The sequence below is a fragment of the Seriola aureovittata genome, chromosome 10 (assembly GCF_021018895.1).
Source record: "Seriola aureovittata isolate HTS-2021-v1 ecotype China chromosome 10, ASM2101889v1, whole genome shotgun sequence".
NCBI lineage: Eukaryota > Metazoa > Chordata > Actinopteri > Carangiformes > Carangidae > Seriola > Seriola aureovittata.
In genome coordinates this window covers 2,026,294-2,087,241 of record NC_079373.1, presented here as the reverse complement: position 1 = coordinate 2,087,241, position 60,948 = coordinate 2,026,294, and the positions used below count along the sequence as shown (strand labels likewise).

The following is a 60,948-nucleotide window of genomic DNA, read 5'->3' as shown; positions in this document are numbered from 1 at the left end:
CATTCTGACCAGTCTCCTTGTTGCTGCTGCAGAGAAGCCCCTTCGTACCATGATGCCGCCATGACGACGCTCCACTGTAGGGATGATGTTATCCACGTGATGAGCAGCTCATGGTGTTCATCAGACATAGTGTTCGGAGTTCTGCCCAAAGAGTTTTTGTCTCATCAGACCAGAGAATCTTTTTCTTAATGCGTTGAGTCAAACTCGAAGCAGACTGTCATATTCCATCCAGCCGCTCTACAATAAAGCCTTCTTCCAGCAGGTTCCCCATCCCTGCAGAGGACTGCCGAATAGAACACACTAAAAACAGTTGGGTTCAAAAATAACCCAATTTTAACCCAACTGCTGGATTGAATAAGGACAAACCCCTTTTTTGGGTTATTACAACCCAACTGTTTGGGTTATTTTTTTCGACCCAACTATTGGGTTGAATATTCAACCCAATAGTTGGGTTAAAAACGACCCAACATTGTAGTTGGTATAACCCAACTACTGGGTCGAGGAAGCGGCTATTTACACAACCCAAGAGTTGGGTCAGAGTTAACCCAACATTGTAGTTAGTGCGACCCAAATCTTGGGTTGAATATTCAACCCAAGAGTTGGGTCAAAGAAATTAACCCAACCTGTTGGGTTGCAATAACCCAAAAAAGGGTTTTGTCCTTATTCAATCCAGCAGTTGGGTTATATTGAATGGTTGTTTTTTTGAAACAGAAGGACAACTCTAAAATTTCCCCAACTAGGTCTGTGTATTATTCAGTATGCCTTATTTTCGAAAATTTGTTCTAGTTGGTGTTCTGTGGTTCCAATGACATCAGTCAATCATGTCACTGGTAAAGAAGTTTGGAATGATCACTGTGCACCATTTGAACCCCAAATAAAAGAAAAGTCATGTTTTTTTGTGTATAAAACAAGGCATACAGAATACACAGATGAGGTTAAAAATGAAGCAAATATTCTGCATGCATTTGTAAATGAATCACTTTGATTTGTATGGCTGTATGGATTAGTGAGTTTAGAGCGACGGCCAGAAATGGTAATTTTATCCATTTAAAATCAAAAATGAATGGGACTGAATACTTTGAGGCCACCGTTTATTTTATAACTTGACTTTGTCTGTTATTTCCTATTTTGCAAAATGCCTTCTTTATTTTTAGTGTTACCGCTGCCATTTTTTTTCTTCCGTACATTTTTTGATGCGCTACTAGCCTTACACACTTGAAGCGGGAAACATGGGTCCAAAGCAAGAATGTGAAGCACGCTCCGGAGATGCGTGCTATGACTTATGGTGCTGATATTTATAACGGATCATTTTTTAAGAATCTTTTCATATTGGTGCAGTACTGTCGCCTCACAACAAGAAGGTGACGTGTTCGAACCTGATTTCCATCTGGGGCCCATCGGTGCGGAGTTAGTATGTTCTGACCTCTGGGGAGATCCAGAAAGACTCAGAATGTTTTGGCAACATACTCAAGAATTAGTGTGTTCAAAAGAGCACATGCACACATTGGGATTAAAGCATAACCTTGTCAACTTTATTTTATTAACCATGTACAGAAGAGAAGCAGAAAACAGTGTACATATATATATATAAAAAAAGAAAATATTACAAAAAATCCACCTGAACTTAAATCTTAACTTGGTGTTATTGGAAGGGTGAGTGGTTCACAAGCACTTGAAAGAAAAATTCACTTTTTTTTTTTTAGCTTGTAGGACAACAGAATCACTCTTCTCTGGACTTAAAGAAAAATCTGGCATAACGGATTAGTCCTGAGAAGGTGTACTCATTGGCATAGATGTATACAATATATATGTGTGTATAAATGTATGGACATGTATTCGTGGACTCTTAAGAAGAGTGTTTTGATAATAGGTTCTGTTCTGAGTACAAGTTCTGTTGTTACTCCTGGCAGAAGAATAGTCTGAAAAAAAATAAGAAAACTGAAGAACAAAAGGCCACAGAGCAGCCTCCCCTATGTACACAATATACGCAACTCCATCTTGAACAACTCCAAACAGGCAATATTTAATATGCTGAAGGATTCAGGTTTGTCCCTTTAGCACTTTGCTTTAAATGCAGGCAGTCTGAAAAACTATACTAAAATAACAATTAATCTATGAGTTAATTAAGAAAACTACAAGGGAAGGGGTCACTCTTCAACCGTGCATATAGTATTATTAATATCATCATCATCATCATCATCATATGAAAATAAAACATGACAACTCTGAGGAAAGTTCATATTAAAGGATGCCGCTTTCTGACTGAATTGGCTCAGACCTGGACTTTACATTTTCTGTTTGACAGGAAAGCAAAGGGTTAATGTCTCGTTGTGGAATATTCTAAAGTTAAGTTATTCTAAAACTTCTCCAAACATCTTTGCGGGGAATCTGGGGAGGAAAAAAAAAAAAAAAAAGGAATATACCAGCTATTTTGATTAACTCCCTTTGGTCACACACATCTGGACATTGGGGTTCAGGTCTATGACAACACCCATCACTTACATCACGATCACCTGTAAAGTTGTAGACACCAATGAGGCTTTTTGCATAATATCTTCTATACAAATAGGAAACACACACTGCAATGACAATATTCTAGCTGCTGTTAGACAAGATGCTCATCTCCTTTCTGCTGTCTGCGTGCTTCAGACCAGACAGTATATAAGACCTCAGACATTTCATAAAACACACCTGCTCAGACACTGCACTGTAAAAACCTTTCCAAAGGCCCAGTCTCAACAGCATTTAAAAACAGGACATTTTTGATTCAGCTAATTTTATTTGATTTTTTTACCTTTACACATTAATGTGCACCGACAAAGACTTTGAGAGTCCAACATGGAGGAAGCTAACAAAGCTTATTACCTGTTAACGCTTTTTTTTTTTTTTTTTTTAAATGTCCTCTGGGAGAGTATAAACTGCTCCACAAAAAAAAGGAATGGTCGTTAGCTGGTTATGAGACAGGAGCTGATGGTACAAATATGTTTTTAAGAAGTTCTGGCAGCAAACGTTTAAAAGATGCATTTGTTAACAGGACAACTGATTCCTTATGGGACTAAGTTGCTAAGTTCTGTTAGCAAACATAGTGTTTTATAGTAGTAGTAGTATTTGTACCATCGACTAACTAATACTTAGCAAGCTCCTTCTCAAGAGTCTTTGTTCCTCGCCTTTATTAACTCTCTATTGAAAGAAATGGTGTAGAATGAATGAAATGCCAGGGTGAAGCGAAGGGCCCAGCACTGGGAACATATAAACAAGTTCAACAAGCTACTGTGATTTAGTAGCACTAGCATGTTCCTGGCTGGCTAATGTATTGCCTGCTAATTAATTAATTACCAGTTAATTGCCTGGCCCAAGAAAGAGCCACTTTTTTTTTTGTGTGACCGGGCCTTAATTCCACCTGACTTCATCCTCCACAGCTGCCACCTGGTTCAGTTACCTTCACTCACATACACTCCCCCTTCTCCTGACACACTCTCCGAGACGTTGTTTTGACCGAGTGTCTAAAGGTTTACACTTGTGTACATTTTTGAGAACAATAAAAGAAGGAGCATTGAAGAAGGAGACAGTATGTCTATCTGCATATCTACCAATATCTAGAGAACATAGACGACTACATGTGTACAAATGGCTATGCATGGTCCCTGCCATGTGTTTACTCAGTACTGTACGCTCAGAGGAACTCGGGCTTCTCCTCTTTGTCAGGAAATATAGGAAAATAGATTTTCACAAACACATGCATTCCTCAAGAAAATGAAAAAGTCTCAACAAACACAGTAAAACCCTGCAGAGAGAGACAAGCGTGTGGGCTGCTGTGGGCATCTGCATGTGTGAATGTGTGTATAATGGTGTCCATGTCACATGTGGTGCAAGTTAAATGTAACACACGGGAATGTTATGGAATGAGTTGAAAGTTTAATGTATGTGTGTGTGTGTGTGTGTGTGTGTGTGTGTGTGTGTGTGTGTGTGTGTGTGTGTGTGTTGCTCTGAGGGCCACAGTAGATGTGAGCTTCAGGGAGGATGAGGAAAAATGAGTTTGTGTAAAACTGAAGGAACAGGTTGTGTCTCTCTTTAGAAGATCTTTCCTTTCTTCTTGTTCTTTTCCATTGTCCTGTGTGAGAAACAACAAGAATGAAGAAAGAGAACATTACTTCACTGTCATGTACAACAACATGTCCTTGTTTCATTTAGAAGCTGATAAAGAACACCCTCTTTAGACACTGTTGTGACCTTCCCAAGTGACTTAATAACTTCTCTCTTGTCTTAGCATCATTATCCTGTAGTTGCAATGTGCCACCACAATTGTTAGTTCAGGCTCTCAGGTGCTCTGCTGCAGAAACAGTCCATGTTGCATTCAAGGGGCGAGAATCAATCACAACTTAATGAGCAGCACTGTTGTGTCATATTTCATACACCCGGCGGTGTGTGTTAGCTTGGATACATTAACTGTGACGGCACCAATTACTCAAAAGAATATTCACCTAATCGTCATTCATCTATATTCCATGGTAGGTTTTGTGGTGAGTGTAAAGACGCAGAGAGAGGCCAAACTATTAACTATTAACAAATATTAACATTATCCTGTTATCTCCAGATAACCGGCTAATTATTCCCTTATCTTCACATAGCAAATCTCCATTATCTGGAGATCATGGAATAATTCTCCTGGCCTATCTCAAGATGACTGATAACAGAGCTTTGTTTTCCTCCAGATAATGGGATAGTTATTCTGTGAATTCAGCTGTAACAAGATCCGGTTACCATCTGATCTGAGAAAAATGATGCCAAATGTTTTGTCAAAAGATAGTTTACGTATCAAGCAGTAGACGTTCTGCGATCGTCGGCTGTACGTCAGAAAAAGTGTGAGCGTTACTAACTTGGAAGCGTCCAGTTTCTGCTGCTCGAGGATTCTCTGCTGAGCCTCCCAGTTGGCCTTCTCGTCCTCAAACACTCGTCTCTTCTCCTCCAGCTCTTTGTACTGCGCCTCCAGGTTCCGTTTCATCTGTTCATGGCGTCGCTCCAGCTGAGGGGAAACAACATTTGATGCACTCAGTCTCAAACATCTACATGAGCCAAATATGGTTTCAAACGCAGTTCCACAACGGGGAAGTTCCCAACTTTAAAATTCAACACTGAATAAGACACGGGATATTACAGGCTGCTCAGATAATGTTGTTACGTCACAGGAGCTTGGAGCTGACGATGCCACATGGTGCTGCTGTCCATCTGCCTGAACACACACACACACACACACACACACACTGATCCTCAAACCCACCTCAGCCTCTGAATCCTTCAGTTTCTGCTTCTTCTCCTTAACCTTCATTTCAAAGACTTGTTCCATCTCTGCCTCCATCTTCTTCATTTTCATCACGTGCTCCCTGCGCTCCTCCTCCATCTGTGCCAGGGGACTCCTGTTGATCATGGAACAGAAGGCGGCAGGAGTTAGAACCAGCGTAGCGGACAGAGGCTGTGTTTCGAAGAGCCTTAGCTTAGCCCTGCAGCTCGCCCCCTTCTACTCTGCCACCGAGGAGGTTCCGTTGGTAGGAGGCAAGGGATCTTTCCTCATAAAATGTTAAAGGTTTCTTTTTTTTTTAATGATCTCGTATGTGTTATTGAGCCAAAGTTATACATACAGTAAACTGTTGTATCAGTGCTCATTTCATAGTAACACATGATTATAAAATTACATTAATGTACATTTGCAGGTACAAAACAGGTGATATAAAGGTTTAAAGATTGTCCTTGGGATTTGAACATTATCCAAGCAATAAATAATTAAAAACAAAGAAAAAAAAACCCCAAAAACCCAGAACTAATTTAATTTTTAATAATAATTAAATGCAGAGTTTCTAATATCTATTTCATTCATTCAATTCTGTCCTTGGCCTCGAGTAAACTGACCTAAAAATGATCCCAATGAGCGCCACAGTGTTGTGTGCAGATATTACATTGAGGAAAAATATAATGTTGGTAATGGAGGGTGGATTTTTTTGTTGTATTTTATGTTTCAGATGTTTTTTTGTTTTTTTCTATAATCCATAATCATATTATTGTATTTTATGTTTCAGGTATAAGCAATGCTGCCACTAAAGAGCAGTTCATGGTTTTATTTGTCACATGACACGGTTCAATGTACACCTAGCAAAGCAGTGGAATGTGGGTGGGACTCGGCAGCAGAACAGACAAACGCTAGAAAAAAACATTATTGTGATATTTGATATTACTGAAGCTCAAGCCTGAGAGAGAGAGAGAAGTTAGGTAGGCACAATCCTCTTCAGCTGTGAGCTTCCTCTGCTCTACAGAGGTGCTGTATGTTTGGAGAGAAGGGAGTCTGCATGCTTTCCTATTGGCTCCTATTTTATAAAGATCCCTAAAGGAGGCGAGCCAGAGGAAATTCTCTTCTATATATATCATAACAATGACTGAAACTTCCAAAGCCTGAACCCTCAGAGGCGACCTCAACAGTTTATTAGATAACTTTGTAGACCCCCCCCCCCTCCTCAAGAAATCTGCTTCACTTATCAGATTGCTTGTGAGACTCTTGGTCTCGACCTTCTCTGTCCTTCGGGATGGGGCCAGGCTAACGGTAAAACTCTAATTCCTAGAAATGTTTTGTTCACCTCATAACCAAGAAAAGCTGTAGCAGAGAATTTGTGTGTTTAATGAGCGAGGCCGTACTTAGTGAGCTGCCCCTTGGTCTTGGAAGTGTCCACTCCGTTACAGGTGACGGCAGCGAGTTTCTTACTGCGGTAATTCTCGTAGTGGACGTTGTTGGTGACATCCTTCAGATCCTGCATGTGGGTCCTGGGGAAGAAAGAAGAAACAAATCAGGGACCTTAAGCCAGGAGGAGGCTCATCTATAAGCAAACAAGCTAAAGCTACCACTCAATTCAACAAGATTAGCTTCATGCATCTTTGCTTTCTCAAATTAGTTTATAAATATATCAACAGTTTGGCTCCAGAGTCTCTCTCCAGATATATCCAAAGGCAAGAAGTGACAGTAACTAGGAGCACCTGCAAAATATCACACTGAAGATCTAAATTTGGACAATCAGCCTTCTCCATAAAGGGCTGTGAACACATCACCAACTGAAATCAAATTAACCCCAGATATAAATTCCTTTACAACAAAGGTTCCGTGTAAAAAGCAAACCAGAGCTGTATTCACTTCTAGCTAATTGTATCTATAGTTAATTGTTGACTGTTTGTTTGACTGTTCGTAGCTTGTGTGCTGTCGTCTCTTTTCAGATTGAACTGTACTGAGGTCGTTACACTGGCTTCCAGTGAATTTTAGAATTGATTTTAAAATCTTAAAGCTTGTTTTTAAGGTCATACATGGTCCTGGTTATCCCTCATGTCTTCACATAAACTGGTGGCCCTGCTTCAGCTTTTATTCTCCAAGCTGCTGGAACATGTTACCTGATCATATTAGAGGTGCTGCCACACTATCATCTTTAAATCGGAACTTTTCTTTTGGCTGCGCTCTCCAGTCGTCTGGTTTGCTGGTCTTAATTTAACATTTTATTTAATTTTTATTCCTTTTATATTTCTTATTTTTATTTGACCAATTATGATCTTATTTAATCACATTCTATTTCTACTTTTTAATTTAAAAAAAAATAAAAATTTACAGATTTTTTTGTTTTTTTAATTATTTTATTTAATCAATGGTTTTTAATCCATACATATCATTTATCTGTCTGTTTTAATTTGTGTCAAATGTTTTTGTGGTTGCAACTTCCTCGATAACTCAGGTTTGCGCAGCACATTGCGCTTCCACCTGGAGGGAGATGTGCTGTATAAATAAAGTTTTGCTTGCTTACGGATAAAACTGTTGAAGTTGAAGTTTGTAAAATCCGAACGCGTCTCACCTGATCAACATGTTGCGGAGCACGGTGAAGTCGCAGTGTTCCCCGTTCTCCACTGAAACACACAGGGAGAGAGAGAGGAGAACAGAGAGGGAGGAGAGAGAGACACGCAGATACCAAGAATTATTACACATCAACACCTCTAGTAAGAATCATCAGAACAATCATCATCTGGTCTGAAGGGGAACTGAGCTAGAATGAACTGCAAGCATTAATATCTGAGCTTCTACAGATGTTTGTCCACACAGCAGAACTGCACAGGTGCTAAATAACTGAAATGAATTCTGGGTAAATGGCTGTCACTTGCCGTGGTTTATCTCTGGCTATGTGTTCACATACAGAGGCAGTCCCAGCAGAACCATTGTGTTACTGTGTTTGTGGTGAGTAAAATCAGTTCGAAAGTAGTGTGTGTTATTTACATGCTAAAACCTATAACGGTCATACAGACACAAAATATAAGCAAAACACCGAGTTAAAAATTAATGTCACTGATCACTGTTCAAACACACATATATTATGGTATGTTAAGGTCATTCATTCATCAGTCAGAAAAGGAGGGGGACGCTGGGAGCAAGGTGTTTTCAGGTGTAGCCGGTGTTTAAAGCGACAGTATAAAAAGCCAGACTACATTATCAGCTGCAGTAGCACATGAACAGAGGAAAGCAGCAAAGGGGAAAGAGACTTCAGGCCATGATCACATAGGATGGTTTTTTTTTATATGAAACTGAATCTTTAATCCCGGTGGATTGGAGAAAATAAGTCTCCCTAAGAACACCTTCAAGAACAAACTCTGCTGCCAGCCTCTGCTGTGCAGCTCTTTTCTTCCTTTGCTGTTTAAACATGTTTGTACAAGGGAGAACTAGGGCCACGTTGAGGGAAAAAAATCTGAAATTTTGAGAACAAAGTCATAATATGAGAATAAAGTCACAATTCTGAGAATAAAATCCTAATATTACAACAATAAAGTTATAATATAATGAGAATAGTGATCATTTTAGGTTGCGTGTTGTTTTAGAGGGGAAATATCAGGAGCTTTAAAATGAGGAACGTGAAGCATCCTGTGAAGTTCTACTTTAGGTTTCACAAATAAGGAAATACTTTATCTTTTCATCATCATCATCAGGACATTGAAAAGATTGTGAAGAAACTGAGTCTATTCTATAGTTAGACAGACAAACAGCAGCTGCCAGAAGCAGCTCAGGCTGACACTGACTGTCCTTTCACCTGTTTGACTGGTTGTTGTAATATTCCTAAAATTATGTTTTTTCTCTCAAAAGTTTACATTTTTAATTTTCTTAATATTATGACTTTATTCTTGTAATATTTTGACTTTTTTTCTTGAAATATTATGATTCTATTCTCAAAATTATGACTTTATTCTCTAAATATTGTGACATTATTCTTGAACTTTCAGGTTTCTCTTTTTCCTCAATGTGGCCCTAATACTCTGTCGTCATATGTTTGTGACCTGTAGTCAAACGTTCTGTTCTCTGGAACAGACTCCGGATTGGAACAGGCAGCGAGACCACTGAATTCATAAGTAATAAAACAAGCAGTTGCTCACATCAACACACTCTGGGGTTTAACTGCTTCAGGTCTGACCAGTAGCTTGGTGGCTATTACCTGTCAGTTAACTTTAGACAGATGTAGTTGTATATCTGACATTATGGAAATAATTAGCTGACTTTATTAGTCTCCTTTACTTGTCCTTCGGTTACACTGCTACACACACTGTGCATTCAAATGTTCAGCAGAACCAATAGAAAACTAGAATCACCGCCTGGTGGTTGTGTGCCTCCGCCAGTCAGGCAACTTACAGGACATATGGTCACAGTCTTGCCTTCCTGTAATAATGGCCAGAGGTGTTTTTGCAGAACATTATGACGTCAAGTCAGTTGACCTTTGACCTTTTGGATATAAAATGTCATCACTTCATTTTATCCTTGATTTAAACTGTGTCATAATCAGTGAATGAATTTGTGAGCTATGGCCACAAACGTGTTTTGTGATGTCACAGTGACAGACGTGATGAAAGTCCCTCTGGGCGTTCCTGATGTATTGCATTCACGAGAATGTGAGAATACTGTGACCTTTGACCAGCAAAATCTAATGAGTTCATCTTTGAATCCAAGTGAATGTTTGTGCCAAATTTGAAGAGAATTTCTTAAGACCTTACTGAGATATGGCGTTCACAAGGCCAAAACTGTGTTTTGTGAGGTCACCGTGACCTTGACCTTTGACCACCAAAATCTAATCAGTTCATCCTTGAGTCCTTGTGAATATTTGCGCCAAATTTGAAGAAGTTCTTTCGAGGTGTTACTGAGATATCATGTCCATGAGAACGTTATGCTCCTCCGGCTCTGGCTGTCACAGGCGCGGAGGCATAATGATTAAAATGCCACCAAACTGACACTACAATGTGAGTTACACAGCAATTTTCAGCTAACATTTGCTAACTTTAGCCATTAGCCAAGATAAGCCACTGGTCATACCAGACCAAGTAATTGCATTTTAGTTCACTTCTGCTCAGGCTAGAATATTTACCTCTGCTATTTGCCACCTGACTGCAATGAGAGCGATACACAATGGGAATGAATATTCAGTGCACTCCTGATCTGTGTTACCAGCGAGGCTCACAGCTGAGTTTGTGTGTTTGAGCAGAAGCAAAACGCTCCTATCTGATCACAGCCCGTCACTGTCGGACCCACAGACGCCACATAGTTAGAACAAGCAGGAGTTCTTGGTCAGACAACAGGAAACAGAACTAGTCTTCTTTCAACAGTTACATGATTGTGAGTCTTCATCTCAACAACAAAGAAATGGTTACACGGTCACATGGGATTCTGCAAAAGGACTGCAAAACTCCTGTTCAGGATGTGTGTGGCGGATCTCCAGCCTCCTCTTAGCCTTCCCCCAAATGGCAGTCAATCATCATCAGGGGGGCGAATAAGGAGGACACCTTACCATTGATGAAACTTAAGCAGTCCCGCCCCTTGGCATCCCAAGCCAGCCATTGACCTCCTGTCTCTTCTAGAGGAGGGAGCTCTGACGGAGGGGAGGGGTATGGTTTTTCAGTTACTGTCTGTGCCCGGCGTGGGGCTAAATCTGGGTCTGGAGCACCTGGGTATATTATGGCTCAGACTTGGTCTGGTACCAATCAGAACCAATCCCTTGTTTGGCCCAGATTGATCCCAGATTTGGCCCGGATCAACACCATAGCCTGCATGTGTGCAAGCTAACTGGCTAAAGAGGCTTGTAGCGGGAGTGTGGTTATTGGAGGGGGAGTTATATGAGGATCTATGCATGACCAGCTGTGGACAGTCTCAATGAGGGAACAAGTGGAGGACCTAAGTGGGGTCAAGGGTCATAGGGAAAAAAAAAGGGTTGTAGCTAATAGTAAACAACTTATTTGTTGATGAATGGCAGAAAACACCTGATGCATACTTCGGTTCTTTTATTTAATCCACATCACTTCAGTGTGTATCTGTCAATCAGTGAGACATGCACATTAATGGAAAATCGTCTCCATCCATCAGGTGTTTTGAGCCTGAGCGCCTGGTCTACCAGCAGAGTTTATTCAGGCCATGATGATGAACTGCATTGGTTTGATGAATCAAGACCACACAACTGTTTATTTGAAACATGCAGCAAGTGTGTGTATGTATATGCAGGAGTTCTTTTTACAAACGCCATGTTTCTACAATAAAAGTCTTTCATTAAAATTCCAAGGATGCTAATGAGTGAGAATTCATGATACCAAGCCACGTGTTATCTTGATGACTTAAATGAGCTGCTACATGCCTTTTCTGCGAAAAACACTAGCTCACCGTTAACTGCTCATGAACCTATAAGCAATGTGTTAGGGTGGTGGATCCCAGTCCTTGGTCCGGTGATACACTGAGGCTTACACACCGTTCTCACCCTGCACCAACACAACTGATTCAGCTCAGACACCATACAGAGAGCTGAATCATGTGCAGCTGAGATGAAATGGCACCGCTGCACGTCATACCACAGGAGCAAAGGAGGGAACCACCGCATTAGAGTGATGTTTCTATTGCAGCTGGAGCTTCAGCACCAAACAGCCTCTAGTTTTCTCCATGACTATTCACAGCATCAGACCTGGGACAAAACAACCGAGTGTATGAGAGCTTTAACCTCCTGAGAACTCCAGACTGACAGGAAATTCAAAGATGCATGTTAAGCAAATTTCATCAAATGCACCTTACAGGATAATTTCCATTTATTACAACCATGGTCTTATTTTTGCAATTTCAGTCATTGTATTTATCAGTAATAACAACATTATGCTCGCCATGTTAACTGAGATCTGGGAACACAGTGACATCACCAAAATGTCTGATGGAGCAAGAAACACAAGCGGTCAGACGACCATACCGGTTTTAAACACATCCCCAGGTTAGCAAAAACCTGCTTGTGCACACAGTTTTCCTGTTTAGCAAGGGATTAATGTCAACATAAACCAAAACAAGACTTTATTAATGTCCAAGTGAACATTTGTGCCAAATTTGAAGAAATTCCCTTCAGGAGTTCTTGATATATTGTGTTCACAAGGCCAAAATCATGTTTAATGAGGTCGCCTTCACCTTTGACCTTTGACCATGAAAAGCTAATCAATTAATTTTCAGTCCTAGTGAATGTTTGTGCCAGTTTTGAAGAAATTCCTTCAAGGCGTCATTGAGATATCATGTCCACGAGAATGGGATGTACAGACTCTGGCTGTCGTCGGCTCAGAGGCATAAAAAATTCAAATTCATAGTAAATGATCCTGATCTGCCCTGAATGGATTCCTCCCTGACCCATGACCCCTCTCTCCAGCACGTTCAGTGCAAATCCATTCAGAACTTTTTGTATAATCCTGGGTGAAAACATCACCTCCTTGGTAGAGGAGAATCAAGGCAAACTGTTGGTGTCTGGTCAAGCCTCATGTCTCTTACCCTGTCAAACTTCATTGTAGTAATGTCACTCTGTTCCCAGATCTCAGTAAACACTGTGGGGAGATGCTGAAGCTCAGTCTCAACTATGACAAATAAGACCCAAGTTGCAATAGCTCTGGATTACAGTGAACGTTCAGTGAGGTCTTGAAAGGTCGTTTTATGGGTTGACTTTTGAATTAAGTGAAAAGAACAAAGACCACAAAACTAATCATTCATGTGTCCCGCTGCTAGATCACTAGCTCTTTGGTTCAGTGCTAACACCTGACGTACACTATGCTGACTGACAGTAAGGACAGCAGAGAAGATCTTAACAATCACTGATGGAGTTATGGGGATGGCAATGCAAGTTGGGTTTTGTTCTGGTGTAGCCTGTTCATCTTTTCTTTGGTGGGTATAGATTTTTCTTATAAGATGTACTGCACAGTTTTAGTGTTGCCTTGCAACCAGCAGTATCTCAAAAGAAGAACTATTAGTATAGTGTTGTATATATAGTAAGCAAGTATTATTGCATATCTACCAATATTTACTTTTTAACAATGACACCTTTTTTTTTTTTAATAAGGAACCCTTAATGTGTGATTTGTGATCAAGATATTGAGATTACCTCTAAACCTTTCATCATAAAGTTGGCAGTGCTCTCTGGTGGACAAACCATGTAACAGCAACACTGTCTCTAAATTACCCTGACATGCAGAATATTGGGGATTTCTTTACAACAATTTCTTAATACTCATTGGCTTACATATACACCATTGCTAAACATTTCTGTTCTAAACTAAAATCAGCTGATGTCAGCCATGCCTATATATTGGCAAGGCTCTAATTCATACCAAATGATAAGAGGATAATGTAAAGCTCTGTGTTCAGATCTGAATGGATTTGTTTTTAAAATAAACCCAGACCTGTGGGACACTACCATAGAAGTACTATCCCATTCAAGAGTAAATCCAACAGTATATTTGTAAAATATAAGAATCTAAATGGTGTCCTATATTAATAATTGCTACAAGACTGTTTTTCTTACTTTGGACAATGTCACCTTTAGAGGCTCATTCAGCATTAGTTTAAGTGGTTTAAGTGTTAGCAAAGAGCACGTGGGCCTACATTCAGTTGGGAACACATGACTTTTTGGTCTATGTTCTTTAGTATTTCAAAATATAATATGTTCACAGTTTAATATATCCATGTTCTTCTTTGTTTTCAAATGTTCCAAAATATGGTGCAGTCTAGTGTTCGGGAAAGTTTCACTAAGTATTCAGCCCAAGTCTGATCAGAGCATTGGTTTGACCATCAGCCTAATGATGAGACAGCACAGCAACAGAAAAGTGGAGGGAGAGGGAGGATGGAGAGTTTAGGGGAGGAGGAGTGGGGGGGGGGGGGGGAGAAAATTAGGTTGAAATAAAGTGAAAGATGGTTTTGTTTACCAAAAATGCCCTCTGTCAGTCATGGAAAAGAATAGACAAAGAAAAAAGAAAAAAAAAAAAAAGAGAGAAAAGAAAGAATGAAAAGTGAAAGACTGATAAACGGTCAACCACAGAGAAACAAAGGTCAATTACTTTATATAAAGATAGATACAGCATATCATCTTTCAGGGGACTGAAACACAAATGAAAACACCAGGAGGAGCAACAACACTTCACTTTGGCTAATGGTGATGTCAGCTGTCTGTCTGATGTCAGCTGGGTCAGTCAGCGCTTGCTGCAATACTGAGACAACATATCCCATAATGCACTATGGTGATCCTCCTTTTTCAGGATCCCTGCCAGTGTCAAGACCAACACTGTCATCAAGATGGTGTGCATGTGTGTTTGTTCGTGTCGAAGGGGAATAAAGGTGGGTGTTATCAGCTAACAATGTAATAACTGCCAGTTAACTTCATACTTGTCAAACTGTAATGTTACCGGGGCGACGCTGTGGCGCCAAAGATGAACTGTGAGGTCCCTGGTTTGTATCCGGCCGGGGACCATTGTTGCATATCTCTCGCTTGTATCCTGTCATCTCTCTACTATTGGCACCTTACAGAGCCAAGCGATGGACGTCACATAAAATGCCCCAAAATATTATAAAAAAAACAAACAAAAAAACAAAAGCTTTTTCTTCATTTTCTCTGTCTTACGGTCCTCGGCCTGCGGAGGGTGTAGACAGCCAAGCACGTGCACTGCAGGGAGAGTCGAGGGCTGCGGCCCAAAAGTCCAAAATAATCTCCTTCTCTAACCACTTCCCCTCGACCTCGATGGAAAATGTCATGAGGTCAAGGAAAGATGATGGAGGAGAATTCACAAGGACTTAGGAAAGTAATCTGACTGCACTTTGACTAAGCTTTTTTTTAAATAATTTTTTTAAACACATGGAGAATAATTCTCCTTCCTAGCCACAATAAACAAACAAACACAGAAATGTCAAAATAAGAAAACATGAAATATATAGAGAAAGTTGAGCCATTAAAATAATAATTGAATAAAAATAAGGAACTGAGCAAGAGGTCAGAATAAATTATAATCAACACAGAGTTTCACTTTTGACATTTTTATACAATTGTTAACTAGAGAAAATTCATATTCAGTGCTTTACACGATGAGAGGGGATTTAGTGAAATGACATCTACGTATATACTATTGTATTTAGCTATGATGATGATGATGATGATATAAATTTATGACTTTGGGCTTCAGTCTATCAGACGAGGATTTCCATCAGTTCTGGATCGTGTCACAAACATAAAACAGCTGCTCTGATGTTTCTACATTTATGTGGCTCTGCTGTGGTGAAACTACAGTGCTGCATTGTTTTAAATGTTGCTAGAAGGAACAAATTGTGGGACAGCATCTCTCCTTTCATAAAGGAAGCTCCAGTGTTTCCTATGCTAAAGGAGATAAGATAGGAAGCACTGCAGCTCCTTTCCTCATCATGTAGAGAAGTGGAGCAGCTCTGATCATGATGCTGCTCAGATACTTCAGCTCACTTCACTTTTCGACCGCAGCCAACCAATCTCCCAAATCCCAACCCCTCTGTACGCCCTGACCGACCAGCAGGTGTCGCTCATGATCCCTCCTCACCGACTTACCAGCTCTGAACACTGCTATTTGTGTTTGATGGGGAAAAGCTGGAAGCACTGTGGTGTGAACCTGGTCCATGAGGTGGTGGTGACTGCTCTCTGTCAATGTCTCCCAGGCTGGTTAATTTATCACAAACTGCCCCCCATAAATCAAGAAAGATGCTAAATGCAGAAGCATCTCGACTATGGTTGGATGATATAAACTAAAGTAACACTCACTGGCTCAGAAAATGACAACTGAACAGACACAACAGCCTGAAACATAAAAGAGCTGCTGTGGATAAACAAGCAGCACGACCTTGGTGGTGTGGAGATAATGGAGCTGGACCACCACAATAAGTCCACCTGTGGATGTTACTGTAAACTCTACCACAAACAAGTACCACAAACTCATTTTATCACCTGAAGCATCGCCATCTAATAAAACACACTCAACTCCAGCAATTAGACCCAACCGGTAAGATTTAAACTTCCAGTAATATTCTTTCCTGGTTTACATTTTGACAATTCACTGTATTACCCGGTAGTTAATACATTCAGTGGATACAGGGGGTCGTAGTGGAGAGCATGCACTGTGTCCCACACGCTCAGGAATATCATGCTTCATCCATTCCAACAAAGAAAGAACTGTGACAGCTGGACATTCGCAAACATGTCAAACTCCAAACTCCATCATGCCTCAGCCTCTCTCTCACATCCGTCATCGTCTGGCCAAGGTGCAATGACGTACAGCGTGTAATGTCAAAATAAAAAATAAAGAACCTAAACGCTTTGCCTCATAAACCTTCACTTTTCTCTGATATGTTCATCATCTGGGCTTTAGCAGCTCGGCTACTAATTGCAAGTTGTGTTTTTTCCTTTTTTCCTTTCTGGCAGTGAACCTACCTTCTGCCACGCCCCATGGATACTGGCGACCTCTGACCTTCTTGCCGTTCACCTCAATAACGACGTTGCTGCCGACTACTGCCAGGGGCATCTTCTCCTGGAGTGGGAAGACACACAGCTTTCTATTACCTTCGGATGGAGCAGTGCTCTCTCCTGATTGGACGACCGCTCAGTTTCAGTCAGATACAACTGACGTCACAGTTATATTTGACTTCACGGTGTGAGTGCTTGGGTTGGGATACTCATATTGTGCACAAGTATTTTGACATTAAAACTCCTGACTTGAGTGCAGTGGACTGAAGCATTTACATGGTATTTTCTACATTGAGTCAATTGTGTCAGATTTACATACAGTGAGTGGTCACACCAGAAAAGAGTCCCAGCAAAATGTATCCACGTCTCCTCTGAAAACAGGCAGTGCTAGTGACTTTGTAATGTGGAGTGAGTTACTGTGGCTGACAAGCTAACAGCTAACACACTGCAGGAGAAACACTAGCACTAGTGCTGGCCACGAACATGCTAGCACTAATCACGAATTCACCCTATCTATCTATCTATCTATCTATCTATCTATCTATCTATCTATCTATCTATCTATCTATCTATCTATCTATCTATCTATCTATCTATCTATCTATCTATCTATCTATCTATCTATCTATCTATCTATGTTGTCGGTGTTACTGAAGAGTGAAAAGAGTCCTCTAAGCTAGCAAACTTGTTGAATGGCAGTTAGCTTATTTGTTGAGCCGTTGAGAAATAATGGAGGGTGAAATGTAGCTAATGAGCTACAATGGCTTCCTCCATTTTGGACTCACTTAGTTAAATTCCACACAGAAAATGTACTTAGCCGTTGCAATTTAATCCACTGACACAGTAATTCCTTTGAATTGAATGTGTTTGGTGTGACCAGGCTTCATTCATGCACACGCAGTCATTGCTGACCGGAAAAATCTGTCAGCTCCAGGGAGTTGGATACTCAGGTTTCTGTTGATGTTTTAAACGACTCTCTGGTCCATTACCTTTATCTTTCGGATGAGCTTGTTGTCCTCGTCGTCCTCTGTGTCGGGGAATTCGTAAATTTTGATTTTGTGCTCCTGGATCTCTTTCATTATCTGAAGAAGGGAGAAAATCATCAGATTAAAAGGTTACAGGCACAAACGCTGTAGACCTGCAAACATTTGTAAAATACATTTGAAAAAGGATTTCATTTCTCTATTTGGTAAAATATACTTATTAACTTACTTTTTGGATTATCTTGGCATGGCAAGGATGGAAGGAGGTTTAAACAGCCAAAAGCTCACTGATGAACACACTGTGTCTAATTTATTTAATCCGTACACAAACATAAGTGTCTCTACCACAGTTTGTGGATTTAGAGAGTTTATCCATCTTTTTTATTAAATATAAAAACTGCATCCAGTGTGTAGGCTAAATTGCCTCCATGTGAGAGTAGTATGATGTGATGCACACACCAGCAGTCACACACTAAACCAAAGGCGTGCTGGTAACTCTTCTCATTTGTTCTATTGACTTAGTTTAGGAGTCTTTCTTTCGTAGCATGACACTCAAAAGCTACATATGCAAACAGATGAATAACTGTACGCACAGGTTTTGGTTCGATATAACAAACACAGCTTTATTCGCAATATTTGACAGAACAGTTATCTATTTGAGCAGCACAGATTTAGTGAACTTTCTCCGTCAGGTTTGCTGTATTAGTTTCATAAACTTAAGTTATTTCATTGTTAGCACCTCCTGTGGAGGTTGCTGCTGGAGTTTCCTGGCTGGCCATCAAAAGGAGTCCCAGCTCCATCAGACCTGCTCAAACGGTGTTGATGAGTAACTGGACTGCATCGTGTTCCTCCAGCATCTTCTAGTTTGATTTTTCTTATGTTTGTTTCAGTGCTTTTCCTCAGTTAATACGGGGCAGCATTAAACTGTAGTTTGTCTTTTGGTCTATCCTCTGTGTGTCTGAATGGCCTGATCAGCCGCTGTATATGTTTCCCTATGCTTCAGTCACTTTGTGCTGTTAAGTTCACGTCTGTTAGTGCTTGAGGTTTGTTCTTTCATGGGCCCAGAGTTATGGTTAGAAGTATTTTGTTATTTCTTTTTTGCTTTTTGTGAATGAAAATGGACTTCAATTATTTTTCAAAAAACTCCCTGTATCTCCCTGTCCATCAGCTCGGTCCCTGACATTTGATCTTCATCTAACAAAGCTAGCAAACATATTTCCAAACATGCCTATTATTGTTTTGCATAAACATGCTGTTTCTAGTAAGTTAAATAAGATATCACATTACTATTATCTGTGCAGCTTAGTTTGGAGTGCAACAGCAGCCCTGCCTGTCCCTCTCATGTGATACATACAAACACAAATACAAATACCTGTTTTTTAAAAAGCTGGCATTCTTCAGGGGTCAAAGTGTCGGCTTTTGCAATAAGAGGGATGACATTGACTTTGTCATGGAGTCTCTTCATGAACTCAATGTCCAGCGGCTTCAGACTGAAGGGGAGACAGAGAGAAGCGTAAGAACTACATCATCAACAACTCAATCATTTGCTTCACAAGTTCATCGTTTAAGAAACAAGGCTCAATCTTTGTTCATAAATGTACTGGCGACCTGTTCCCTGTCTCTCACCCAGTGCATGCTGGGACAAACTTTGGCCCCTTCATCTCTGAACATGTGACAAGATGTTATAGAGGGAGATGGACCTGTGGTTGTTTACAATAAAGTTATTTTATGTGGGTCAGCAGGCTGGCATGGTGACTCATCCTGTACATGAAGAATTCATTTACAAGAATCATTAATGCCACACTGTACTCCCCCCCCCCCCCCCCCGTGCATGGCTTTAAAGAAATGTAGTTCAGTGGGTCACCAGCAGAGGGCCGACCACAACTGTGCATGACTTGAAGCCTACAGCAAAGACACAGTGAAGCCAACCGAGCGTGACGGACTCTTCGTCTTATTTGTTGCGGTGACAACTCATGGTTATGTCACATTGAGTTAATGAGGGATTATCTTTGTAAATACCTCCATAGGGTCTCCATCCCCGTGTGAATGACATATTCAGCTGTGAGGCTCTGGCTGCTGCTGTGGGCAGTGTGTAGGAGTGTGAGTATGTGCAGCACTATGGGAGAAAAGTATGTAAACATGAACTGCACATGGCTGGATTCTGGTCCAGTGTGACTATGGATGCAGTTATTTTTATCCGTCTTGTATGCAAACGGCACGGTACGTGTGGACTCGGTTCTGTGTGGGTGTCTGTGTGTAATGGGTGCTGATAAAGGGGATGAGAATTACACATCTCAGGAATGCAGAAGCATGAAGAAGGCAGAAAGCAGCTGTTGAGCGGTTCACTAGTTCACAGAGTGACACAGAGAGTGTGTGAAAGAACCACTTGGTAAGAACAGGGTCAGGTTAGTGTATGATGCTGGACTGAATGTGACCCCAGATAAAAACAGGAGTCAGAGCGTCTGGTCTGAGGAAGGGGGAGATTTGAGGACTGGTGAAGATACTGACTGTCCAGGAACTTGCGTGATCTTAAAATGTTATTCCTTTCAGGGTTAAACTTTAAATCCTCTCTGCACACTGACAGGGACTTATCTGAGCAGCAGTGAGAGAAGGCTGGACTCACTGTTGGAACTGTTCCTGTCTTCTCCCAAGCCAAGCTTGGACACTTGAGGATGAAGTTTACTTCTCAGGCAGGAGTTCAAATTTTACAGTCACATGTCAGAGACTTTTGGAGGCAGCGACATGCAAACTGTTATTCTACAGCTGTTGCAGAGGTGGTTAACAGTTTGCTTAGAAACTATATTCTGGCAAATTCCCGTAGAGTGAAGTAAACTTACTGCACTGTCCAAAGCTCAAGGGAACTGCACAATTTTATTAAATGGACATCATGGTCAGCTCGTTTTGCAGCATAATTCAGTTTTAAACCCTTTAAAACCCCTAATAATAATGATAATAATAATATAATAATAGGGTTCCATGATATGCAAAAAGAACGATATTCATATGACTTTTGCATTTCATTTTCACTGAAAACTAGAATCATCTCCTCGTGGTCGTCTGCCTCCTCCGCTCAGACTAGTTTCAGGTCACATCCCTGTTTATCCACAGTCAGAGAAAATATGAAGCATTGGTTTGAAATTTTGTCATAACCGCTGTGTGAAGTCTTGAGTCGTGACAAAAAAATGTTTTCTGAGGTCACCGTAACCTTGACCTTTCACCTTTGACCCCCAAAATCCAATCAGTTCATCCTTGAGTCCTAGTGAATGTTTGTGGCAAATTTTGAAGAAGTTCCATCCCGATGTTACTGAGAATGGGACGGACGGACGCACAGACAACCCGAAAACAATATGCCTGCTCTGACTGTCGCCAGCGCGGAGGCATAAAAAGTTAAAAATAATGATGATGTGATTTTTGTTGGTCTTGTACCAAACCAACATGTTCCTTTACGTCTGGAGAATATGATTTGTAGAGGCGTCTCTGGAACACCATAACACTTTCTACCTCTATCAAAAAAATTGCAGCGCCGATTGAAAATGCAATTTGGATGTTGCACTTGGCAAAATTGTTATTAAGATTTTGATTAATTGTGCAGCCCTAAATAATAATAATAATAATAATGATAATAATAATCTTTATTTATAAAGCACTATGCAAAAACTATACAGTCATGCACCTCAAGCTTTACACTGACTTTTATGTCAAAGTCATGACAGCAATCGGCGCTGTATTGTCTCCTTCCAGTGTAGAACAGGTCTGTCTGCATATGCACTGAGCTAAATGCTAAATCAGCAGGCTAACATGATCACTATGACAGTGCCAACATTAAACTGTTTAGCAGATATACCGTTACCATGTTCACCTTAATGTAGCATGCTTAGGTCTTACAAAGCAGACTCCCACAATATAACAGGATCTGGCAACCCCCTTATTTTATGCCTTACACGTAGAGGTTTCTAAGTTGCAGCCCATGTTTACACTGTTTCTTTTTACTTAAAGAGTAAATGAGTGAGAGAAAGGTCGGGGACGAGAAAACAGGAGCGGTTCAGGAAATGAGGAAATCTAAGAGGGAAGATAAAGGGCTGGGCTCCTTATCTGAGTTATGTTTCCACTCTTATTCTTATTCATCTTTTCTCTCTTTTTTATTATTTAGCACTTACACATGTATTGTTTAATTGCTGCTACAACAGTTTACTGTATGTATAACTTTCTCTGGCTCGGTAAAACATATTTGATAATTTAGCATGCTGAGATTTCCTAATGAGCACTCTTCACAAAGTGCAGCTCAGGCTGTTTTGACCTGATAACAGCAGCACATCCTCCAAGTTATTACATTCATCCAGAGGAAGAGATGGGCAAGTTCTATGACAAGCCACATCATTTTTTCGGGTTGTAAGAAAGCTCCACATTTGAACTCAGACTGGTTCTGCAGCTATACTGAGAGACAGGGAAGAAGATCTAGTGATGCCAAGTGAACACACACACACACACACACACACACACACACACACACACACACACACACACACACACACACACACACACACACACACACACACACTCTCTGGGACAGTGCAGGATGTCAGGAGACAGAGTGTGTTTGTCTGAGATGAGAGGCCTGCCTCTGTTGGCCTACACTCTGACTGGGTGATTCAGTGATGGAGAGCAGAACTCTACTGAGCATGAGCAGAACTGGGTTATATAACCTTTGTGGGTCACAAACACTGGCTGGCAGCCTCCTTGTCTATGGCACAGACACACACTCACTATACCCTCATAGCCTGCAAAAGAGAGAAGGAGCTGGGTGGAACCACAGACTTTTCCTCAGAGTAAACCAAGCCAAAGAAAGGTCTGGATTCTTCAGGTTTTCATCGCACTTTAACACTTCACCAGCTGATTTCACTGGTTGCACTGTGACTGAAACCTGTGCAGAATGTTTGTTAGTTAACAGGAGCCATGATTACAAATAGACTCATAAAGGGAGTGTCTTGACAAGAGCACAACCATCCTCCCACTTGACAACTGCTGCTAGAAAATTGCTGGTTTTTGTGTGAAGTGAAGGTTTATATTTAGAACTTAAAGCTGCACTAATTCATATTTTTACACGAACAATAGATCAAAAAAACTGATTCCAATGTGAAACCGGTTGCTTGATATTGATCTTTTACTGGCAGCGTTTTGACTTTTAACCATCTCGCCTGTGTTGGAGGCAGCTATGCGTGCTCCAGGTATTTTACTGAACTTCTCCACACCTGATTCAACTTACTGCATCAAGCTATTATAATGAGTCACAGTTACATCATCTTACATCTACATCATCTCATTACACCGTCACCCCAAGCAGCACCTACCCGTGTCCAGAGGGTGCGATGAAGTACAGGCAGCAGTGGACTCTGTTGTCCGGCATGGATCTGCGGTTCACCCTCGACTCTGCGTTCAGGAAGTCCTCACACTTACTGTCAATGTAGTTTATGACTGGCTGCCAGCTGGGAAGATGGTGGAAAGATTATCAGGCGGAGGAAGATGAGAAAAACAGATCAGAGTAAAATCTGATCACACATTCTTCTGGGGAAAAAAAAAAAAAACACACACACACACTCCTCACCAGTTGCTGTTGTCCACTGCATCTCCAAAACCTGGTGTATCCACAATGGTGAGTGTCAGCTGAACCCCTCCTTCCTTAATCAGCACTTTCGACTGCTCCACCTGAAACACACCAACGTTCACACATTTCAGTGTAGTAGTGATAAAACCTGGCCCTGCTGATGACACGACTTCTGAATGGAAACACATGCCGCACACGGATGCTGCGACGTTCTGATGATCTTTCTGGATCTGTGAGGATTCAACACTTTGAAGAATACACTTCACATTGTACATTCTGGCAGCAACAATGGGCCCACACACATTGGCCTGCACTATCCTCCCCCGCTCAGGGCACCGATGACACATCAACACACCGTAAGTGCACCCACACAGCCTGCTGAGAGATTCACAGATACTGATATCTGCTGCTCGGATGTGTGAGCGTTCAGACTCAGACTCTTTCCTTCCTCTAGGAGATAAATATTTACAGCAGTGATGTGTAAATAGGTGCGTGATGGATGATTACTTCACTTCTCACTAACAAACTATGATCATATTCTGTACATTTCACCTCGCTGACTTGACTGAGTTAGACTGCAAGTAACATCGTTTCGTCTCATATCATGTTACTTTATTGATTGTTCTGACGAGAACAAGCTGGTACCTGGACAGGTAAACCCTGAGTTAACTGAGCCAGGTACAACATCATTGCTGACAGCAGAGGGTACATAATACTTTTAACCAGATGAAGGTTCAGGCAGATTTAAATAGAGAGTTGGCTTTGCTGTAATAAAATAGGTGACAATTTCCATTCAAGTCTTGGTCTTGGAATCATTTTATCAGCTTCATTTACGGCACAGCTGGCTGTGCATTTCAGCTAGTCTTCACATTGTTGTAATAGTTTTAATAATGTTGTGGGGTCATGAGGAAGGCTTACAAAGCCAGCGTTAAAACACTGAATGAATCAAACCAGATACAGTATGTGTGTCATGAATTTGCATTTTGTAACTGAACCTTGTTCCTGTTTTGTGTCTGAAACCAAAATGAATTTTCTCTCGGTTGCACTCGGTGAGAGGACGGCTCCTCAGGTCTAATGCTTCAGGTTAATGTTGAAAAGCTGCTTTTTCTCATGTGCTGGAACAAATCAGTTCTATCAGAACTATACACTGAAATGCACTGAAGATGGATTAGTTTACATGTAGAATGTAAGAATTTTGTTAAAAGATGTAAACTGATTGTCAGTTTTTTTTTTTTTTTTTTTAAAAGCTCCAAAATGACATGTCATTCCACCTGCACCTCATAAGGTGCTAACTCTGGAAGCGCCTCGGCGGCTCACCTGGTCGAGCGCGTACCTCATGTGTTTAGTCCTAACTGCAGCGGCCATGGGTTCTAGCCCGACCCACAGCAGCATGTCACGTCCCTCTCTCTCTCCCTGACTTCCCTGTCTCTCTCTCTCACGGTGCCTATCAAAGTAAAGGCAAAAATGCCCAAAAAAATAACTTAAAAAAAAAAAACAGACCAATTCTCTACCTTTCCAGGTATATTTTTGTACCTGGACATAAAGGTACAGTTTTGTCACTCGGGGTACAGAAATGTTCTTTTAGAGGTTCAGACAAGACAGTACAAACATGTACCAATGTTGAAAGGTAGAGTGCTGAACCCTGCGAGGGTGCAGCTGGAGCCACAAAGCCTTTGTACCTTTTTAGGTTCATTCCTGTACTTTCATTTCTTAGTGTGTGCAAGCATCCCCTCACTAAGCAGGTGCACAGGTCCTACACCCGCGTTCCCAAAGTCAGACATCTAAGCTTAGATATTTGTTTAGTGATTCTTTGTGGTGTATTAATTAAAGATGGATACTGTTCAGTTGATTAATGCGTCGTGTTAGATTCATTTTTGGTTTGTTCCTTTTGTTCGGGGTTCGTAAAGGTCGTCTGAGCATATCATATGCTTTTTTTGAAAGAACTGTGTCAAGGTAAATTTTACATAATGTGAGCCGTAAGCCTTGTTATAGACACCACCCTTTTTTGTATTGGAAGTGGGTAATGTTGGAGCCTTTATAAACTGTGCATGTCAGTTGGCGCTGGTCCTGCGGAGATGGGAAATCCATGCTGTTCTCCAGTGTTGTAAATACGGCTGTGTGTCATTTACAAATTCATTCAAAAAAACCAGAGCTCTGCCAAAGTTTGGATGCTGTTTCTTCCTGTTGGTTGTATGTCTCAGTGGCCGCTGCCACTGCCATCATCAGAGAGCCACTGCACCACAAAACTATTTGACATGAATCATCATATAGACGACCAGAAGCCAGCGGAGAAACGACGCCACAGGAGGAAACGCCTGGAACTTCTCTGAGCAGCTCAGAGACAGACATCAGATCTGTTCACTGAGTTCAGGCTGAGAGAGTTTCAGTTGTTCACTTCACATCAACATGTCGTCAACATGTTCATGTCCTGAAACGTTACCGTTGTTGTTTGTGAACTGTGACAGCTGACATCGGTTGTAACGACACTCCACCCACAACATTCCAAAGGCTAACGTTAGCTTGTTTAGGCTAACGTAGCGACAGTTTATAACACCAGCTTGGTGCTCAGAACATTAGCAGCTACAGCCATCTCTGTTCAGTCTGTTTAAATGAAACACTGACTTTTAAATGAATGTTCTCACACCATGGGTCTGTCACCATGTTGGTCAGTTTAAACTGCTGCATGCACACTGACTACATCAAGGTGTGTGTGTGTGCGTGTGTGTGTGTGCGTGCATGTGTGCGTGTGTGTGTGCTGTTGTCTTTTGTTTTTGGCTGTGGTATTGAGGATCATGGTATTGGCACAGACCCCTAGTATCCCCAGTACTGCCACAGTATGTTTGATATGACACACAGTGCTAAAGTGAATCAGGACCCAACAGACTGTCGAAATAACGGAGTTTGAAACTGTAAAAGCAGGAAAACAGTCACATATATTCGCCGTCCGTCCCACAGATCCATCATTTCCTGCAGCTCGTCTGCTGCTCCCTCACTTTGCTGCATACTTTCACAAGGCCATCTAGTTATTTTAGGATCACCCCTTTAACTCAAACTACAGCCCTCTCGCTAACACAAACATTCTTCAGTTTCCACAAACCTTCAGATAATCTGTCTGACTCTACAGCTGAGTGTATATATCACGCACTGCAGTCATTTGACATATCTGAGCTTAATTGTGCCTCCAGAATGTGTGCGAAAGTGTGTGTTTGTACTGTAAGTGTCTGCGCATGACATGTCTGCCATCTCAAAACCAAATCTGCTATTTCCACCGTTTCTGCAAAGAAAAACAAATTTGGGAGAAAAACCTCAAAAATGCCGTCAGTCTCAACACCATCATTTAAAAGAAATCTGATCTGGGGGAATGTGAGTGAGCGACAAAACATGAGATTGTTCTGGAATAAAAATACTCTGACCCCGTCTCTCTTCCTCGGCCTCAGACCACAGCAGCCGTGGCAAATACACTAACACACGCTAGCTGTTACTAGCAGGAGGGCGTTTGTGCCCCTGCTGTGCTCATGGGGTTCACATGAGGTCTGATGTGAGCGACGGAGCGGAGGAATCTTAATGTTTTCAGTCTCGCCAAAACAGAGTAAATTTAGCTCTGTGCTGGTGCAGAGACTGGAACACAACAGAACTGCTGTCATGAGCAGATGCAAAAGATACAAGTGACATCGCCTGATTTGCTTTCACAACCCGTCATTTGGGACGCACTGCGTGAGGATACGGTGTCAGACATCGCAGACTCTTCGGTATTCTGGATTGTTTCAGTATGGATACAAAAATGGTTTTATGATTTGTCACTTGATTTGTGAGTTTGTTTCTGCAAATTTAACAATAGAAGAAGAAATGGTTATATGCTGACTTTCCTCCAGTCAAACTAAAAATCAGGGACTATCTAAAGGTCAAGGTTCACTCCTGACCTAGAGAACAGTAGTTCGGAAAACAGTCTGAACTCCAGGTCCACTTAAAGTTATGATCTGTAACTTTTCCACATTCAAATGTCTAAAAACAACTAGACCTGTGTTCTATATGTTGTTGAGTTGTGTTCTTACATTTTCCCAAATGTTTCCATCAATTCTCAAACCAGAGAAATCTGTGATTTTAATCATGGTAATGGTCTGTTTGGTCACATCACACAGCCCTGATTTCAAATAGATCAAATGTCCATTTTTGCCCATCGGTCTACACTAAGTTCATCCATAGAAAGTTTTAACAAATGTATTAAAACTGAAAAACTGAAGTTCCTCACTAACAAATGTTTTCAGACCCTTAATTCAGATTCTGTAGAAGCGTGTTTGGCAGCAGGTACAGCTTCAGGTCTCTCCACAGACGTTCTATGGGGGTTTAGGTCTGGTTTTTGGTTCGGCCACTCCAGGGAAGTCAGACTTGTACGACGACGTACGAGGGTCATTGTAGGACAAAAAATAAAAAATCTGCCTTGGAGGGGTAAAATTCAGAGAAAAAAACTTGGATATTCTTTGAGATTATAAAGTCATAAATATGTGAGAAAAAAAAAATCAGCAATTCTCTGAGTTTAAAGTCACAAATATACGAGAAACTAACTTTTGTTGAGGAACCGCATCACGTCACTGTGCAGAGATGGATCAACCTCATCACACAACAGATGCTGACGCTTGTTGTGTATTAGATGAGCAGTGGAAGACCTAATCAAATTATGCTTTACAATCAGATTTAGCAAGAAGGAAACGCTCGTGACTTCGGCCCAGAATCACCGTGACATCATAAACATCCAGACTTTGAAGAGATAATGAACCGGGCCTATTCAGAAGAAAACAACTATTTACTAGTTAGGTTTGCACGTCAGAATATAACCCCCCCTCCCTTGCCTCCATAATTTTTTTATTTTTTTATTTTGTTATCCTACAATAGCCCCAATACTCCGTCGTAGACTCGTCTGTCTGTGAACTGTCGCCTCAGTCTCAGGTCTCCTGGACTTTGGAGCAGGTTTTCTTCAAGGACCTCTCTGTATTTGACTACATCACAACATGATGCTGCCATGACGACGCTCCACTGTAGGGGGGATGTTATCCACGTGATGAGCAGTGCCTGGTCTTTGTCAGACATAGAGTTTGGAGTTCTGCCCAAAGAGTTTTTGTCTCATCAGATCAGAGAATCTTCTTCCTCATGCGCTCACAATCAAACTGTCATATTCCATCTCATCCTTCCATGATAAAGGCCTGATTGATGGAGATCTGCTGAGATGGTTGTTCTTCCAGCAGGGTCTCCATCTCTGCAGGAGGACATCGCTCTTAGTGACCGCTGGGCTCTTGGTCTCCTCCCTGACCAAGGCCCCTTCTCATCCCGATGACTCAGTTTGGCCTGAGTCAAGTCTGAGTCAGGGTTGAGTTCAATACTCAATAGCCCTGGAAATCTGCTTTTATGGAGGATGTTCACACCTGAAGCTGAGCTCTGTGGTCATGTTTAAATATCTGACAAGGTGGAGATATAAGATGACTGATGACTCCATTCTAATCGACTGTTTACAGCATAAGGTATTACTGAGGCTGACTGCAGCTGGGAGCTGTGACATCAGTTATGTTCCCAGTCAGTGTCCCTCACTAAAAAGGTATTGTGTGCGTCCTTGAGCTCTAATAAACAGGTCAAGTGCATTTCCCTCCTCACGCAACATCTGCAAAATGTTTACCAGCTCCATGTTTCCGAACTCGTAGTGTTCTTCCCAAGCAGCAACCTCTGGGGCTGAAAAATGAAGCTAACACTGAAGAACCCAAAACTCCAAATGACAATGTCAATCCCCACAGACTCCCATGTTAAAATGTCCCACTTCACAGCAGAAACAGACATGTTTACATCCTGGTACAAAAACTGTTTTGGTCTGTAAGGCTAATTTTCTCCCTCATCACAACTGTTTATATAACTCACCCATTTTATTATGGCTTAAATTGAGGGCGTGGCCTCTTTGAGTGACAGGTGGGTGAGCGTATGCTTGTCTCAAATTGTTATGCACCAAAGTCTCGGCTCCACACACGCCCCTCCTCTCTGACCATTTTTGGATTAGCTGGGAGTTAGGGGCGGAGTCAGACACTGAGATGATGGCGACGGCGGAGCAGCTCACTCTGAGCTGCAACACCATTCTTCAGAAACGTGTGGCTGACGTCACAGAGGCCACGTCCATCTTTATCGACAGTCTACGGGTCTTACTGCTGTTGTTGGTGCACTGCTGCAAATCTTGACAAGTTACTGTTACTTGGTAGGACTGTGCCGTTTTATACATATACCTACACCCACCAACCACCCCCACCCTCCCCCCAACCTTACACAGTTATCTAAATATATATATATATATATATATATATTACTGTGTGTGTGTGTGTGTGTGTGTGTGTGTGTGTGTGTGTATATATACATATATATATATACTGCATATATATGGGGGTGGGGGTGGCTGGTGGGTGTTACGTTTCATGGGAACATTCTTGCCCTGATACTGACCCTCTCAGACCCTGGGGGAACTACGGGGGCTCTCGCCCGATTCCCTGTTTTTCTTTGTCTCTCCCCTGTCGCCTCTCATGACGCCATCTCTCACTCATATTCAGTTATGCCCAGCCCCCCCCCCATCTGCTACCTTTTCTCCCACCTCATGATAGTTACACCCTCCATCTCCTACACTGCTGTTTCTTCTCCTTCACCCTTTTCCCAGAGTGCCTCTCCACCCTCCCTCTGTCCTCTGCTGCTCCAGAAGCATCTGGACGATCTTTCCTCCTCCTCAGTTTGTCATGACCATAAAAGGACAAAACCAGGCCCTGTGGCCTTGCTGTTTCCCTCTTTGTTCCTACATCCCTCTTCCTCTCTCTTCTTTTCCATGACACTCCATCCCTCTCTCTTCCTCCTCTCCCAAATGCTCCATCTCTTGTTCCCTCACACCCTCTCTCCTGTCTTCTGTCTATTCCACTCAGACCCTCAGCGACAGTGTGACAACTGGGGCTGGTTCAACCTCGAAGCTTTGAAGGTGTATCATGTTTCTGTGTTCGAGACATTAACAGAAATTCAATGATCTGAAATAACATCACAGAAAATTTCGTTACACACAAAAAACTTTTGTCTTGCATCAAGAAAAGCAAACAACTGACAAGTAGAGAAAATCTCAGGCAGTGTTTTCCCTTCTCTTGTGCACAACTGTTTTTAACTCGTCTCAATTCAAATCTAATGTTGCACTGATGAGCAGCTCAAATGTGCAAATCAGTGTGTGTTGAATCAGAATCCATGCTACACAGCAAGAAGCAAACACTGTAACATCAATCATAAGCTCAACTTATCAATGAAAACCAGTAAGGATGATAATGCCTAATTTATTTAGCAAGCGCAGGACTTTAAGCTAGTTAATCATTAAAGGGGGGCCTATCATGTTCATTTCCAGCTCTATATATTTAATCTGCTTTGCATGAGTCAAACTCACAAAAAAAAGTCTGTGCTTATCTCACACTGCCTGTCATGCAGCCCCTCGGTTGAGCCTCTGACTGAAACGGGCAACATTAACTCAGGCCTCCTTAAGAAGCCTCCTTAAAAGTCCACTTTCTTTAAAACATAATTGGGAATGGTAACTTCTCAAAACTGTCATGTTGCAGCCTGAGTCGAGCCGGAATATGAGAGTGGGCAGCTCGAACATTGGCAGCGACAAAGATCACAGCATCCCTCTGCACCTCTCTGGTTAAATATTACGCCTCTAACCTGCTGATTGTGCGACGTAACGCTGGACAGAATAACACTAACCAATGTCTCCCAGGCCTCCACTCTGGCTAGATTACATGTTGGGGAGCTCTGACTGTCCAAAAACCACATCCTGTCTCATCAGGGCCTTATGAAGCTATAAAGCCCCCCCCCTTTTTTTATGGTCAAAAAACCCCTCTATGACCTGCCAACATCAGGCTTTTGTCGACAATAGAAAAAGGAATCATTGGCATTCACACTCGGGTCACATGACTCTGCAGTAGACGCAGGTATTTATCGGCTCCGGCTCCGATCAGCAGTGATGTAGACACAACACCCGAGGTGAACTTGCCAATTTTCACCCACTTTTCTTGCTGTAACGTCTTACAGAGCACAGACACTGTGAACGCACCTGTCACCCGCTCAGCACGGCGCTGTTAAACCAGAAACACTGTGGTTACACCTTCCTCTGAGAGTGACATGACGCATCAGTTTTACCAGTGAGCACGGCGGCTAGAGGCTCGCTCTCTCTCCACTGTGTCTGTGCTCTCTAAGTGCATGTGATGACATCACTCCTCGCAGTCGTGTGTGTCCTCAGTCCGAAACAGAAAGACAAAACTCCAGAAGTGGAAAAGGCATCAATCAGCTTTTATTAGCAGGATTGACCCGTGTTTAAAAAACTTGCTTATACCTGATCATTTTTGCGGAAGAGGTATAATTCAGCTAAAGAGAGAAGAAGCAGTCACCTGCACAGTCTTCTTGATGCGCTGGGACGGCCCAGGGTAGTCCTTAGAGTACAGGTCAGTCAGGAACAGAGAGTTGATGAGTGTCGATTTCCCAAGACCAGATTCACCTGAGGACACAGACACAAGTTCAACAGTATTAAATGTGTGTATGTACAGTGTGGTGTATTTCATATTTATAAAAAAAAAAATAAAAAAAGAAGCAATTTAAGTTCAGCGTTGAGTCTTTATTTTGACATAAGAAGAGCAAGCAGAACGGCAGCCTGCTGGCCACATGTTACGCATCCATGCTTTCAGCGACAAGCACATAGAAGCATTAAAACCATACACAAAAGCTTGTGCATGCATTGCACGCACGCATGCATGCACACACACACACACACACACACACACACACACACACACACACACACACACACACACACACACACACACACACACACACACACACACACACACACACACACACACACACAGGGCCTGGAGGGACGGGGCTGAAGCAGAGAAAATAAAAGTAGATTCATTGTCTGAGAGGGAAAAGGTCAGGAGCTCGTCTGCCAGCGAGGAAAGCTTTCAGATAGAGGGAATAAAACATTTCCTCTGCACCTCCTGCTCACTCTCTCCCTCACCAGCCTCATTCATCCACTCCTCTTCCGTCCCTCTCGCTAAACGCTTCCCTTCCATATAAATATTCCCTTTTCTCTCTTTACCGTGCCGACTTTCCGTTCTGTGCGCCCATGCTGATGTTAAGGGCACATCAGCCACACAAACACACAGTTAACATTTACTCCACAAAGAACACAGCGACTCCAAACATACACATTGCCTACGCTCTCTCACACACACACAATGCTGTGATTAATGGCCGAGCATCTGGCTCGTGTCTCATGAAGCGGCGTTGGAGGAGTGTTTGGTTGGAGGGAAGGGAGCCTGCTTGTCCCAGCAAGACCTCTACACCACTCTGAGCCGCTACCCTAACAATCTGTGACAAAACACCAAGCTGGGGTGGATACACAGAAGCCTGGGGGGGGTGTCAGTCTATTTTTTAAGTTACCAAACATTTTAATATTAATTAAAGCGGAAATGACTTTCAGATCAATCACATAAGAGGAAATCAGAGCTGAAGGTGCCTCTCATGTTATATTGAACTCTACTTCTGGTTACAGTTACACTGACATGGGCGAAAACGAGTGGAAATGTTCCAGGAATTATCCACTGCCCCAGCAGTCTCTGTAACGACAGGTGGATAGACCTGCAGGGCTACAGAAAGCTGTGTAACTGTGTAAAACCTGGAAACAGATGATTCATGACTGATTCAGTTTATCAGAAACTGATGAGTTCACATCATCATATATCAATGTTTCAGTGGCTTCATTTGAACTAGAACTATGAGCTCATGAGCTCCCACTTAAAGTTATGATTTGTAACGTTTCCACATTCAAATGTCTCAACCAACTAGACCCATGTTCTTTATGTTGTTGAGTTGTGTTCTTACATTTTCCCAAATGTTTCCATCAATTCTCAAACCAGAGAAATCTGTGATCTTAATCATGGTAACGCTCCGTTTCATTGGTCGCCTGTCAGTGACATCATATCCTCTATGATCATGTGTCAGTGTGTTTGTCTGACTGAAGCTCAACATTGACTTTTATCTAGTTTTAAGCCACATACACTTTTTCCACCTTGGTGGTTTTCAGCTCTATATTTGAAGCAGATGAAGGATTTTAGTCGTCGGACGTCTGGATCTGAAGTTATCAGAGAAACAAGCTGAGGAAATGTTAGACAGCTCAGCTCCCAGCTGCTGGAGACGTCCTGTCCTGTGTCCCTGAAGAGAGGAGGACACCTCTGTGGATCATTCAGCTGCTGGTAAAAACCTGCTGAACGTCTGCTTCATAGTTATCAGAGAAACAATCAGAACAAAGGTTAGCATCAATCTCAGCTCCAACTCTTCCCTGAGTCTCTGTCCTCCGTACAGCGTCGCTCAAACTCTGACTTTAAATGTCAAACTGCTTCATTCAGTGTTTTTAACGGTTAGAATCACCAGGTCTGTTTGATTTCCTGAACCACTGACACTGAAGGAATCCAAACCGGGAGGAGCTTACAGTAATGATGGTGAAGACAACAACTCCCACGATCCTATGAAGAACTTTGTCAGCGAGTTGTTGACTCCGTTTTCTCTTTCTTACAGTCAAGCTTTTTATTACTGGTGGTTGCTGTGATATATGTCTTTTATGTAGCATTAACAGAAAACTAACTTGACCTTGAAGTGACAGTAAGTATGTGAAAGAATATCAAGTATATTTTTCTTGACTGAATATCTGTGTTGCAAACGAATAAATCAAGCTTCTCTGGACAGCAATAAAAATGTGTACAGTGTTGCCAAGCTCTGTTGCCATACAGCGTGTGTGCGCAGCCTGGAAGCTTAAAGCTGGAGGTTTTCCATTTGAAATGATCATCAGATGTTCCCTCCGCTTTAAAAGCATACAGAATAATTCAGCAGATGTCAGAAGTACAAAAAAAAAAGTCAGAGTCAGTTTTGCTGTAATATGCTTTCCCTTGAAGCTGTTGCATTCACTGTTGTATGGATAGAGATATCGATTCGCTCTCTATCCCCCTCAGCTCAGCCACCTGCGGGGGGGGGGGGGGGGGGGTGAACATCTGCAGGATGAAAGGTTTCATTCATTCCTTAAACACAGGACATATGGACTATGTATTCCATCAGTTTCGTGTTGACGTGGTGTGACAGCCCGGTGGATTCCAGCCTTCACTCCCTCTTAACCCCTCAGTCTGACCCCAGTGTGTGTTTGCACATGTTGTGGATGATACTCTGTCCCTGTGTGATTTATGAGCAACACTTTGCCTCTGTGTCTCCTACAGCCCCGAGAAAACGGCCGGCTCACCCGATGGATGGACTGTTTGGAGTTTGCACACGCACACGCACACACACACACACACACACACACTTGCGGTATGTGTATCTCTGCTGAACTATGTCGTCTCCTTCTGTTAGCTTTGCTCCGTTAGCAGGTAAGTGTTACTAGTGATGCTAGCTTGACAAAACAAACAGCAGGAAATGAAGTGAGGCTAACCCAACAACGAGCCCGCTCACACGTTTACCTTTCTCTTCCACCTTCGCTCAAACCAATATTCATTTCCAGCATCAAATTCCTCCATTTTTTTTTTTTTTTTTTTTTTTACAATTCCATGACATATTACAATATTCCTTGACATCACTTAATACACTGCATTCATAGCAACATGTTTTAGAGAAGAGGGCAGCTAGGACGTGCTGCCTTATATCCTGACATTCCTATGAGTGTTCTGTGTGAACCTCATCAGGTGAGTCAACCTGTGGGAAAGTTTGGTCTCAGTGTCATTTCAGGACAGAAAGTCACGGCTCAAAGATTTTTCACTTTCTGTTCCTGTGGTCCTGCTGCTGAACCGGGCACGCCCAGGCTTGTCTGTGGTGCAGATGTGATACTGAGGCACATCGCCCCCCCCCCCCCCCCCCCCCCAAAAAAAAAGTCCAGACTGAGGTCCGAAACAACCTAAACACCCACAGCCACCAGGTGCTTGGTGCTTGGTACCGATCAAACACAGGACAGATCTCACTTAAACGTCCCGCAGACCAAACATCTCAGTGGACCCTCAGCAAACAGCACGCTGCCGTTTCTCACTAAACTAAACAGGTTTAACAAACACACTAATCTTTGGCACAAACACGGCAGTGATCTCTGTGTATCATCCCCCCCCCCCACCATGTGACCTCTACAGGGTTCTAATGGTATTGGCTTTTAAGGCTAATGCCAATATGTTTCCATCACACTTGCCAATAGCTGATACCAATGGTACTTAAAATTTGTATGGAGTAAATGTCACACCAGCCTCCAATCTGAAATATGACAATTTATCATTCATCATTAGTTGTTGTGCAGCTGAGGTGAGGGACTTTAAGATAAAAGTGACAGGTTAGTTTGTGAGATAGAGGCCCACAGTATGACAGATGTTGTTTCTAAACCCCCCCTGAGGGCAGGTCCGTCCCAATTAGATTCCCCTGTTCAGCTTTAATTAAATATTGGTTCCGCATGACGAGTGGAAGCGCAGTGCCAGCTCTCTGTAAATAGACTAATGACCTCAACTTCAGTGATGGATGGCCGACCCTTCCAGCTCATCCCCCACTGTTCCTCTTCCTCTCTCGCTCGGTGAGCCATCGCTCACTCTCTCCGTAGCCCCGCCTCTGTGTCACTCAGACTCCAACCACACTCCATGTTGTCCTATTTCTCTTCTCTCTTCCTGCTTTCAGTTTTGCAGATCAACTTTTTCATTGTTTAAAGGACCAGTGTGTAGGAGTTACAGGGATCTAGTGGCAGAAATGGAATCTGAAATCTTGAAATCTTCACAATTCTGTTCTCATCAGTGTATGATCACCTGAAACTAAGAGTGAACAAAGGCACAGGAGGATGAGAAATACACTTTATGGCTGTGTTACAGCACACACACACACACAAAACAAGCAGGGGGAGGTGCGTAGAAACAGCTGTGTGTGTCCTGCAGTTTTGAAGACAGATTATGAATAAAGAAATTCAATGGTACACTTTTAGCTAATAATGAGTATGTACAGGTGTATGGTGTGTGGCAGCTCTGAGGCGACTTTGACAATCCTGACCTGGGGACAGCCCCACCTGAAAAATATCATTACAATAAAAATAGTGTAAAATCTACTGTTTCAGCTCTGTACAGGTTATTACGCTCTTGGGATGGACTAGGGCTGGGCGATTAGTCTCAGTTCATTTTCGATCCCGGTTTTGTCTTCAAACAACTACGAATACAAGATAATCACCCCCCCCCCCCCCCCAATCCACTTCCTGGTTACATCTTGGCTTTTTTTTTTAGCAACTTAAATTGCAGTGCGTCATCTTGAGTTGGGCCAGCCTTTAGTTTTATCCTTGGACTGAGTTACAGAGCGGAATATGTTGAATATAATTGACCAAAATGTTGAATATGTGATGTGGAGTTTTCAGTATGTTTGTGCGCTACAACATATCTGCTCTCATTTATTTTGGTTATTATTATACACTATTATAAACAATATATGTTTAGTAGTTTTTGGTGGGTTGTGGAAGTAAACTGATGTTACTACATAGTTGATCTGATTTTCGCTCTAATATTAATTGTATATATTTAGATATTATTTATTATTTAATTTATTAATCTTATTGTTTTTATTTGTTTTTTATTTGTGGAAATGTGTTTAAAGTTCAAAAAAGTCTACTGTTAAAAAGATTTTGTTTTTCAAAGTTCAATAAATGCGTGGTGTTTCCAAAGTCAATGAGTAATCATGTTAAATAATAGTGATCTAAATATTGATCACAATGATCATGATTATCGAGCAGCCCTATGTGCAACTGCTATACTGATCGGCCTATTGATGCTTACAGTGCAGTAGCATATGATATTAATGATTAATGTACATATGGAAAGCCGTGCATATTAAACATGATTATGTTGAAAGAGTTACAGTAAGCTGGACTGTGACAGACAGAAAGCAAACATGAAAATGTTCAAAGTGGGTTTCCCATAGGATTCCTCACATTCCTCCCTCTCTCTCTCATTCTGTCCCCTTCTCTCTCAGCCTGAGGCAGCAGCTGGCCCCTTCACATCCTGACAGGCCTGCTTACTAGCACCCAATACAAACACACACACACACACACGGCTAACAGACGTGCGAGGCCTGAACCAGAAAGTGTGAAATGAGACATCTGGGCAACATACAGGCATAAACGAGAGAACAGCAGAGACTCACACACACACATGGTGATGTGAGGGAAGTTGTGTTTACTGAACACCAGACTGCTGGAAAAGATAATTCTCCATTGTTGAGGCTAAATGGAACTGGCTTAAACAGGGGGCAAAGGTCAGTGTTTGGGGAAAGATAAGGATCTGCAAGTCCAGCAGAGTCTATGGGAGAGTTGGAATCCAAACCAAACTGTGTCAGCACCCAGTCTGACCAGGGTGGTCCGCATGGGCTGGCGACAGGAGCCTTGGAGGGATACAACCCACTTTCCTCGGGTTTTTTCTAAATTAGAGAGCGAGTGTTCTGCTGCAATCCAGCGCGCCTGAGACTAAATCTGACAGAATCGGCACGTGCTGGGTCACAGCACACATGTGTGTCTCAAAATAGAGACGCAGAGAACGGGAGCAGAGCGCAGAGAGGGGCTGAGAAAGGAGAGCGAGAGACTTTCCCTGCAGTGGCTCGGCCGAGCACGCACGAACACGCACATGTGCGTGAGCCCATCCGAGCACGCACATACACTCTGACAGAGTAGCCTGTTGTGCCCAGAGGTGATGAGACGTCTTTGTAATAATGACAAAGGGTGTCCAAAGGTAAAAACAGGACGGCTTCATGCGTACTCAACTCACAAACAGATCTAGGATGGTTATCAGACTGGAAAATACTGAACTCGAATCTGTGACATCATTCTGGAAAGTTCTAGATGGCCTGCTCAGAGACCAGGAAGCGGGGCTTCTGAGTAGCAGGTTGTGTTTCTGGAGCCACATGACTTTTCTCAGCACATGTTTTGGTGTTCTCTATGATGACCATCGAATAGCAGAAATACGAGAGGATCACTTGGGGAATTAAGCGGCTCTGAATCTGAAATTATGTAATGAATGAATGTGAATTTTGGTCGTCTTCATGGTGACCTGGGAACATCGTCCTGCAAAAAAAGCACGCAAGTACCAACTCGTCATTGTTGGAGAGAAAAACTGCGTGCAGCCTGTAGGAATAACCAGCCAGTGAAGTTTTTATGGCCATGAAGCACAGCTGTGTGTGGCCCATTATCCATTATACAGGGTGCGGACACAATAAATGCAACACCTGTGCAATGTAACATAGTATAATAGCTCATCCATCCATCCATCCACTTTGCAGGGCAGTTAGCCCATATGTCCATTTGTCCTCAGTTCACCTCCACTTTGGACTTCCCAGAATACCTCAGGAGTTAGACATGAGACACCGTGAGCGGCTCTCTTGAAGCGAAGGAGCAGTGGTTCTGCTCTGAGCTCCTTTGGGATGTCTGCCATCCCCCTGATGAGTAACTCCCCGTCAGACAGTGCTGGTGTGTTACACCTCAGTCCCAACTATCTAACTAGCCGTAATCTTAATTGGTTGATTTGTAGCTCTATTCTGAGTGGAAGGTTGATTTGTATCTGTACTCTGATTGGTTAGTTGATTTGTTGCATCTGATCGGACTCAGTATCAGCAGATGCCGCATTTGGATTGTAACTGTGTGTAACAACTTGATAGGGGCGTTGCTTGTTGCGGTTGAACTCCACAGTTTTTAGTTAAGAAATATTCCAGATACTTGATCAGATTTCAGGCGGTCAGAAAGTTCCTGTGCAGCAGGAAAAGCACAGGTGTTAGTAATAAACATTAACAGTTGCTCTGTCCCATTGAGGTCTCCCAGTAAACCACGCCAGGGCGTGTGATACCAGGCCCTGGAGAGGACACACCTGAGGGGAGGCAGCCAGTGTTAATCTTATTAATTGCACCTGTGTCTTTCCTGCAATGACACGTCAGCACTCCTCGTTACCTGACAGCAAGTCTATAGGATCTTGAAATGTTGTCCTTGTACAAATATAATAAAGAAATATATTATTTAATGTGGCAGATGACAGTGCTGCGAGTCCTTTGAAATAAAAACTCGGAACTCTGACCATGAGTGAGTGGGAAAAGTCAATGAGACATATGTGAGGATATCTAATCATCTCTTGTTGGAAAAAATTGTGATACTTTATGATTAACATAACCATCTTAAATGGAAACTGTATTATCCTGAATAGAACTTTCCATTATTGTGTTTACGTTTAAGACAGGTGTTGTCAGAGAGGAGCGCAGTGACCTTTGCTGTTCCTCCCGGCCACTACACCAAAACATTAGCTATGATAAGGCTCTATTATGTCTAGTCTCATTTCACTCTCACGTATTCTGTGTATAAAATTCTGTGTGAATCTTGCATCCGTTGAACATTTGTATTGAAAGCTCTTGTGTGTAACTTGTTCCCTTGCTGCAAGAATAAATATCCTACTCTTATAATTTTCAGACGGTGTTCCTGAGTTTATTTGATAATTTCCCTAACAGCTATTGACTGCACCACTTCAAGATATTGCGTATTGCAACCGATTCCTGAGATAAAAAGACACTTTATATGATGTGCCGTATCATTTGAAAGACTTTACTCCAGCTGGTACTGAAGAAAACAAAACTCTTTTCCCCAAAATGACATAGTTCTGCATGCACTTGCAAACCACAGTCCTTGACCTTTAACCACCAGATGGCAAGTGTCAAGTACGGCTCTGATCAGCGATATAAGGAGAGCTAGAAATGGGCGTATGAGAAGTGAAATTCTAAATGAGGAATTATAGTCAACCACCAAATTACCACATGCCAGTAACTGACTGCGGCTGGTGTGTTTGAGAGCTTCAACAACTTCTTTGTCGTGTTAGCAACCGCAGTTTGTTCTTTTCTTTGTAACAGATCACTCTGAGTGGAGAAACAGTGACAGTAGCTGGGTGAAGTCGAAATTCCTCATCCTAAGCATTTGTGACAGGGTGATATTGTAAGAGTGACTCAGTAGAAGGAAGAAAGGAGTGAGATAGTTTTCACACACACACACACACACACAGGTCAACATACTGAAGCAGTGAATGTGTGCTCGGTGTGTATTAACGCATCTGGTTAAGCCAGCGGATTAACTACACCAAAGCCTTCCTTCACTCACTCCCTTCTGCAAGGTCAGTAGGCAAGGCGGTCAGTCCTAAGCCTGTCAGACCATCTTATCTGGACACACACACACACACACACACACACACACACACACACACACACACACACACACACACACAGCTCAGAAGCTTAGAGGAGTGCAACAACAACAGGATAGACAGCAGGACAGACAGGCAAACAGTCCTACAATCACACACAGATCAGTTTGGCAGATAAACAGATAGTGACTTAGTGGGCAGACTACTACTGGAGTGTAAAAGAGAGTCAAGCTCATCCAGCACATTACTGGCTGCTTCATTCACAGGTCTTCACTAGTGAATGGGTGAATGGAGGCCCTGTTGTGCTTATTGGCCCCTTAAATGCCAACTAGATTAGATTTAATGAGAAAAAAATGAACACACGTCAGGAAACAGACATGTTTGCATAAAATCACACGGCTCTGAATAGTTTAACTTCATAAGCATGTTACATCGACAGTGACACCACAAATCACTGATGTCAAAGCATGTATTTACTGACATGCACGACGGGTTCATGTCAGCCACACAAACACAACGCGCCGCTGTTGGCGTGCAAGTTCTTCACCGTGAGTGAAGAAGACATAAAGCTCGTCGTTTGTGACACCTGTCAGGCCAAAGTGAGCCACTGAACCCGCCCAATTTCAAGAAGCTAGTAAAGGCAAAGCGCACGCACACACACACACACACACACACACACACACAACCAGCGTTGTTGTGCATTGGATAGTGGCAATAATAGTTTGTTGAGAGTTTTACAACTCGTCTCAGAGAGAGAGAGAGAGAGAGAGAGAGAGAGAGAGAGAGAGAGAGAGAGAGAGAGAGAGAGAGAGAGACCTTCGCCTAGTTATTTAATACTTAAAATCCAGTGTTTTATTATAAACATACAATTGAATTGTCCATTAAACAAAGTTACAAAATGTTTTTCTGTCAAACGTAGTTCTTTCACTGGGAACACTGCCTGAGTTGTGTGTGCGTAATGGCTGCTATCGCTCAGCTGCTGCAGAGAAGAACGTGTGTGTGTTCACGTCGACTGCAGCTCATCTCTTTACATAGAGTTTATAGTGCAGCAGATGAGCTTGTATATGAAAGGTGCATTTTATGACTAAAGGATGAAACCTTCTCCAGTGTTTCTATAATGCATGAAGTTTATTTTCAGATTTGGAAGCATTTCAGATTTGACCTGTGGTAACCAAATTTCAAATTTTTTTTTGGCCACTTTTCACAGGCATAAAATGGTATACATCAATCATGCTTTGTCCTTATGGTCTCATTACACACAGATTGCACGGGGCTGCTCAGAAAGGTGGTTCACAGCGGCTGCCATCTCGTTGCTTCCATCGCTCAGCCGCGAGCAGAAGGGCATGGCAGCTGAGGGTGGTTGTGGTCGGTCGCCATGGCTGAGAACTTGCTGCTTGTTTTATGCTCAACAGACTCTTTTTTATTCTTTCAGGACTGCTGGGTGTTTATCAGAGAGGACCGTCATGTCATGATCGTGTACTGAGAACCACCGGGAGTAATGAGTAATGTCCAGAGCAAACTAGCATGCTAGCTTCTGAGTAGCACGTTCGCTAATGTGCTAGCTTGCCATATAATGTCTTTTGGTTGCAAGTTGTTTAATAACTGGCCCACCCCCCTCTGCCCTGTGCACTTTTATACAAATGTCTTAAGCCAAATGCTTTTATTGATGAATTCTCTGAGCTCTTGTCTTGTCATACCCAAATATGACAGACTTGGAAAATACAATGCTGAAGTCAATGACCTTTCAAGGTCAACGGAGGTCGGATATAAATTGCGTCCATGTCTGAATTAAAACCTTGGGTTATGTATATATATTTATATCATATGCTGAAACTTTCGTGCTTTAGTCATAAAAAGCACATTTGGTTTGCCTATCTGCCCTACTATTACAGATTACTGAGATGTTGGATTTCTCTTCATTATTAATTAATTTCTGATTTATTTTTGAAAGAAAACACCAGTGAAATGTCACTGTCTCCACATGCAGATGCTTAAATGATTAAAAAATATACTTGTATTTTTTTTCCTGTCTGTATTACTTTCAGATTGATCCTAGACATTGAAGCTATAGTGGAAGGTGTCAGTTTTATGTGATGTTACTGGTACGATGTCACTATGACATCGACAGGTCTTCTCTCTGGCTTTTTCTGCTGAGAGACGCATCAAGCCTGAAAAAACAGGCAAGAGTCCGAATCTCTAGATCATATGACGCAGCCGCAAGTCCGCTCCAACCCGGGGGCGCCGAAATAAAAACCAAGATGTTCCACATCCGCGTCGCACATGCTGTGCAGCCAGTGAATTATGAATCTGATCTGACATTCAGTGCCAGTTTTGGGTCACTGACATTTCAACACTTGACAGCGACCACGCAACAATTGTAGTCGTAGTCTTTGTTAAGCCAGCCTGAGAAACTCTGATTGGTGCCTGAATCAGCAGTGAAACTTTGAAAGACCTTGTATCAGATGAGTTCTAATGCAGCGTCCCACATACAACTCACAGCTCTGCTCTGCTCACACTCATTAAAAGCTTCTGATGCGCTCTTCTCCTGACTTGCTTTAGGAACGCAGAGACAGCAAGCTTGTTAAGTATTGGCCTTGTAACACATCAGAAGCAGCGTGAAGCAGGCGTTGCTTCCCCTCTCCTCCCAGCTCTTCAGCTCGGATCTGACTCTCAGCTCTGTTCAGGCCTCTGCACTGGCGCTGGATCTGGCTAATCTTTCCAGGAGTTTTCTATTCAATCTGCCAGCTGGACAAAAGGGGACAGGAAGCAGCTTTTTCCCCCTCAGAGAGAGGCGGACAGAGAGGGAAAAGACTTGTTGGACAGAGGGGAGGAAGAAAAGACAGGGGTTTACAAAGAAGAAAAATACCAGAAGAGCAGTTTCTGGTGCCGCTCTTTCTCAGGGAGTGACCGACTGACAGCAGAACAAGCAGAACTCCTTCTTGGTGAGCCCAGAGCTCCACATGGGCATGACGAGCACCTACAGCGCATTCAGAGAGTCCTCAGACTCCCTGCACTTTTTGTTATGTTACAGTTTTATGCTAAAATCTTTCAAATTCATTTTTCCCTCATCAATCTACACTCAATGCCCAAAGATGACGTGAAAACAGAAGTTTACAAATATAAAACATTTCTGCTGCATTGAAGGTTCCCAAGAACAGTGGTCTCCTTCACTAATAATATGGAAGAAGTTTCAGCATCAGTTTACTGTGGTACAGTCACTCTAATGTAAAGTCCTGTTTCACTCTGGACTTCATGTATTGGGACTAGAGTCTTAATGAGGCTCCACAGGCTCCAACACTGTGATGAGTCAATATTCAAATAGTGTGAAACAGTTACAGAATGACTCACAATAAATAATCAGGATATTAAACGATGCTGAAGGAAACACTGACGCTCAAACACAATTTCTGTTTGTGAAATGTAAAATTGTTCTTGCTGTGTAAACTTATAATGATGATAATGAACGAAGCTCCGTGCAGTTGTTTATTTTATTTTATGTTAAATCACGTTTCTCGTCTTATTTTGTATTTTCACTGTGACCTGGATCACTTTGGAAAACTGTGTGTTCACATGGTCAAAGGAATGTGTGAGGCGACACACTCTGTGTTTATAAAGACAGGCTTATGTGCGGGAAATGGTGCATGCATGGTTTCTGTGTGTATGCATCATTTATGTATCTGGCCCCAGGTAAAACTGAGCAATCAGGAGAGAAGAGCCTTAGTAAGAGAGGTGACCAAGAGCTCGATGGTCACAGGCTGATGGACGTGTTGACATTAACTGAATCTCCTGACCTGCTTCTGCTTGGTTTCATACACCGCACTGCTGCTATTTGATTGGATGATCTCACGAATAAGCAGGTGTACAGGTGTTCCTAATAAAATGCAGCTAAGTGTACGGTTTCTATGTCGCTCTGCTCTGCAGTGATACAGACTGAACAGACTCCAGTGTCTGGATTTAGCTGAAGAGGAAATGCTGTGACATGGGATAATGGAGCTTGAGCATCAAGAGGGAGATTTAGATGGTGGACTGCAGACATTCATCATTAATAATTATCTTACCTTTTTATAAATGTCTGTGTGCTATCTGTGTGTTTTCATCATTTCTTCCAGCTGTTTTTGATTCCGTTTCTTGTCTAATTCTCAGCGAGTTGTAGATGAACTTTGTTCATGAATCGGTTTCTGCCAAGAACAAGTAACGTCAGATACAGACAGAACATTATTGAATGCAAGATGCTCTTTATTAACTGTAGTGCAGCAGGTCAAATGACTAAATCAACTTGTAAACATGAGGTTCTGGGATTTTGGAAGAACTTTTAACACTGGGTAACAGCAATGGCAACAAGTATTTCCCAAAATGCTTTCATGTTCTGCAACCAGACTTCTTTTGAATATTCCATTCCACATATTTAGACCTATAGTTCTAGCTTTCAGGATACACACAGCACAGAAGATGGATATGAAATATTCTGTTTTTTAGGGTATAGAGAGTTTGGTCATAATTTGGCTCAGATGAACAGCGTGTCACCTGGAAAGCAAATGAGAGCAGGCAGCGGTGGCAGCGGTGGCGGCAGCAGCGGTGGCAGCGGGCAGTGGAAAAAAGCTGCAGTGGAGACGGACAGTTTTCACAGCCTGTACAGGAAGTCACAGAGACACTCGCATCCTGCAAGAGCGGATCCTGCTCAATAAAATTTTATCAGACCAGCCTGTCCTGTTTCAGCTACGTCCTTCTGTATGACCAAGTAGAAAAACTGAAACGCCACACAGGCGATCTGTCACCATCATGTCTGCGTTTATGGTTTAACCTCCATGTTACTCTACAAACTCAAAAAAACATTCAAAACATGGATTGAGAGGCAAAATTCAAAAAGGAAGAGGAAACAAATACAAGACAAAATAGTTTTCATTGCTCTGTCAGACATTTTAACTGTCAGGACTAGGGATGTCACGATACCAGACATTTAGTATTGGACACTGTTACCAGTGAAATTCCATGATTCTCAATACCTATTTCAATACCACGGTAAAAAAACAAAAAAAACCTAATAAATTCCATGTACTCTCAATTTCACTCCTTTATTGAAAAATACCAATAAAAAAAAACAAAAAAAAAAACAAAAAAAAAAACAAAATAAAAAAAAGAACAGGAGCATGTAGCCTTCAAGAAGTTAAAATAAACAGTACTGTGCTAAAATATAAACAATCCACTTTTTATTGCACAGCTTTTCAGCTATAGTTCCCTGAGACAAAGAAATCTGGAAATAATAGATACAATAAAATGAAACAACTATGGACATAGCAGAAAAGAACAATGGCATGTAGCCTTCAACTATTTAAAGTAAACAATACTTTGCTAAAATATAAGCAGTAAACTTTTTATTGCACAGCATTTCAACTGTGGTTTGGAAAGTGCGAAGGCGCCGTTTACAAACGGGCTTTTGCGGGTCTATAATCAACCCCTCATCATCCTCCTTGGAAGCAAAATATTTCCGTACGCGACTCTTGCTATGTGCCTGAACTTGCCGCCATCTTCCATTTGTTATTGCGGCCACACTGCAGACCAGTAGTGGACGTTCCTCGTCCTCGCTTGGGCGGAGGCAGAGCATGTGCCGGAGAAACTGTGCTTAAACGTGTTCCGAGTCACTCACATGTTGCCAGTGATGCAGTGATTAGTGTTCATGTTCTTTTACGTGTTTTTGGTAGATTACTGTCACTTTTGAGGTGAGTAAGGAACTTTTGCACTATGAGATAAGTTGCTCAGACAGTTAATGACATCCTGCTTGTGCGCAATGAAGAAGCTGACGTGCGAGCGGGCGTGACGAGCACCCATTCAACTGCCTCCCTGAACAGGATGTCAATCTTATGTTGCTTCCTAAGAGGGTGACTATCAATCTCGTCACGTGTGGGTAAATTCGATACCTTCAATACCATGAAAAGACGGGTAACGTCCCGTCATCATTTGACAATCGTCCCCTCCCACTTGAAGCAAAGCCTTTATGTATCCTCATGATACTTATAATTAAATCAGTAATATTCATATTCGACGGCAGCCGTCACAGACTGCAGCCAATGAGATCTATCTGTAAGTTCAGCTGAACCCTGTTTGACTGATAAGAGCACCACTGACTCCACACCATTTATTCTGTTTACAGAATAAACTGCCTTTGTGCGAAATCAGACGCATAAAATTTTAAATATCTACAACTAAACAAAAAAAAGTAAAGTTTCTATAAAGCGACTCCAGCTCTGCCGCGGCTGGCTCCAAAAACTGCAGACACCTTGATGATGTAATCGACATGAACTCGCCCATCATCGAATCTTTGCAGGCGTGAAGGAGTGAACCAGCTAACACTGATGCTGCAGTCAAAAACAAAAGTACAGCTGGCCACCATTACAATCTGTTCATCTGAAATGTCTCGCCATGACACATATCAGAGCTCATATTTACCCCAGTTTCTGATCCCACACTATTCAGTGACGTCACCCAACATCGTCTATAGTTATTGTTTTGATTGAGAGAAGTTACAGACTGCATGTTTAAGACTAGGGTGCTGTTGCAGTACATCTACCCCGACGCATTTCACTACAATTGTCTGCAACGACTCTTCCAGGTGAGACGACAACACTTGCTCAACAACGTCTACCAGCCAACTGCTCGCTCACATCGAGGCCTTGACAAAAAGAGTGGTGGTTCCTGCAACAGGTCTAAAAGTAGTCACTTCACACTATGACAGCAGCTGAAACCTACATTTAACTACTGCATATAAATAATAGTGGTAGCGGGGGTGGGGGGGGCTTTTGTTATATGGATTGTATGAGGTTCTTGGTATATTCTCACATTCGAATGATGTTGCCACAGAGATGACTTCCTCTCGCTGCGCTGTTGGAATTTGAAGGAGTTACCTGCAGGCATCAGCCCAGTCCTCTCATATTCCACCATCTGTCTGTTCCAGAACTACAATGGAAGAACACTGGGCCTCTGAGTTGAGCCAAGCTATCACACTTCACAGCACTTCCAAGTAAAGCAGTGCTGAAGTCAGCCTTCAGTCCGCTGTACACGGTAGATCCAGCTGGCTGCTTCAGGTCGGATCACTCTCTTACTAACTCTGGCATTTCCTTTTTTCTCACTTCTCTACAAAATTGTTTTGTGATGGGGTAATTTTTATGAACTGTGTAAGTCTTTGTTTTTGGTTGTGGCTGACTTAACATGTCACCGTTCACACTGTATACAGTCTTCAGATGATTTCGAATAGACGCAATTGACAGGATGTTATGTCTATACATTTGCTAAAACTGCACAAACAAACTTTAAACTTAAGAATCTCTGAAGATTCTCCTTCCGGCTGGAAACACACCAGCTGCTGTGTCAGGGACAGTTTGGACTATGCTCAGGTTTCAGTTGGTCATTTTCTCCTATTTTTTTCTCTCCAGTGTGGAAACACACATACCTGATGAAATCATACATTTTATTAGTCTCTGCTATTTATACATTTTGACATTGAGGCCAAGTTGCATTAGTATTTCAAATGGCTAATTCAAACGCATGGCAAAGTAAACCTGCACATTGTTTTTAGCAAGAGGTCTTCACAGTGTTGAAGGAAGAGAGTCCAAAATGGAGGAAGCTATCAAAGTTTATTAGCGCTGTGGTACCGTCTGTGTTTATTTCACCATCTCTGATGGGGTATAAACGGTTCCAGAAAGAGAACAATGGTTTGTGGACAGGATTCAATGGTACAAAAACATCTTTAGGATAAGCTGTGTTAGTGACAGAGCTTCCGGAACTGACATATAGCAAGCATGCTAGCTCCTCTTCTTTTCCGCCTTCAGTGAGTTTTTAAAAAAAGAAAATACCAGGAAGGAGTAATGGGCCCAGTGTAGAGAAAAAAGAAAGAAATTAGTAAAGCTAAGCTAAGCTAATGAATAATGCGAGCAGGTTTCCGTCCAGCTAGCTTGCCTTGGAGTAATTCCTCACATCCCAGCGTGGTAAAAACACATGTATGAATATGGCCGATTCACTTTCTGGTGTTTTCTGGTACGTTACATTACACTGTGAGTGAGAGAGAAAGAGGAGTGACCAAAAAAGCAAGCGTGTCCCGTTTTGCTCACCCCCATCCCCCTCTCTCCCTCTCTCTCTTTCATGGATAACCTGAGTGATGACAGTAAGATGACAAATACATTTTATGGCTGTATTAAAACAAATTCGTCATCACAAAGCAGCAGGATCAGAAACTGAAGTAAATGACATGTTCTGTCTGTCTGTCCATCTCCTCCGCTCTTAAATCACAGAGCAGCTCCTACACACTACAAGCAGCTTCATTACAATCAGCTGATCAGAGAGCGAGAGATTGTGTGTGTGTGTGTGTGTGTGTGTGTGTCTGCATGTAGTAATATTGCAAATAATAAGCTATTAGATTAATGGGAAAACAAGTCAAACATCGCCTTGACATTTGCAAAGACATGAGCAATCGGCAATCTCATCTGATGATCGTCGATCGCTGATATCATCGTCCCTAGTTTCCACACCATGTCGCCATTTCACAAAAGAAAAAGCCCCAAGTGTTTCAGTGCACAGAAACCCTTCATTTCTTTACAGGTCTTATATTGTGAAACATTTGCAGGCACATCATGCGCAACAACAGCCAGACAGGATAAAATGGCGACAAACCAAAGTGGATCAGAATGAATGAAACAAATACTCGAGATTAGGGATGCTGAAAACACGACCATCTATGAGTGGGATCTGCCGATCCACGGCCGATTACTTTTGGCACGCACTGCAGGTGGCGTACATTATATCTGCCGTGCACCGGCACAACAACAAGATGGGAGGCGGGACTAAACTACACATCACTTCTCTCTGCCGAGAAAATCGGCCGATATTGATCAGCAGCTGATCACTCGGGTATCACTACTTGAGATGAGCCATCTAAAACAACAAAGCTCTCCATCCACAGGAAACACTGAAACGTTTTCAACAAATATTTTTCCTCAGTTTTCATTCAGAAAATGAAAACTGTTTTTTATTAAAAGTGGAACTTTTCAGAAAACATCCAGAGGTGAGATGAACAACCTCCAGCTGGGAGCCTTTCCTCTGATCCACATCTAGAAGCGTACACTGTGTTGAGTCGTGAACACACTGGTATGCTCCTCACACTCGTTATGTGTGAAATTCGGAACAGCTGGGGTTTGTGGGGATGAGAGCCAAGTGCTGTGGAGACAGACAGAGGGGCCTGTGTGTGAGAAGGCTTGAAACAGGATCTAGTTAATTGTGGTTTTTCTCTAGTTCCATCACTCTGCTGGTCTTTGTCTCCCTCCTGCTACTCCTCTACAGTGGCTGTTTACTAAACAGGAAGCTAAAGCCTCAGGCTGAGATAATAAAGGCTGGACGCCTCTCTGTGTTAATGTCTCCTTTCATTGAAGTGATCGGGGTCATCACAAGATCCACAGTTAGATTTATGATCTTTCATAACAGTTTGAATGATAGCTGGAACTGAGTTTAAGACAAAGAGAAAAAAAAGTAGATAAAAAAATAAAAGACTGTAACTTTTACTTGTGTGACTCTGGAAGATAAGATGGTTTGTCTAAATCAGACTGCAGAAGTGATGCCTGGAGCGATGTCTGGAGAGGAACGTTAATAGTTCCTACCAATGTTTTTAAAAATTATAGTAAACAATCCCGGACCTATGATGGAACCCTGTGGAATGCCCTTTACTTCATGTCCATGCACTGGAAGAAAATGAGATTTAAAGTTCCTCTACACATGTTTTAAACTCTGTAAAAATCCTGATTCATATTTAGTTGAACAGGGTTTTCACACATAGAAACTGGGTATGAAGCTCTCTGTACTGACAAGAGTTTATTTAGCCCCGCCCCACAAGTTGACAGGATTGGTTCCTTAGGTTTGTGACGTATAAAACCCTGAATCTGTTTTTATGAGACTGTCATTGGTTCACTGCAGTTCAAGGCGGAAACACTCAGTCATGGTGTTGATGATTGTTTCACTCATCATATGTCTTGTGCTATATAAAAACATCATATGGATGTTAACGAGGTTAAACACTGGATTTTCATCGGAGGGTCTTTAACTCCAGCTAAACTTTGGAAACGCATTTTTACAAAAAGACTATGAATTTTTTTCCCCCATCACTAACACTGAAACTGATTTGGGAATGGATCTCTTAATGGCCAGTAGGAACATGAGGTGTAATTACAACAAGCCTGTTGCAATGTTCATATATGGGCACCATAAAAATTGTGAACCTATCCTTTAAGGCCTGACTGTCTTTGCAAGGAGCAGGAAAAGCAAACAATGCATAGTGAACTTTTAACTCCCCGATGTTGCTTCTGCCTTTCCCTCAGCTGTCCTCCTGTCTTCATATACCTGGGTGGCCCGCCAAAGTAAAGTCTATGTATGGGGAAATCCTGAATCACAGAAGTGCAATACGGACACGTCACAATCAAACGGAACGTTAAAGTCTCAATCTAACATTTAAGTTTTTGTATCTAGTACAAGTGACCAGTGCACACCCAGCCTACACTTAGTGTGCACAGGAAGTGTAAAGAAGCCACACAAATGTGTGACGGCTGAATAGATCCCAAGACATATCTACTCATTACAGGCCCCAGAGAATGGTGCAATATGTCATTACAACACTGATCTAATGTCTAAACTAGTTTGTGTGTGTGTGTTGTGTGTGTGTGTGTGTGTGTGTGTGTGTGTGTGTGTGTGTGTGTGTGTGTGTGTCCATGCAGACAGCCAAACCAAAGCTTCCTCCACTCCTCTGTCCACTTCCCTCCCTCTGTAATGCTGTTAGCCACATTTTGCATCCGAGTTCATTCATACTTGACGCAACGTCCTACAGCTCACTTTCCAAATCAAATCATCCAAAACACACAGAGGTCATTGTGCATCCTGGGGATACAGAGAGAAAACTCCCCTGGGAAACTGCGGGAATCCAGCTCTCACAAGAAATATTTTCACATGCACACATTCTCAGTCACTGAGCAACTCTGTAGATATTGTAAAAGCCACAGAGGGCGACACGGCTCTGCAGAAACTGCTTTTTAAACTGTCAGCTCATCATCCGGAGCAGTTGAGTGCACTGGATGCCACACATGCTTTCACCGCCTTTCAACCTGCGCTGGTGACCCTCACACACACACATGAGAATGAAAACACACATTGACGAGCGGACGCAGATAGACAGGTGTGCATACATAGGAGTGGCTTAGAAGCGCACACACACACACACACACACACACACACACACACACACACACACACACACACACACACACACACACACACACACACACACACACACACACACACACACAGATGTAGATTTTCCAACTTACCTACAACCATTAATGTGAACTCAAAACCTCTTTTGACCGACTTCCGATACACCTGGTTGGGAAGATTGGCGAAGCCCACATAGCCCTCCAGGTTCCGCTGCTGGAGGGAAACACACACACACACACCCACGCACACAAACTCTGTTAATGCAGAAGTCACAAAGCATGAATACAAGCTCTAAAAAGATGAAATCTTTTAACTCAGAATATCAGCCTGTAACAGCATGAGATGATGATGTGTGTGTAAACAAATACACAGCAGAAAAAATGTCAGTACACACAGAAAACACATAATGTGCAGAAAAAGTGACAAAAATCTTGTTTTCTGTGAACCTGCAATTAGCATTTCTGTGTCCTGCAGCGACAAAGCCCCTTTGAAGTGAAGTACAGCTGGGATAAATACAAGAGGGGAATAGGGCTGTTTTGAGAGGGAAGAGAGGTGAGGGCCGACTCACAGAAAGAAATAACAGGCTTCCCCCGAGGAGCATGGGAATAGGAAGTGGAGTCAACACTGCCAAAGTCCATTTAAACAAGTTAACTAAAACAGAACAGTTATGGAAGCCAATGAATGAAGCGAATCTATTCCTCAAAGCACAAATTCAGACACTTAAAGCTGAGTGGATGAAGACGAGGTGACACAAACAAACAGATCAAATCTCCCTACGTGTTGAATCATATCCATCATGTCCCTCATGTAGGACCGGTCGTGGTGAATCTCAGTCCAGACCACAGCCAGGCTTTACTCCAGCTGCTCGCTCTCTTTACCACTGTGGTATCTCTTCATCACTTCCTCTCCCTGCCCCATCTCCTCCCTCTGCCCCTCTCTCGATCTCCCAGCCTGCTGTCAGATAACTACCCCTGCCCCTCCCGTCCCCTCCCCTCCCCTCCAGTCACTGCGCGTTGTCCTGCACGCTACATGACGCAAACACAATTGATTGCGGGCCTCTCAGGCTCGGTCATGCATGGCATGGATGGAAAGCTGCCACGCTGTGCTGATAGAAGAGGTACAAAACTACCTACAGCTGAAATGAAGACTGATTCAAAATCACGCACAAGGACACAGACTGAGCTCCTCCATGAGCGAACAAAGAACCAGAGAAGGTTGTGATGAGATATAAATTGGAATTATAAAAGGTCTAAAGTTGAAAGAATGAAGTCTATTAATCAGATAGCTGCTCCACAAGTTAAAAAACTCTGAATCAATAAATAATCTGACTGTCACTGATTCCAGCTTTTTAAAAGTGAGGATTTGCTGCTTTTCTTTGTAATACTGTATTTATCTATACACTGAATTTCTTTGGGTTTTGGACTTTTGGTTGAACTAAGTGACATCTGAAGACAGTGGAAAGTTTTTTTTGAGACTAGGTCATTTTTCAATGAATAAAAAAAGTAATAGGCAGATTAAGTGAAAATGAAAAGAATCACTGACTCAGGGTCGGACAACACGCTGAGGTTAGTTTGATGGTCACCAGTTAAGACGCACGGTTTACCCAACAGAGTCTGCTCTGCATGGAGTTAAGGACCAACTTCTCTGGGTAAATCCTGATGTAAAGTCTGATGGACTGGACTGAAGAAACGGAAATCAGACAGTGGGAGGAGACGGAACAGTTCCAGCAAGGCTCGTGAGTGTTTATCACATGGCAATCTTTCATCATTGTTTTCAAAAAACCTCAAGATCTCAAAAAGAGACGTCACTGCCATTTCAAGTGCGAACTAAAGTGTTTTTATGAATATCTTTTATATGTGATCAAAAACACTGGCTGGAAGAACAAAACTGTAAATAGCAGCATTTTCAAATATGTTCAAGCATGGTCCACCAGAAAGGCAAATAGTAGTTACAGCACTGACTCAGACTGTACTATTATCTGGGTTTCATTTCATGGTGAAAAAACTTTTAAATCAAAAATCTGTTAAACAGTTAATATAAACTCTTCTTCTCTCGCCTGCATTCACTTTCTCCCAAAAAAACGTGTGTGTGTGTGTGTGTCAAGAATGTGAAGTCACTAGAAGGGGGAAGTTATCCACTGTAAGTTAATTGTGTGGGACTCTTGAATGTTTCCGACCCACCTTTAAAGGAAACCGGTCTCACTGAGGGAGACCAGATTCATAAACATACATTTATCACAGGAAACAGGCCATTGACCCAATTTCAGTCTAAATCCATACTTAGGGAAAACATCAAGCTCATGTGCACTGCAACACTGCAACACGTCATTTCATTTAACAACTCAATTCTTCTGCTCTTGAATCTTTTTAAAGTCGTGTAAAAACACATGAAAGCTTCACATTATAAACGAACATTAACGTCACTGAATCAGAAGAACATACATTTTCTTGGTTATTGAAGAAGTCTGACTTATTTGCTTCATGAATTCAATAAAGTCAAGTGCACAAAGATGTTGGGAGAAAGTACACAAAAGCATGTGGATGCCCCAGTTTACATACTTTTGGTCTTCTGTTCCAATGAAAGCATCTATTAATGCTGCAACATGTACAACAAGTGTGCACAACGACTGCAACAGGAGAGTGGAGGATGTTGAATCTCTGATCGATGCCCCTGGTTTCAGCATGTGATCTTCAGCAGCCACATAAAGCTGGGCTGTAATGTTTAGGTGTCTACATACTTTCGGCCATGCTGTCTTTTGCAAGTGTGTGTATCAGCACTGAATCATCTTTCACAGTTATAAACACAAAACAGCATGGAAGCTGTTTCCTAGCAACATAAAAACAATGCTTATTTTTGAAACTGGACATGCATACAAATGATCTGGTGCTGGTTTCACAAAGACAGTCTTTGATTATGTCTTAGATATAACAAATAGCCAGACTTCTGATAGACCGAGTCTAAATTCATCTGGTGCACGAAGCAGTCTGGTTCTTGACTATCTTAAGCCGGACTGCAGTACAATGAATTCTGGGTAAATTAAGACTTTTTTCATTATAAAACCTGATCAAGCCACATGTAACCACTCAGCTCTGTTTACCCCAGCAGAAAATATTTGTCTTTTGGAAGAATTCAGCAGTTACAAGAGTGTATGAAGTGTGTAACAATAAAAAGAATAATCTGATTTGGGGAAAAAAAAAAAATCACTGCTCTCTCCATAATAATGTCCGCAAGCCACCAATTATGAGCCATGTTGTCCTGTTTCTTGTTGTTGGGTGCTACTGGTCAGCGCAGGTGTCACTGATTACCATGTTACCATGGTAACATTGGTCTTAGACCTGAGTTAGCCTGGGACTGTCTAATGTTTTTATCTTAAAATGAGTCAGTCTTTATTTTATTGAAACAGTCTGACAAACATCAGGCTGATCTGTGAGCAACATGAAGACTGGACCAACACTACAGAGCAGTCTGACACAGCTTGGTGAAACTGCTCCTGGACGAGTTGGAGGTTGCCAAAGTTACCAATATTCTGTGTCTTCCAGGTTCACACACACACACTGCTTTAGGAGAACTCCTTACATTACTACACACTCCTACCATTAGACAATTAAATATCATTGTTGAAGGACAATAAAACATTATGTGAGGATGTCAGGACTGGGTGTCTGTAGCTGGAATCAAATTCAAATTCAAAGAAGCTTTATTGACATGACCGTAGTCTGATACTGCACAAAGGCAGCATCACAGTGAAAAAAACCCAATTGTAATCAATGAGGGACTTCTGTCACACCGGAGTTGGAAGATCGTATCTGACCAACCGTCTCACCAATATTGATATTGAGTAAATGTCAATGACAAGCCTAACTCTACATTCTACCATATGTTCCTCATTTCCCACTGTTCAGTATGACATTCAGAAAACTGTGGGTTACACAACAACATCACCAGTGGACGTTATGGACACGCAGGCTGCGGGAATAGAGAAGGAAACAATCTATTGGCCTCGTCAATACTCTGTGATGCAAGCAGCTCGACAGCAGGCAGAACTTCTCCCAGCAAGCCTGAAGCACTTTCCACCATTTCCATGTTTGATCCACCCACATACAAGTTTTCTGTGTGTGTGTGTGTGTGTGTGTGCATGTATATATGTGTGTGTTACATAAGGTATCACCTCTGATGGTCAGGTAAGCTATGTGGAAGAAATTATTAGTGCAGGCTGTCAGCTCTTAGGGAGAAAGCTCTGTGAGTGTGAGTGTGTGTGTGTGTGTGTGTGTGTGTGTGTGTGTGTGTGTGTGTGTGTGTGTGTGTGTGTGTGTAGGTGGGAGTCTCTGGATTATATAGTGTGCTACATGAGTAAAACAGTGTGTGAGTGTGAATACATCAACATACTGTATGCATGTTGATGACGGCATGAATGAAGAAACCCATTTATCTACAGAGATCTTGTGTCGGCAGGCTGATATTCAATAATATTGTATATTTGAGATATTAAATTTTGGATATTTTTGGCCCTGTCTGCAGCAAACAACAGTGCATACAACAAGCAATACAACACTTGTATCCATCATGCTATTCCTATGCTATTTATGAAATGTTTAATGAATAACTCTTTTTTTCCACGAGAAAGTGAGTAATGGAGAGAAAAACAGGCAGGGGACTTAAAAGAGGGAAGTAATGGGAAGTGAGAGAAAGGAAGGCTGGTCAGTCCATACCATTCATGGTAACCCCTCCCCCCCGTCCACACAGTGGTGATAGTAGCTGCCTGGTTCACTGACATCATCTATATTGCCAAGTCCACCACCCTATTCAGCAGCTGGGGCCCTGTCATCGCTTCCATCAGCTGTTTTTAAACCTTCATTTGTTACATATCCAATATTAATTGTGTAATAAATGCCGCATCACTTCAAGCTGCAGAAAGGGGACATGAATTGTTTGAAAATTGTGCTTGTGTAATTCTTCCTTTTGTTATTTTTAGCAGCTGAGCACATTGTGCCCACTGTGTCTTCACTATCTCTCCATCTGAGCACACTGTGCTCATCCACCCCTGGGTGCAGCCTAATGTCATGCAAATCACCTCAGACTGTAGCAAACAGACACAGTACAAACCCAGTCTAAGCTGTCAGTGCTAAAAGTAAGTGACAATGTAAAAAGCCTTAAACAAAACCAGCCAGTCTGTGAGGCCCAGTCACTGTTGTCATCTATCAAATGCAGTAAAAGTGAAGTCAAGCAATGTTTTACTTCATTTAATTCCCAGTTTTTTTTCCGAATTGATTTAACTGGTGATCTAAATCGCGAGATTTCTTATGGGACTTTGACACAGCAGAACACATGTCATCTGGGCTGAATCTTTTTTTGTTCATATATATTCTTTCACTAGTTACATTGTCAAACATGGTCGGTATGAAAACATTGCTGAACAAGAATGTATCACAGCCCATCGTTTTTTCCCCCCCAACTACAATGAGCCATAATTGAGACCAGACCACGTACCCCTGGTAAAAATGCTGTTCTGTGTAACGTTCAGGGAACCCTCAAGCCAGCCTGCCATCTAAAAGACTACATTATAGCGTTATCTCTTCGTAATTTACGTATAAACACAGTATCCGCCACACGTAATCTATTGCAACAAAATGTACATTGTGTTATAGCTTCGCCCCCCACCCTCAACCGTATTTGATCAGAATGAGGCTACAGAGAAGGGAGGCGTGATACATCTTTAAAATGATGGTATCTGCTGTATTTCAATCACTGAAAGACATTGAATAGTGCCGAAATGATCAGTACCGTATATCAGTTTGCCAGACGGTCTGAGTGAGATCTTATTCAAGAATATGTCTTAGTAGACAAACAAAATATTCTTAAACTAGCAGACTGTTAAAGGAGTTTGGTGTGCAGTTCTCTCCACACATGAAACCAGCAGGGACTACAACACACGGGCACGGTTAAATACGGTTTTCAATTAGCAGCGCATTGAAAACAACAGTGATGTCAACACTTGCACAGTCAGTCTTATTTCGTAGAAAAAACGGACTTACAGCGATGCTGGGAACCGCAGTCTCTGGTCGCTCGATCATTGTACTATGCTGCTGTCACCACCCAGCCTGCGACGGACAGTCACCACGGCATAAACTGACAAACGTCCTGGAGAACGGCTGAGCGGAGAGAAACACGCAGCTCCTCGCCGTAAAAAAAAAAAAACCCGGAGTTTATTGTGAACAAAGAGAAGCAAAACGCGTCTGAAGATGAATGAATGAGGTTAAATTACATATGGCCGCTGAGGATACTACTACCAGATGTAGCACAGTGACGAAAAATGCTCCGACTGTTTTCCTTTCGAGGTGAACAAACACGATTTATACAACTTTACATCCGGTAGAGGATTTCAGAATAAGACGAAATGCACCGCATCAATTCAATTTCAATTCTTTTATTAATTAATAGAAATCTTGAGGTGATAGATTTTTAAGACAACGTTACAAAAAAAATGTACAAAACACTGCAATATTTAAATTCTGTCTTTTCATTTTGTTGCTTTGGGAAACACAACTCAAGAGTTTCATGACTTCATTTTTGAATTATATCAAAAAAACTTATTCATGTATCCTTTTTCATTAAGCTCTTGAACTTATCACAAGATCTTTCCCTAGGACATCAGAGCTCACCTGAGAACCTGCAGCTCACCTGTCCATGTGTCTGTGACATCAGAGCTCACCTGAGAGCCTGTAGCTCACCTGTCCATGTGTCTGTGACATCAGAGCTCACCTGAGAGCCTGCAGATCACCTGTCCATGTGTCTGTGACATCAGAGCTCACCTGAGAGCCTGTAGCTCACCTCACTGCCTCACAAATGAGCAAACACTTAACCACTGAAATTTACATTTTCAATTCTGACGTTTGAAACCGTTAAACTATAAATAATTACCATTTCAGACTCACCAACTTCACTACTGCTACTGCTGGGCTGCAGCTGGTCAACAATGTGTAATGCAGTTTGAAGTTAAGGTTTGCCAGATCATACATCCCACTCTTTCTCTCTTTGACATAATAAACAACATTTTAACAGAAAACAGCAGCTCATAGTTACTGCATAGATATTGCAAGGTTGTTCGAGATGGGTAAATTATTGGTAGGGACAATTCAGCAAGACATTGGCAGAGAGCCAAATCTGAATGTCAGGGTGACCTCACAAAGATGTCAGACAGACTTTAAGTTTTGGTTGGATTTTGGTTACAACACAACTTAAAGCCAAAACAATATCATCGTCAGCTGTCATCAGTATTCCACAAAGTTAGATGTTGTCCTGACATTGAATTTCGGTCACACAACATCACAACCTACATTCAACCAAATATCAATATCTAACATGATGGCCGGCTGCCTGCCTGCTCGGATCACTTCAGAGCAATCAAAGAAACTAACTTATGGCAAAGCACAATGAGAAGTGATAGCAAATAGGGCAGGATTAAGGCTTTTATATTGAAAGTAAACACACCTAACTTCCGGTATGCTACAGGCTGTGTTTGGCCAGCTTGGTGCACCTCTAGGGAACCTGGATCCGCCTTCCTATTGGTCAAACAGGAATGTGACCGGCCCTCCGAATCGTGGGTGTGAGGCCTTTATGTGCCTGGGCCTGGAGGCGAAAACGTGCTGCCTTCAAAGACTGTTGTGAATAGTGGTACTGAACAGATATCAACAACCGACATGCCGTTTACAGAGCCGTACCCAGGGGTAAGTGAGACCGTGATGTAATTGCTTTAACAGCCACAAAATAAAGAGAGGAATAATTTATTGCATAATAATGGCGCAATAATATCATCCTTCTGGATAATCCTTGATTTATTGCTAGAACACAAACAGTGCTGTTTGTTTCGTGGCAAATGTTATAAGATGTAAAAGTTATGGAGGACTGAGACTGCCAAAATCAAAAATAAATAAATAAATAACTAGATAAATAAATTAACATACCATTAAATGCAACAAAAATAATGAAACAAAAACAAGTACAGCCAAATAATTAAGTAATAAAATGTTACCTAAACTGATATATGTGTTTTTATTGCTTCTGTATTTATTTATCTTTGTATTAACTTCCTATTTATTTTCTTCCCCATTTAAATCTTCATTTGACTTATTTATTTACTTGTTCATTATTTATTTATCTATCCAGTCATTATTTCCCTTTTTTCTTTTCTGCTATTTATTTCCAGCAAACTCATTTATTTCTCTATTTTCCTTTTACATTTCTGCATTTTTCTCTTTCATTATGCAAATGTGGGGGCTGTCATTCAGTGTGTCATTGGGTGATCCTTTCGTCTATTAATTGATCAACATCAGAGTGCAATCTTAAAGTGCTTCCGCTTTTTTGTATAAATTATATCAAATAAATCAATGTGATTAGATAGCTGGAATAAAAAACAGTATGTCTGTAAGACTGGAAGCTCATGAAATAATTATTTCAGTTAATTTACTTCCACCTCTTGAATGTACCAACATGTTCTCACTGGACACGACATCAATTGCATCATGTGTCTTATCATTGGCATTTTTGAAAGGAACTTTTCTGGTTTCATTTGTAGGCACCTGTGATCAGGTCTTGGTTTGGATATGACACTGAATGGTCCAGTTGCACACTCTAGCAGCAAAAAAAAAAAGAGCAAAATTCCCAAATTCCCTAAGTTACCAAAAGAACACACAGTTGCTTTTAAGCTGTGTTATATCTACACTGCTCTTGTGCTGTAGTTCAACTGTGACTGTAGGTAAAGAACACAAATTGGAAGTGGAGTGTGTAGTGGAACAGTGGCACAATCAGGGAAGAGCCATAAAATAAAATAAATAACGTAGACAAACGAAACAATTACAGTGCAGAGCATTGTGATGAAAAGATAATAATAATTGTAGCGGCTATAATTCTATGAGCCGCTGAGAGTATGAGGTTGGGTCCTCAGGTTCATAGTTCTGTGACGCGCCAGGAGGGTATGAAGCAAGATACGCTGAGATCCAAAATACTTTCGTTGCATTTATTGCGTAAAAAGAGTACAGAGCTATCACAGCGTAGCGAGGATGGATGTATGA

The 60,948-nt window shown here is 41.9% G+C and overlaps 1 protein-coding gene across 4 annotated transcripts; it reads right to left on the bottom strand.

Annotated features, from left to right (window-relative positions):
• Positions 1–1,510: 1,510 nt before the first annotated feature.
• Positions 1,511–58,209, bottom strand: LOC130175889 (septin-7-like). 4 transcript variants are annotated; one of them, XM_056386520.1, is made up of 13 exons: positions 57,913–58,209; positions 51,994–52,093; positions 31,820–31,926; positions 23,388–23,488; positions 23,134–23,268; positions 19,158–19,275; positions 17,792–17,884; positions 16,770–16,866; positions 7,875–7,926; positions 6,682–6,807; positions 5,279–5,414; positions 4,878–5,023; positions 1,511–4,111 (listed from the first exon to the last, which is right to left on the bottom strand). In XM_056386520.1, the coding sequence occupies exons 1-13, from the start codon at positions 57,949–57,951 to the stop codon at positions 4,072–4,074; spliced, it is 1,290 nt and encodes a 429-aa protein (XP_056242495.1). In that variant the 5' UTR covers positions 57,952–58,209; the 3' UTR covers positions 1,511–4,071. The 4 variants fall into 4 exon arrangements, with proteins under 4 accessions (XP_056242495.1, XP_056242496.1, XP_056242497.1 ...); XM_056386521.1 differs by having other exon boundaries at positions 51,994–52,090; XM_056386522.1 differs by lacking the exon at positions 57,913–58,209 and adding an exon at positions 52,658–52,802.
• Between the last annotated feature and the right edge of the window lie 2,739 nt (positions 58,210–60,948).

Coding starts and splice junctions, on each gene's coding strand:
- LOC130175889 (XM_056386520.1), bottom strand. CDS start 57,951: ATGATCGAGCGACCAGAGACTGCGGTTCCCAGCATCGCT. Junction 23,269..23,387: donor GCAGTGGACAACAGCAACTG/GTGAGGAGTGTG, acceptor CCATCTTCCCAG/CTGGCAGCCAGTCATAAACT. Junction 7,927..16,769: donor TCCATGGGGCGTGGCAGAAG/GTAGGTTCACTG, acceptor TGTGTGTTTCAG/TGGAGAACGGGGAACACTGC.